At 42.9% G+C, this 51655-nt stretch overlaps 1 protein-coding gene across 1 annotated transcript; it reads right to left on the bottom strand.

Moving 5' to 3' along the window:
• Positions 1-7554: 7554 nt before the first annotated feature.
• Positions 7555-45815, bottom strand: Ywhae (tyrosine 3-monooxygenase/tryptophan 5-monooxygenase activation protein epsilon). Its single transcript, XM_050128860.1, has 6 exons — positions 45635-45815; positions 23790-23989; positions 19602-19708; positions 18269-18475; positions 14978-15114; positions 7555-8517 (listed from the first exon to the last, which is right to left on the bottom strand). The coding sequence occupies exons 1-6, from the start codon at positions 45696-45698 to the stop codon at positions 8465-8467; spliced, it is 768 nt and encodes a 255-aa protein (XP_049984817.1). The 5' UTR covers positions 45699-45815; the 3' UTR covers positions 7555-8464.
• Positions 45816-51655: the final 5840 nt, after the last annotated feature.

The raw sequence follows: 51655 nt of genomic DNA on the forward strand, positions 1-51655 counted from the left end.
GAGCCTGGCAGCCTCCTGAAGATGCACAAGTGTTGATTAGACACGAGGTGACTGGGGCCCAGCAAGAGAACAGGGCTCAGGTGGAAGAACCTGGATCCCTCTGTTGTCCCAGGCATAGGGGGGCTTGAGCTTCAGAGAAGGTCCTTGTGAACCCCAGGGACAGACAGGGTGGGAGATGGGGCTTCTACCCAATTGGCTCACGTGTGAGTGCCCAAGCAGGAGCCCACTAAACTGATGGAAGTTTCCCGTGGCCCTGGAGTACTTCCAAATCCCTGGGTCATTCCATCTGTGTTAAAGAAAAGCCCTTTGAGAAGTTCAGAATCAGCTCATCCTTTCACCCCAAACGGGTTTCTTGCTTCTGGTCCATCAGCGTTGCAGAGAGGAAATTTGATACCAAAAACAAAGGTCATTCCAAAGTCGGGTCAGTAACCAGGGCGTCTCCCGAAGCTCGGCATCCACCTCTCATCCTGGTGGTGCCCACCGCCACCATTAGACAATCCCCAAACGGGCCCGTCTTCCAAGCCTGAGGCGGTGACCTCCTGACCTCTAGTGGCGAGAACGAGGAGCTGCACCTCCGCGGCCGGCCTACCAGTCGAGCCTGGGCCAAGCATGTCTGGCCCTTTTGTCCTCCAGCCAAGTGAACCTCCCGATGCATGGACTCCGGCTGTCGTCGATGCGGACTCGTGCACTGCTTACGGTTTTGCTACCACGTGACGGCTGCAGAGTACATCCTCAAACTGCAGCGCCACGACACAATTTTTGTACTTTCGTCTGACCTTCCCGAAGGTGTCCTTTTTAAGTCTTATTTGTTAATATTTAAAACGATATATAATTCAAAGTAAATGGGAACGTTGTACTGCGATTGCACTAGCCCGGGGGACTCATTGTAAGATCTGGAGGGCACAAGCGAAAGGCAACTGGGGTTTACATGTTGCATGTACTCTTTGTTTTTTGAAATGGTCTCACTTGTAAACCAGGCGAGTATCCAACTTACGGTGATCCTCCTGCCCCTCATTTACTCCTCACTGAGATTCCTTATGAAACAGGCTCCCAAGTTATGAATGAGGAAACCGAAACTCTGAAATACGAATATACGGGGCTGATCAGATGCACTTGCCACACAAGCTTTAGGACCTAAGTGTTGATTCCAGGAACCCAAATCAAAAAGGCAAGATGAAGCTGGGCAGTGGTGGCAGGGAGGTGGTGTCCTATGCCTTCAATCCCAGCATTCTGGAAGAAGAGGCCAGCGTGGGCTAAAGAGGGAGTTTCGGGACAGCCAGAGCTACACAGAGAAACGCTGTCTCAACAAAACAAAACAACAACAACAAAAAAAAAAAAGGTAAGATATTGTTTGATGTGCTGCGGCCCTTAGTCCCAGCATTCACAAGCTGAGGCAGAACGATCTCTGAGTTTGAGGCCAGTCTGGTCTATACATCCACTTCCAGGACATGGTTAAGACCCTTTCTCAAAAAAATAAAAATAAATGATGTGACAAATTAATAATCCCCGCAACTCCTGGGGCCAGATAGGAGACAGAGCTGGAGAACTGGCCAGAGCCTTCCTGCCAACTAACCTGGAAAGCACGGACACCTGAGAAACGAGAGGCTCTGCATCAAGGCTGAGGTCGAGAACAGAAAAGTTATCCTTTGACCTCCCACACCTGAGCCAGCTAGTATGCTCTCTCAAACGCCCTCCTTTTCCCCTCCCTCTTTTTCCTCTCCCTCACTTCCACACACAATAAAGTTTTTTAATAAACAAGAAGTTAAAGTGTTTCTGCAAACCACACAGACAGAGTTCAAGTTCCAATCTCGGGAAACGCTGCAGCCAGGACCGGTACTATTAGCCAGCAGGTCTACAACACGGCCAGGATCAGCATTAATGCTAAGTACCTAGAAAGATCAAGTGACCTTCACAGATGGCTCTGATTGACTCACTGATGACAATGCTTGAGAGGCATGTGCCAGGTGGAGGGAACAGGTGTGGCCTCTTGAACGAGGCCTGGTATGCTAGGGAACTTCAAGGAGCCCGATGAGACCAAATAGAATGGGCAGGGAATGAGGGCAGAGGACCACGGGCAAGGCTGTGTGCTTTATTAAAACCTGGACAGGCATGGTAGTTCATGTCTGTCATGAATTTGGCTAAAGATTTCAGATCTTGTCTCAAAAAGCTACATTTCAGGGGCTGGAGAGATGGCTCAGAGGTTAAGAGCATTGCCTGCTCTTCCAAAGGTCCTGAGTTCAATTCCCAGCTCACAACCATCTGTAATGGGGTCTGGTGCCCTCTTCTGGCCTGCAGACATACACACAGACAGAATATTGTATACACAATAAGTAAATAAATAAAATATAAAAAAATTGTAAAAAAATCATTTAAAAAAAAAGCTACATTTCATGGACTCTTCCTGTTTTCCTACTCCACTTAGGGGCCACGACCCTCATCTCTCCTATGGGTTTGCCCTGCTGCATCATGTAACATGAACATCCCAGTGCAATGCTTTCAATGTGCCCCATAAGGTTTGGTGCGCTTTTTTTTTTTTTTTAAAGATTTCAGTAACCTCTACATTTTCAGTGATTGAACATTCAAGTGTGTTTGTTCAACTCTCCAGTTTGTGTAGTATGTTTTTATATATAATTTTTGGACAGGAGGTTGCTCAGTTAGTAAAGAGAACACAGGGTCATGTTTGATCACCAGAACACCTCTTAAGAGAAGGGGGCTGGGGACAGTTCCGGAGTTGAGAGCGCTGGCTGCTCTTCTGTAGTTTGAATCCCACCTGAGAGCTCACAGCTGTCTAGCTCCAGTTCTGATGGTGATGTTCTCTGCAGGGACTGCATGCATGTGACACAAAAACATACATATATGTAAAAAAACACCACACACATATTTTTAAAGCAGGAATGCTGGGCACAGAGGAATATACCTTTAATCTTAACATTCAGGATTAAGGTCAGCCTGGTCTACAAACTGAATTGCGAGACCATCTAACGCTGCATAACAGGACCCTGCCTCAAAACAAAATGACAAAACTGGGGCTCTGGCTGCTCTTCCAGGTGACTTAAGTTCCCAGCTCCAGGAATCCAACTCTTCTGGCCTCTGTGGGCACTGCACACACACACATGGTGGACACAGAACCCTGACAAAGCATCAATACATATAAATGTAGGAGTTACATTCTTTTTACTAAACCCAGTGTTCAGAGAACACTACTAAACCAAGAGCCCAATCTTTGGCTGGCACCCTTTGCAGCCCAGATCAAAGCAGTGGAAGTAACAATTATCCTTGGTTCAGGTGCCTTCACAGCCTTCCTGCTTGCCCATCTTTCAGCATCTGATAGAGATCTAAAAAATCTGAACCTACTCTCCTCGACTTCATAATACCTTAGATTTTTCTGTGGCCTCGTAATAAAGGCTGGCTTTCCATTCACTATGTAGCTGAAGCTGGCCTTTGACTCGGAATCCTTGCTCCAATTCCTGAAGTGCTGGACAAGTTGTTTTTTTCTCATCACATTTGCTTGGAAATGCTCATGAAGGGCTGGAGATGTCACAGCAGTTTAGAGAACTTGTTCTTACAGAGAACCTGATGTCTGGCAACCACATGGAAGTTCACAACTGTAACTCTAGTTCCAAGGCCTCCCTCAGGCCTGTGTGATAAACCTGCTACATGTACATACATGGGGGAGAAACACCCATACACATAAAACTTAAAAACAAACTTGGCCAGGTGGTGGTGGCACATGCCTTTAATCCCAGTACTTGGGAGGCAGAGGCAGGAGGATTTCCTAATTTAACGGCCAGTCTGGGTTACAGATCCAGTTCCATCCTAACAGCCTGGAGTATAGAAAGAAACCCTGTCATGAAAGACAAAGCAGGAAACGTTAATGCTCAAGAATCTTTTACGTTTGCTTGCTACATGGAGTCTACACAGGATGGACAATGGCCAGGCTTGGGGTCGGCCTGATTGGTACAGTACTGCCCAGTTTGCAAACTCCAGGTTTTATCCTCAGCACTACCTATACCAAAGTGTGATGGCACACACCTGTACTCCCAGCACCTTGGAGGCAGGAAGTTCAAAGTCATTCTTAGCTGAATTCTCAGGTTAGCCCAAGTAACATGAGACCAAACCTCACACCAAAACTGAGCAAAATTAAACATTATATTACTTCAGCCTAATGGACTGTTTGGGGGGGCTACCTTAAAGGAGGTGCAGGCTCTCGGGGCTAGGAATGGATGTCCTCAAGAGTTTTGTTTTGGCTTTTGAGACAGGGCTTCTGTGTAGACCAGGCTGGCCTCAAACTACCTGACTCAACCGCCCAGGTGCCATTGGGTCAAAGGCATATACCACCACCACCCAGCCTCAGTTTGGATTTTTAAAGATTCACCATTAAAAAAAAAAAAAAAAAAAGTGTGCACACCACGTTTGCTGGTGTTTGTGGATGTCAGGGGTCAGATCTGCTGGAACTGCAATTACAGGCAACAGTGGGTGTTCTTAATCACTGGGCCATTTTTCCAACTGGTATGGGAAGTCCTGTGTATGTGCTGCTTTTATTGGTTAATGAATAAAGAAGCTGGGGCTGGAGAGATGTCTCAGAGGTTAAGAGCAGTGTCTGCCCTTCCAGAGGTCCTGAGTTCAAGACCCAGCAACCACATGGTGGGTCACAACCATCTATGAGATCTGGTGCCCTCTTCTGACCTGCAGGTGTACATGCGGACATGCAGACAAAACACTGTATACATAATAAAATCTTAAAAAAAAAAAAATCTGCCTTGGCCTGTGATGGGGTAGAGCAGAGCCTAGGCAGGGAAAACTAAACAATGCTGGGAGATAGAGGGCAGAGTGAGAAGATGACACGTAGGGGCCAGAGGGAAAGACATGAGCTTGTGGTAGGCCACAAGCATCGCAGTAAAATGTAAAATAACGGGAATGGGTTAATTTTACATCTACGAGCACACAAATCTATTTCAAGAGGATGATGGGCATCAAGGATGCTCCTTATGGAGTTGGTTAGCCATTTGGGCAAGAAACTGCTCGTCTGGACTGCTTGATAAAGTAGACGTGCAGGACCCATAGACAAATGACTGCTATAGGTGCCTGAAGGTGAGGCAGTCCTTCAGAAGAAAGAGACCGACAAACTGCCAATATAGGTGGAACTGTGCCACACCAACTCCAGTGTCGTCTGTGTGACATGACATATGTCATTATGCCGGAAGGGAGCTACGTGTCCCATGGGACTAGGCTTCCTGGAGGTCAATGGCAGACAGCCTGGTATTAGCCACAGCTGAGACATAGGCGGGTTTCTCGATTAGCTGGCTATGCGGGATATGAGCTTTGCACAATCTCTTTTATAATAATGATATTCTATATATATACAAGACAAGGATCATTCTCTTCAGAAACAGCTCTGGGATAAGCAAGCACAGTATGGGAATGTATAAGACTACAGCAGAACCTTTGTCATACACAGGGTGTATGATGAGCAAGGGAATAGATGGGTTAATGTTGATGGACAAAGACTGTTATATACTTTCAACTTTATGGATAGGCTTGCTAGATCCCAACCCCCATGATGTCTGCTGCGTAAGAAGGTACTAAAAAGTATAGTTCAACAGGTGCAGAGAACTGATTAGGTATATTTGGTCACTAGATGAAATAAAGGGTTAGGAGGAGGAAGGGCCATGATAGCGATAACGAGACAGAAACTTCCTATTCATAAGATGAAGACTTGCCTGAGGTTTACAGTCCCAAGGACAAGATTTCCTCTTCTAAGGATGCTTTATGTCTAACACCTGTTCCTGATAATGTACTTTTCTTAAACATTGCTGATGTGACTAAAAGAAGCTTTCATACTGTGCCAACTAATGATACATGACCTTCTGATTTGTTCTTTGTTTGAATACTATATAATGAAAACATGAATTCAGTAAAATTCCAACAGATTCCAACCACTCTCTTGTGTGTTGTGTCTGTCTGTCATTCGCCGAACTTGTGCCTTCCTGTTACCAAGACCCTGCTTCTCCCACGGTCTGAGTGGCTCCCCTGAGCCAGTCTGTGGCAGAACTGTCTTTGAAATTTCCTGCTTCGTGGAAAAATCTGCCAGATACTATGGGCCTATAGGCTTGCAACATTACAGAAGAAATTTGGGAGACTGTCCTGGAGTTTGGGAAGTTGCTTACAATGTGCATTTTTACTTAGGTAATATTATATCCTTCTGGAGTCTTTTTTTTACCCTCTGAGACAGGGTTTCTCTGTGGTTTTGGAGCCAGCCTGTCCTGGAACTAGCTCTTGAGATCCGCCTGCCTCTGCCTCCCAAGTGCTGGGATTAAAGGCGTGTGCCACCACCGCCCGGCCCTTCTGGAGTCTTTAATGGAGTTGAATAGTTACTTTTCCTTAGTTATGATAAAAGATAAAATTCTGTGTGATTATTTCTGGAGTCTGGGTGGCTGGGAAACAAACAAGCAGCCTCCTGCTACATCCAACCCTGTCTCCATTGTTTAGATCAAGTCCAGGAGTCAAGTAAGCATTAACACCTGCATTACCCAAGTGCTATAAACTGTCACAAGGCTTTGACTTTCTTGACTTGGGCCTTAAGTGCCTGGAAACCGTATGATGGATATAGATAGTGATCAATCATCTGAAAAACCATACCTTATGGAAACAGAATTCACAAAATCATTAACTGCTGGCATGTCCTGGTGATAAAACTAAAATCTGGCTATGTGCATGCTTAAAATCCTAACAATTTGGCTGAGGCAGGATGGGACCTTTGTGTTAGCTGGTCTGTGGGACTAGGCTAGGCCTCATCATCCATTAAATAATAACTGGAGTACACTGCATGCCACTTCAGAAAAAGTGACCTGTGGGGACTGTTTTCTAAATGGAAATTCTTTAAACACTAACACTACAAAAGGTATGTTTTCTCAGGATATTTACAAACGCGCCATGCTACCCATGCAAACACTCAACACTGCTTACTGCAGCACCTAAATGACGCCAAAACTGGATCCACTTTGTGAGTTGTTCTTAGGAACTCAGGCATTCGACAATGTTAAAGGAGACCAAAGTATCAACACACTACCACATACACTGTCTCTGAACAAACTATGCACATGCTGTAAATGTTTCTGCTAAGGCCAACACTAACAGGGGATTCAATCGCTCTGCTCTTGCCAGTAGTTTTTTCGGTGAGAAAGTGTAATTTACCTTTAGACCAAAGAGGATTATTGACATACTGAACCTATCTGGTTGTACAACTCAAAATTACACAATAGAAAATGATCCATAGCTACACCTGTGTTAAATATGATTGTTATACTTTAATGATAAACTTAAACATAAATACTATGTTGCTAACTGGTTTCAAAGACAGGACATGTAATCTATGACCTGGCTGTTCAACACCACATTACAAGCAGTTTCCCTGTGCCAAATACAGATCATTGGGAAACAAATGATTTACGGAAGATAAAATGGGAACTATTTTCACATTCAGACAAACAATAATGTCAAGTATGTTTGGACTAGAGATTTTATTTTAGAAGTATAAAGGATGGAGGCGTAATATATTTGGCATTTTTAATTTAGGTTTGTTTTATTTAAGTTTAATGTTAATTCCATGCTGTGTTTCAGTAAGAACAATACAGATGCTGCATCTGTGGCTCCAGTCAGACATCCAGTAGTACAAATTAGCTTCAAGTTACACATACTGAACAAAAGAGGTTGAGCGAGCGGAAGAGGAGGAAGAGAGAAGGAGGCTAAGGAGCGAGGGGAAAGGAAGAGAGTTGAACTCGCATGCAGGCTTCCATACCACTTTCAATGCTAACCTGCTTCAGAGGGGGAGGAGTCGGCAAGAATGAGCAGCCACGGATTGTTGAACTGTTTCCAGCACCATGCCTTTCAGCAACACTTCAGCAGAGTTCCAAACACATTTGACAGCAAAACCATTATAACAAACTCCCCCAAAACATCTCAAGCTAATATCCAATTAAGTTTAAACATTGGTATAAAATTCAATTTAAACAATTAAAAAAGGAAAAATGACAGCACATATTCCTCTATCATGTGATTAATCTTTCTTAGATGCATCACCTAGAAGTCTAATGGCTTTCAAATGTCGTTTCCATTTCTATTGATGATCTTGCCCGTGTGGCTGGAGACAATACAGTAATGCTGAAAAAGCCTCTATGCAGTCCTGTTAGTGTCGTAAAGAACCTAAAAGCTGGGACCAGTAAAATCCACAGAAATTCACTCTTGCCTTTAAGAACTTCTGAAAACTGTTTGTTTGTTTTAAAAAAAAAAGGGGAGGGGAGAAAAAAAAGAGGAAGAAAGAAAAACAACAGGGCAGGAACCTAAATTCTGAGACCAAATGTGAAAGTCAAATTTGGTGGTTCTCAGTGACAATGGGGAACTTCCAAGGGGAGGGTGGGGAGGGAGGGTGATCAGAGATGTGTTCTCTTGTTGGCTTTAGTACGTCTCACTGATTTTCATCTTCCACATCCTGCAGCGCTTCTTTATTCTGCTCTTCACCTGTAAGGAACAAGGCACAATTACTTCACACTGTCACACACTCTAATGGTCAGCTAAAGGTTCGTAGTTTCACTACAACTGTTAGCAAACTTGGGCAGGCAGAGATCTTCTAACCTCACATCTGAGGGGCTTAAACCAAGAGCTACCAACCACCAACCAGTCCTGAAACAGTCAAGTGTTAGAGGGTGATAAAATTAAAACTTTTAAAGGCAAAGAAATCAAATGTCTGTTAAACAAGCTCTTCAAGAATACACAGTAGAAAGAATACTCTTAAAATGAACTTCAGGCCTTTGTGTGTTTCTTGGGCCAAATACTCTTTTCTTTCTCAATAACCTTGCCTCTTCAAAAAGCAACAGCATTTTGTTTATCTGGGGAGGCGGGGAGCAAGAGGAGGGGCCATCTACCCACAAGCTATCCTTCTAGGGAATAAAAGAGATCACGACCACAGTGGTTCTATGGTGTCTGGGAAGATGTGCTACTGTGCTGGGCTATTTCTCTGTATGGTGGCCAGATAGGCCGCACAGTGGAGTCTTTTCTTCAGAGTAAACCACTCGGTCACTGAGGTTATTACAGAAGGGCATTTGGGCCAGCTCTCAGGCTATTTCTCTTTACTCTTTGGACATGACAATTAGCCTGCCAAGTTTCAACTGCACTATGGCATGCAAGAGAAAGTCAAGTTTATTCACTGGAGGGTCACCTACCTACTTATAAGCATTAATCAAGTCAGCCATAGTTAAGGAAACATGCAAAGCTTTTGTTAAAAAATGATTCAACTGATAAAAATTATATTTTGTTGTATATTTTAATATGGAGAATTATAAGTCTGAGCAAAAAAAAAAATAACCGCTCAATTAACCAGAAGGTAGGGTGTATAGCATGTACTTAGCATGCATAAGGCTCTACATCCAATCCCTAGCAACACATAAAAATAAGAATACATAACCCACAGTTAACTGCTACTAAACCAACTTTTAAAGTGCTACCAAACCATTAAAAAAAAAAAAGCACCTAACAATAGAAATGGCTTAGATAGCATTTATACTAAGATCAACTTTTAAAACAGTCTGATGCACCACCACAGCAGTAAGCATCAAGTAAAGAGCTACAAACATTCTTGTAAGGAAATCTGACATTGACATGTGATTAACAAGTCAGGTCTTTATCACAGCACAAAGGTTCAAGGCCTTGAGACACTGTCTCAAAAATAGAAGTTACTTAAAGCACATGGAGGATTTAACTTATAAGACAGAAAAGACAGGTGGGCAGTGGTGGCGCACATCTTTAATCCGAGCACTCAGGAGGCAGAGGCCAGCCTGGTCTATAGAGGTAGTTTCAGGACAGGCTCCAAAGCTACAGAGAAACCCTGTCTTGAAAAATCAAAGATAGAAAAGACATGCAAAAACAAACATATCCATCTCCTAGGAAAGAATGGAGGGAAGCTAACTCTCCAGAGCAGTACATCCAAGCTCAGGAGCTTGCATGTTTTGTCTCATTTGCAACAGGAACAAGTGGCAAGTATGCTAAGAGACCACAGGAACACACACAAGCAACTTGCAGACATGGCAAAAGTTTCAGCCACAAGTCATGAAAGTCACTGCATATAAGGCACACCCAAGTAGACAAGGCAGGTAGCAGGCCACGGCTGTCTCCAGACTTAGCACCTGAGAACATAATCGGGTGAGTCTCTAAGGACAGGTGGAAACAGGCAAGCATCATCAGTGAGAACCAAACTAAAAGCAGAGCTCCCTGCACCACAGCAATGACTTACAAAGTAGTTTTAAAGGAAGAAGAGTTGGGTTTTCCTTTAGGAATCTACAGTCAAGAAGAGAGGGAGGGAGAGCAATCAGATGAAAGCACATTACAGAAAAACAAACCACAACAGGACAAAGGAAACATCCCAGGAGTCAGCTCTGGTCTTTCTACATGAATAAACTCAAGAATTAACCTGTCCAGTTGTTCCCTTTACTCCTAAGAAACTTCTGGAGGCTTATAAATTGGGGAAGGGCCCACAGGTTTTTTTTTTGCCTAGAGGGAGCAAGCAGAGCAAACACATTTCCTCTATGAAACAGTCATTCTTGCAGTGACCTCACTAAAGAATCGGTGTGCTTCATAATGTACTGCAGCATGCACACACACACACACACACACACATTTTTAAAGGAATTATCTCACTGGGCTGATGAGACAGCTCAGCAGTTACCACCGGCTGTTCTTGCAGGACACGGGCTCAGTTCTCAGCACCCATGTGGTGGCTCACAGCCATGTGTAACTCAAGTTCCCAGTGATCTGACACCCACTTTTGGCCTCTGCAGGTACCAGGCAGGCAAGTAAGCATGAAGTACACACACATACACACAGGCAAAACACTCATAAAATAAAACAAAAAAATTATATCCCAATAAATTAGACCAGTCATTAGCATACGCTACAGGAAAGACACAAAAGAAGTAAAACATACACATCATTAGATGTCTTCAATTCAAACATTTAATGACGCTAATTTTCATGAACAGCAGTAAAATAAAAGGGCCCTAACTTTAGCCAGCTTTAATCCCAGCACTTGAGGGGGAGGCAAAGGTAGGTGGATCTCTGAGTTCCAGGCCAGCCAAGGAAACCCTGCCTTGAAATAAAAATTCAACAAAAAGTGCTTGAACTTAAATTGAATGCTAGAAAACTGCTAATCCCTCAACAGAAGTATTTCCACATGTACACCCTCAGAACAACTGAAGAATTGTCTGTAAAATTGTAAACATGAGCTGAATGCACGCCTTTAATCCCAACACTCGGGAGGCAGGGGCAGGTGAATCTCTCTGAGTTTGTGACCAGCCTGATCTACAAGAGCTAGTTCAAGGACAGGCTCCAAAGCTAGAGGAAACCCCCTGTCTCAAAAAAAAAAAAAAAAAAAAAAAAAAGGTAAAAGTGCTTGCTATACAAGCATAAAAAGACCACATAATGTGGCAGGTGTATGGTGTATACTTTGAATCTCAGTGCTGAAGTGGAGAGAGAGAAATGAGTCTCTGCAGATGTTGGGGAGCCACCCTAGACAATTGACACACACACGGTGGATGGCACCCCTGGCCTCCATTCATAAGAATTAATAATTTATAGGACCTAGTAAAATGGCCCAGATTAAGATGACATATTGTTGTGCAAGCCTGACAATGGGATAATCCTCAGAACCTAAGTAAAGGTGGAAAGAGCTAGGTGTGGTGGCACACACACGGGCAGGTTGATCTGAGATCAAATCAAGGCCAGCCTGGTCTACCAGGAACACAGAGAAACCAGGAACACACCGCACCCACCACCCCAGAAGTTGGAAAGAAACTCCACAAAATTATCTTCAGACTTCCATGTGTATGTACTCCATGCACATGCATGCACGCACACACAAAAATGAAGTTTAAGTAAATTGAATTTAAATCTGTATAAATTATATTTCATTCATTTAATGGGCGGAGGGAAGAGCAGGGTTTTACTATGTAATCCTCACTGGCCTGGAATTCACTAGCAGACCAAGATGGCCTCCAAATCAAAGATCTGCCCACCTCTGACTCTTGAGTGCTGGGATTAAAGGCAAGTGGCTACATTACTTTTATTGATGTTGGTTTATCATGATAAAGAGCTACAGCAGAATTGTAAAATACAAACTTGGCAAACTTCGCAACTTATTGTATGTAATGATGTAGCTCAGGTAGGCCTCGAATTTATTACATATAGGAAAGTTCTCTACCAACTAAAGATCTTAAAAGGCATTTTAAAGATTGGCAAGATGACTCAGTGGGTATGAGTTCAACAGGGAGGGGTTGGAGAGATGGCTCAGTGGTTAAGAGCCATCTGCTCTTCCAGAGGTCCTGAGTTCAATTCCCAGCAACCACATGGTGGCTCATAACCATCTATAATGAGATATGGCGCCCTCTTCTGGCCTGCAGGCACACATGCAGACAGAACACTGTATACATAATAAATCTTGTTAAAGCATCTAACCCCATTCTAAATACCAATATCCACATGAAAGCTGGGCACAGCTGCAATTGCTATAATATGGAGCTCAATGATCAGCCAGGCTAACCACAACGGTGAGCTTTGGATTCAATCAGACCTTCCTTGTCTCAATCAGTAAGGTAGAAAGGGATTTAAGACATCCCACATCATGCGATGCCTCCACATGTGCCTAAATACCAATACTAACATGGGTGCACATAGTCCCACACACGCATAACTAGTATATATAGCCCTTTTTTTTTTTTGTCTTTTGTGTTTGAGACCAGCCCTGACTGTCCTAGCTAGACTTGCTCTGGAGACCAGGCTGCCCTTGAAATTAGAGATCCACCTACGCTCCCAGTGCACCACCACTCTGATGGCTCTATCAAGATGGTAGGAAAAGTGTAGGAAGTTCCTATCATGTATCTCATTACAACACTTGTCTTGTAATACATAAATACTTGATGACTTAGTGAGCTTTTAAAAGCCGAACTAAGCAAGTTCTCATATTAGCACCACAAGCTAAAGTCAAAAATCAAACTCAACTTTGCCAGAGAAAGGAAATGGGTAACATTCATAACCCATGTATTTCCAAGGGCAATACAAAGCATGTCAACCAACCAGAAACTGTTAGTTAGAAGTAAGCTATTAAATATAAGCTTCTATCTGAGTAACACACTTAACATGACTGTGATTAAAACAGAAAAACTAGATGGGTGGTGGTGCTTTTAATCCTAGCAACTGAGAGGCAGAGGCAGGGGATCTCTGTGAGTTGGAGGACAGCTGGTCTACAAAGCGAATTCCAATAGCCAGGATTACACAGAGGAACCTTGTCTCGAAAAACCAAAGAAACAAAAGCAAAATTACAGATAAACTCTGAGATGGGAGATAATTCAGTGGTTGGGGGAGTGCTTGTTGCTCTTGGAGAAGATTCTATCCCCATTATTAATTTAGCACTGGATATGCATGAGAAGTTTACACATGCACCCTAACAAAACACTTCTCATTAAAAAAAAAAGAAAAAAAAAAAAAGCAATCTTAGGGCTGGAAAAATGACCACTCACTGATTGCTCTTCCAGAGGTCCCAAGTTTGGTTCCCAGCACCCCCATGATTGCTCACACCTGTCTGACCACTTCTGGCCACTGAAGGAACCAGGCACACATGTGCAGCAAAACACCCATACACATAAAACAACTGTTTAATAATGAATAAATCTGATTTTACCTAACACTTTTGTGTCCAATCCCCTACACTAACTTTATAAAATTACCTCATAATATTCAGTAGTTTTCTCATCAACCCCAGATAAAACTCATCTTTGTCTAGACACTGATGGCCCAGGCCTTTAATCCCAGCACTTGGGAGGCAGAAGCAGGCGGTTCTCTATGAGTTTGAGGCCAGCCTGGTCTACATAGCTAGTCCTAGGACATCCATGGCTACACAAAAGAAACCCTGTCTCAAAAAATTACAATACAAAAAAAAAAAAAAAATCTTTGGAGAATGAAGTACAGCTAAGTGTTAGAACATGTGTTTAATTAACATGCATAAGGGTCTGGAGTCTACCTACATGCATAGGCACACACACCTTATCAACAAATAAAACTTCAACTATTATATTTGAAGTTAAAATTTACATATGAATTCCCCCAAACAGCAATTACTTCCCCCAAAATAGTAACTTTGCAAATGAAAACCCAAAACCAGACAATACCAGGACTCTTAAGCATGGACCTAGGGACAGATCATTTTATTTCTCATAGAACCCTAGAGGAAAATAGTTACTTTTTAGTGAAAAAGATTTCTATGCAGAGACTATGGTATGGCCAGAGGTAAAGTATGTAGCTGGTTCACACAGACCTGAGGTTTGAAGAAAAACTCATGCAGGGTTGTTTCATTAATACCTACTAATGCCACAGAGTTTTATAAACTCCTACCGCCCACTCTCAACTGAATTGCAAGAAGATAAAAGGAAATGATGGGGGCTAGATGTCTCAGTGGCTAAGAGAACTAACTACCCGCTCTTCCAAAGGACCCAGGTTCAATTCCCAGCACCCACATGGAGGCTTACAAACATGTGTTACTCCTATTCTAGGAGATTCACCATTGCCTATGGCCTCTGACATTCATGTGGTAACAGACATGTAGGCAAAACGTTCAAACACATAATATTAAACAATATAGGTTTAAAAAATAGAAAGGAAATGGCTTCTAGTCATTTCTTCCTTATACTGATTATAGCATACTAACAAGTCATTATTAGAGACAAAACTTTTACAATTTTGAATATTGGCATAATATTTCTACACATGTATGAAATTGTCGAATCGGCCCTTTACTTCTTTATCAAGGGTCAAAATGGCACTTGGGCATCATTCCCTATACAAAGAATAAACCTTAATTACTGCAGACAGGCTATGAGAACCAAAAGAGTTCTTAGAAGAGGCAACCACCCAAAGAGAAACATCTGGGCTTGCTCACCATCGCCCTGCATGTCTGAGGTCCAAAGCGTCAGGTTATCACGTAGCAGCTGCATGATAAGCGTAGAGTCCTTATAGCTTTCTTCACTCAGAGTGTCCAGTTCTGCAATAGCGTCATCAAAAGCTGCTTTTGCCAACCTGAAATGAATATACCATCCGTCAGTACTCAATTAACAATAAAGATAGCAACAATGGGCTACTCTGTTACTCTAGCAGTCCCACTAATTATAAAGGTAACACAAATGTTGAACTATAACTTCGAATAAAAATATGAAACACTTGGTATTTTTGTTCAGCTTACTTTTAACTTAATAAAAAACTTTTTAAAAAATGTGTACCTAGAATTTGGTATGAATGTAACTGAAGATCAGATGACAAACCTGTCACAGCTGCCTCTCTCCCTCCACATAGATCCCAAGGACCAAACTCAGGCTAATCAGGCTTGATAACAAGCATCCCTACCTTCGCAAGCATCTCAAGAGATGTTCGTGCTGCTTTTGAATGTCTTCCTATACAAACCAAGCCTAGCCTTGGAAATCTCAATCCTAGTCAAGAGTGTTAACAAACAATGGAGGCAAGATCTAGTCCCATGCCACCTGAGATGACACAGTAAGACTGTAGTTCAAAGCAATTACAAAAATGGCCTCAGCCTTTCAGGCGATATGATTACAAGCCTACACCACCTTACCCAACTAAGGAATTAATTCTTTAAAAAAAAAAAAAAAAAAAAAGAGGGGGGTCGCTAGAGGGATGACTCAGAGGTTGAGAGCACTGGCTGCTCTTCCAGAGGTCCTGAGTTCGATTCCCAGCAATCACATGGTGGCTCACAACCATCTGTAATGAGATCTGGTGCCCTCTTCTGGTGTGCATGTGTACATGCCGACAGAATACCATATACATAACAAATAAATAAATCTTAAAAAAAAAAAAAGATACCTCTCCTGCCCACGAGGAGTTGCTTTTTGTTTGTTTCTTTTTTCTTTGGATTTTTCAAGACAGGGTTTCTCTGTATTGCCCTGTCTGTCCTTGAACTCAACTGTTCTGTAGACCAGGCTGGCCTCAAACTCACAGGAGACACACCTGCCTCTGCCTCCCCAGTGCTGGGATTAAAGGTCATTACCACCCAGCCAAGATTTACTGTTTTTTTTTTTTAAGTTTTATTTTATGTGTATAAGTGCTCTACCGACTTTAGGCCAGAAGAGGGCATCAGATGGTTGTGAGTCACCATATGGTTTCTGGGAACTGAACTCAGGACCTCAGGAAGAGCAGCCAATGCTCTAAACCACTGAGCCACCTCTCTAGCTGCAAGATTTATTATTTTTGACTATATGTAGTTGTATTTAAATGTTCAAGAGTACAGGTATCAGATGAGGCTTGAAGACATCAGATAGATCCCCTGGAGCTGGGGTCATAAGCACTTGTGATCTCTTCATGTGGGTACTGGAAATAAACTCAGGTACCCTAGAAATACATAGGGAGCCATCCCTCTAGCCCCAAGGCACTAACTATTAATACAATTGTTTTTTCCCCTTGGGCGGGGGGGGGGTTTGAGACAGGGTTTTTCTGTGGCTTTGGAGCCTGTCCTGGAACTAGCCCTTGTAGACCAGACTGGCCTTGAACTCATAGAAATCCACCTGCCTCTGCCTCCAGAGTGCTGGGATTAAGGGTGTGCGATGACCTCCCGGCTTCTTGATACAATCTGTATGAACTATTACAAACAGACTAGACTGTGAAAATAATCCATGGAGTCTACCCTAAAACTCCACCAAAATACATATGTGATAAAGATATTTTCCTGCCAGGCAATGGTAGTACACGCCTTTAATCCCAGAGGCAGTAGGATCTCTTTTGAGTTTGAAGCCACCTTGGTCTGTACAGAGTTCCAAGGACAGCCAGGGTACACAGAGAAACCCTGCCTGAAAAACCCAAAAAGGTTCAAATATCTTTGAATAAGACAAATGTAGTAAATACCTACAATGGATACAATTAAGAATACCCTACCCCCACCCAAAGGAAAAGAAGATTGTTTTGTTCAGTGTCTCAAGTAACCCTGGCTGGCTTTGGATGTCTAGCTGTCCAGCTTCCTCTTCTAGAGTGCTGGAATCACAGGGATGCATCTCCACACCCTGCTTTTGAAAGAGGGGCAAAGAGACAGGATTTCACACTATAACCCAGGCTGGCTTCAACTTGCACTCATCCTCCTGCCTCAGTTTCCTTATAGGCATAAGTCACTGCCTCTGGATAAAAGTTCTATCTGTAGGCATTGTTACCAAGAAATTAATACAGCAAACAAAAAAGGATAGAAATAATTCTACTTATATAAGACGCCAAGAACAAGCAAACTCGGGTTAGAAGAGACTGGGGAATGGTGTTACTACTTTAAGCTTAGTTTGGGTGAAGTGATAAAAATATTTTGAAATGGTCAGTACTGGTGGTTATAAAAAAATTGTGAGCATATTAAATTCTACTCAATTATATACATGAAAATGATTACATTGAATTCTTTGAAGTATACATGCTTACCAGCATGTATACTTCACTTTATTTGCATCCATGATTTCAAAACTAGAAACAAATTGATATAAAAATCGGAGAAAAGGAGGCTGGAGAGATGGCTCAGTGGCTAAGTGCATTTACTGCCTTCCAGAGGATCCAAGTTCAATTTCCAGTACCCACAATTGTGCCCACCATAGTAGAAAGATAATTAATTCCCAAGTTGTCCTCTGACCTTTATCTGCCATGTTATAGACACATGTATACGCATACACACCAAAAAGTGCAGAAATTTTAGTGTGACAGCTTCACAAATACCAATGATATTATAATTGTTAAAATTATAATTTAAAAAATGTTCATGTAAGGAGGTGGTGGCACACGCCTTTAATCCCAGCACTTGGGAGGCAGACGCAAGTGGACCTCTTTGAGTTCTAGGACAGCCTGGTTTACACATAAAAAGTTCCAGGACAGCCAAGGCTATATATAGGAAAACTCTTGTCTCGAAAACCAAAAGCAAAAAAATAGCAAAAAGTTCACCAAGAATATTAAAAGCATTCCCAGAGAAGTGAGGTGGTAAATGTCTATAATCCCTAACAATTGGAAGAATGACACATGAGAACTGAATGTTCAAAGCGAGGCTAAGCCAGATACCTGGTACCAAGACCCCGTTGTAAGACTGAACGAATGATAATGCATAAAAATTAAGTCAACAGACTCCTGTGACAGCCTAAACAGAAGTTAGCTCCTCTGGAACCTTTGCACTTCACACTGGGAACTTGCTTCCTCCATTACTTACCTGCAGGCACGGTCAGGGGAATTAAGAATTTCATAGTAGAATACGGAAAAGTTGAGAGCAAGACCTAAACGAATGGGGTGCGTTGGAGGAAGTTCTGTCATGGCAATGTCACTAGCAGCTTTGTAAGCCACGAGGCTGTTTTCTGCGGCCTCCTTCCTGTCATTTCCTGTGGCAAACTCAGCCAGATACCTGTGGTAGTCCCCTTTCCTACAACACAACAGCAAATAAAATCCCAATTAGAAACTTCTTAGAGCATGACAATTTTCTCTACCACATTGTACACAACAAAATACAGTTTAATGATTAACATATTTTTAGAAACTTTAAAAACAATGTCAGAATCCATCAGCTTGGCTCATCTCTTCTTTCCTTAACAAAGATTTCATATTTAAAATTATTGAGAAACTTTCACAGAAGACAACTAAAGCAAAACACCTAACTAGTATAAAAATGTTTCCAAAGAACCACACATTCATTAATCACAATACACATTTGCTGCTGTCACTGCAGTGCCAGGACACCTGAAGCCCTGAGCACAATGTGCCCCTACTACTCCTGAGCTATGCCCTTGTAATTTCTCCACAGATAGTTAAGATTACACTGTGAACTTCGCAGCTTTAGCGAAAGAGGAATGAAACCACAAAAGCAAAAACCCCAGGCAGGATGTGGTGGCATATAATCTTAGGAAGCTGTTAGAAAAAAAGATTATTTGGGCCAGGCAGTAGTGGCACAGGCCTTTAATCCCCACACTCAGGAGGCAGAGCCAGGAGGATCTGTGTGAGTTCAAGGTCAGCATGGTCTACAGAGTGAGTTCTACCCTTTGCCCAAAAAGAAAGAGAGGAGAAGGAGGAAGGGAGAGAGAAGAGAGGGAGAGAGGGAGGGAGGGAGGAAGATTACTCTTAAAACTGAGGCCAACCTGATGACTGAGTTCCAGACCAGCCAGGGCTGCCCAGACAGACCTTGTTTTCAGAATAAGCTTGGAATGGTGGCACACACCTTAACCCCAGGAGGCGGATGTAGTGAGATCTCTGAATTCTAGGCTAGTATGGTCTACCATCTTGACTTCCAGGCCAGTCAAGTATATAAACAATGGGGTGAGAGTGGCAACGACGACCAAAAGTTAGGTATTTTGTACAATAGTCTGGCAATCTCAAATGCAACAATATATTAATTCTTCATCACTACAGTATTTGTAACTAATTAAACTTTAGGTTTTGGTAACTAACCCAATATTCAACTACTTTAAGTCAAAGCTGAAAATGCACATTTAAAAAATTATGGTTCTAAGGCTAACTTTAAATCTCACATTTTTCCCTTCTAGTATAGAACCTACATTTTATAATAGAAAACCTTGGACTCGCCAGTGTTAGCTGCTGGAATGAGGTGTTTGTCCAGTACATCCAGAATGTCACAACAGATTAATTTGAGCTCAGTTTCAACCTAGGGAGGGAAAACATCAGATTAAGTTTGGCAATTCCAAAGTCTTGTTAGACAAAGTTTAATCTGAAGAGCCCAGTCTTAAACAGAACATCTTATCTGTTTCCAAACTCTTTCCCCAAACCTTAAGTTGGCAGAAAACTACTCAGAGTAGAGAAAGTCTCTTGCTCTTTAAACCATGCACAAACAACCCACAGTTCCCCTAAAGAATCACCAGTGAGTAATCCACATTCTTTCTAAATGTTAGACACTTACATGAATTAATTTCCATTATAAGGTACCAACTATAAAGGTTACTCTTGGTTGTTTACTTGACTACACTTGGAAGCAACTAAAACCAAAGCAGTTGGGCAGGCCTGAGAGGGATTTTTCTTGGTATGATATGAGGTGGGAGACCCACCCTAAATTCAGATCTTGTGAGGGGGCAGCTCACATAAAAGGACAAGGAAGAAGGAAGTGCTTTCTCAGCTCACTCTCATTGGCAAGTTCATCTATCCTGAGCCATTCCCCCCCTAGTGCTAGCACCTACACTAGGGGATTCTGAAAGGGACTGAAAACTAGCAGTTCTAGGACCTCCCAGAGGCTCAAGCACCAGTTTGGGAATGCTAAGACATCCAGTCTTGTGGACTCAATGACTTCTGAATCCTTGGCCATTCTGTCAGGAGACAATATCAGACTACTCAGGTCATAGCCTGCAAATAGCTCTAAGAAGTCATAAATGTTGTATATATACTCATTTATTTATTTGAAAGATATAGCATTTGCCCAAAGGCCATCAACTTAAAAGAAGTTTAAAAAACAATGGGAGAGTGAACTGGAGTATAGGTTAGTGGTATGGTGCCGGCCTAGAATGGACCAATTCCCAGCATCACAACAAGTATGTAAGGAGAAGTAGGTGACAGGATTTGAACCAAAGTCACAACTCAAACCCAGACAGTTTGTCTTCAGTACTACTATGTTCCAACATTTACTTCATTGTAGAGATCAGACCCAGCTACAAGAGCAAAAGAACCTGTAGGCCAAATTAAATGCCGACATGAATCTACTGGTTTGCAATGTCTAAAACACGTGGCATCTCTGAACATATTTCACACGAATACATGTTTCATGTTTGAGGATATAATGAATTTATGACAGTCATGGGAATACCTGATGTTGGTAATTCGCAAGAAGTGAATTTAAGAGACCAGCAAATGTGAGAAGAAACATGGAAGTACTTATTTATAACCTTCCTCAGTTTCTAAAAAGTAGTTAGAGTAAATGATGTTCCCATACCACAGACTTTTTCTGAAAACAAGTAACATTGTTGTGCTTTATATAAACTTTATACGACATGTTAGCCAGTGGAGCAGACTTCTCTACTGAACCATAAACTCCTAACTCTGTATCAAAGGAGCTGTAATAATAAAACTGAGCAGGGCAATGGTGGCGCACACCTTTAATCCCAGCACTCGGGAGGCAGAGACTGGCGGATCTCTGTAAGCTCTAGGCCAGCCTGGCCTACAGGAGCTAGTGCCAGGACAGGCTCCAAAGCTACAGAGAAACCCTGCCTCGAAAAACCAAACCAAACCAAAAAAAATTAAATAAATAAATAAATAAATCAAACAAAACAGCCTTATGCAAACTGCACCAGAGCCTCTCGGGCTGGCTGTGCCTAGAGTTCCTGGTTTCCAGCTTACAGTTCTTCCAGCAATAAGTGAAGAGAGGTGACTGCCGGCCAACCTCTCCCGAACATGTTCATCTCTCTTGCTCTCCGTTTTCTGTAATTCAGACACTTTAAGAATTCTCTCATTTTTCTACTATAATCTTGCCTTTAGTTCAATAAGACTACCTGTACCTCTCTTATGGCTTTTCAAGTTGAGATAGAGATGCTGTTACAGTCTCCTAAATCCTTACTAAATACTAGTCCAAACATCAAACTCAGCTTTAACATCACTGCGTACCTCCATGGTCTTCTCCCTCCTTCACAAAGTAACTATGGTCCACCTTTTTTCCAGTGACTTGATATATCACCATGGTATAAACAAACCAAATCTGCTTCCTCACCTGCCTGTGTTTAAACAGCACTGACTTTCTACTCTACCCTGGACAGTCCATTCCTGGTCTCCTCTTTTTCTAGTTCCTTATTCCTACTAAGATTATCAAGACTTCAGACTCTTGGCTTCCCAATTGGCCAGTTTTCCCCTTGTCTCCTCACCACATCCTATAATCTTAACTATAATTTTTCTCAATTTCTTCATGTCTGAGGAACACCAAATTGTCTGTCAATTCATATTCTTTGATCCGAGATATCTAAGGGCAATGATAATTTCAACTTACCTCAAGATTTCTAGCATGTTCCCTAAGAGAGTTGTATCCCCAGTTTTACTACCTATAAATTGGAATAATAGCTACTTTTCCAGGGTCTTTTTTTTTTACTTACTTCTTAATGTTGCTAGATATTAAACCCAGAGCCTTACACTGGGAGGCTTCCATTTTTGTATATAAATACATTTACAAATAACTTCATAAATTCTTTCCAGAGTGATGAAAGCCCCAATGGTTTCTATTGTTTAAAAAAAAAAACACCCAGAATGAGTCTCCATAAAGACAGTAATTATGTTTCAGCAGTATTTATACCCAATAATTTAGTATACAGAGGCATACAAATATTTATCAAATTGTCCCATATCGGGCTGGCAATATGGTTCAGTTGGTAGGGGTGTTTACCGCCAAGGCTAATGGCTCCGTTCACACTCAGACCTGCACAGTGTAAGAATACCAACTCATGGAAGTTGCTCTCATCTCTACATATGCCCCATGGCACTTCCTGTGTACATACACAATTATGTGGAAAAACTGAAGCTGTTCTATGCATTCACTAAAAGCAGTCAATGAGGTACTTTATACCATAGCAAGAGCAGCAGTTCATTTGTTCTTTACTTGTGTGTGTTATGTTCAAACTTAATACCTATGCTGGACATACAGCTCAGTGATAATGTGTGCAATCCAAGCCTAATCCCTAGCACCCTTCCCTCTCAAGATATTTCTCCCTCTACAGCTTCCAAAACAAATGGTTCTTGGCTTTTATGCCAAAATATTCTCTAACCTGTAATTTCTAATCAAGGTTAGTGAAATACATACACACACACACACATACATACATACATTTAAATGTAGTTTATGTTCGGTGTTGAACCCATATGTCTAACACAAATTACTTAAAGCTGAAGGCCTGAGACTTAGCCAATACTCAAAAGAAACACAGTGAGGTCAGGTGGGGGGGGGGATTAAGTGGAGAGAAAGGGAAGAGGAGAGGGAGTGGGAACTTGGATTGGTATGTATAGCGAAAAAAGATAGTTTGTTTAAAAAGAAAAGATTTTCTTAAAAACCACACATTTCCTTTCTCTACTAGATAAAGAAATCATTTAGGACATTCAGAGAACAGCCACCCCTATTACTTCTGTCACAAATGTTACCATTTGTGACAAATGGACGCTACTCTGGATCCAGCTTCCTGGCTCAAGAATTAAGGTAGTTTTGCTATCAGATATGGACCCTACACTGCCATCCAGAATGCCAAATCAGAGACTCAGGATCCATTTTGATCAAGGACAGAATCCTCTATACCTAAGCAAAAATAAACCTTTTCTCTATGAAAACTAATCACTTCTAACAAATATACAGAAATTAATGGAACCAAACTATAAATTAACTCGGTGTCACCTGCACTTGAGAAACTATCATCTTTTAAAAAAGTGGATGTGTAGTATAATGCCTTTAATCCCAGCATGAAAGGCTGAAGCCAGACTAGTCAACATCATGAGTTCCAGGCCAGCCAGGGCTTTGAAGAGACCCTGTTAAGAGCTTTGGTTGCTCTTGCAGAGAATCCAAGTTCAACTGCCAGCACATGCACTGCAGCTCAAAACCACATCTACAGTACCAGGAGACCCAGTACCAGAGGACCCAACACCCTCTTCTGGCCTTCAAGGGCACCAGGCACACACATGGTACGGAGATAGGCAAGGCAAAGTGCTCATACACATTACTCAAAATAAAAACAAAAGCATAGTATCAAATCAAATAAAAGGTAACAACATCTCACCATTTGCCGGTACTCCCGAATCATCTTTAGTTTATCCTCTCCTCCCTTGTTTTCTTCCTTCTGTTCAATGCTGCTGATTATTCTCCAGGATGCTCTTCTGGCTCCAATCACATTTTTATATGCAACAGATAAAAGGTTTCGTTCTTCAACTGTCAGCTCCACATCCATTCCTGCTACTTTCTTCATTGATTCCACCATTTCTATGCAGGGAATAGTAAAAGGAGACTATAGATTTAATAGGTTTTGTTGACCCATCCCTTTCACCGTTATGTTTTTTCCCACTGCAAAGCTAAGATATAACTGGGGGAGGGTGGCTTGAAATCCGAAGGGGAGGGGGGTGCATGCCTGCAATCATAGCATAGAGACTAATGCAGGAAGACTACCTTAAGTTCAAACTCTACTTTAAGCTACAAGAATATGGAACCAGCCAAAGCTACATAGGAAGACCCTTGTAAATAAAAGGGGCTAGTTCAGCTAGAACCTAAAAGCCCTGTTTAATCTGGAGCAAATATTCTTCCCAATAAAAAGTAGTTAAACAAAAATAACTTCATAGTCACCAAAATAAATGAGTCAAGTCAAGCCAAGCATTAGGGGGTGGGGCACCACACACAAGTCTCAATCTCAGAAGGCCAAGCTATCAAATCAGACATCGGGGGACCTTGTCTAAAGTAAAACAAACTGGCTCATGCCTGTAGCCTGTAATCCTAAAACCAGGAAGCTGAGGCAGGATTCTATGAGTTTGAGGCAGTCTGGTTTTTTTTAAAAAAAAAAAAAAAAAAAAGTGGGAAAGGGGTACACTATGAATCCTTCTGCTGGTATAAGTTTTGGTAATTACTGTTACCACTAGATGGCAATCAAAGAAAGGGGGCCAGACAATCTGAGATATCCCAAGTATAGCGCAAAAAAAGCCTAGCATTTTATGAATAACAAAGGAAAAACTGAAAATGTCATAAATACTAATTATTATAAAGAAAAGGGGGAAGGGTAGTTTTACAAAGGTTTAAATGACACTATTACCAAATAGACCTTAAGATCTACTGATTTCAGGATCCCTAGTGATAAGTCAAGAACCTACATTTTAATAATCATCCTAGGCAGACAGTAACATCCTGAGAGTAATACATTAGCCAAATGTTATCACAATGAATTAAGCTATATTAAGTCAAATGCTGTAATTGTAACCCCTGCAACTAGGAATGCTACATAATTCATAGTTAGAACCTATCTCACAAAAACAAAACAAAATTTAGAGTTTTCCAAATTAGCAACCTGAGTTTCATATTTCAAAATCCACCCCTTTACAGTTAGTTGCTGAAATGACTGATCCCAGCCAGTCAAGCCTTTTACACACTAGGTAAGCACTCAACCATTAAGTCACACCACTCCCCAAGCTGCCAATTAGAATTTTGGTCTGCTAATGATGTTAGACTTCAGTCCCATCTTCTTTCTAGTTGCGTCTTAGTTACTTTGCACTCTTTGGAAGGATAAACTGTGTTGACATACTTTGGTAGGACACCTAATTTTTGATAAATCACTAAATGACCATTATGAATTACTTTTAAGCTCACAACAAATTCAGGCCCTTCATCCTTAAGAATTTCCATATCTTTACACAATATTCAGCATGAACGAGTCCAAGGCCTAACCTCCTCTGAATGTCTACAAGAGTTTCATGAAACCCTCCATGTCAGTTATCCTTAATTACCAATGGAAGCATAACCCTAGCCACAGTCTTCTTCAAAGCTGTACACAAAAGCTGCCTGATTTCCAACTCTGGACTCCCACTAACTCATTAACATAAAAATTTTTCACTCAGCATATCTAGCATTTCATGAAATCTCTGCAGGAAGGACTTCATCAATTCTACGTAAAATTTCTGAAGCAAGGAAAGGATGTCATGTATCTGCAGCTGATGTGATCGAAACCTTTGAACCAGAGAACTACAACTCATGACTGAATTACTACTTGAAGGTAACAAGCCTCCTCCTTCCATCACATGGGTTCTAGGGATCAAACTCAAATTCTGCAGACCATGAACATTTTTTTTTGAGGGGCAGGAGAATAAAGCAAGGTCTTGCTATGTAGCCCAGGCTGGCAATAAACTTGTACAAATCACCTTACATTTGTCTGCTGAGTGCTGAAATTAAAGGAATGCCCCACTCTATTTGATCCTGATTTTTTTTTCTTTTTTTAGTTTTTATGTGTTTTGCCTGCAAGTATGTCTATGAATTACAAGTGTGCTTGGTGTCAAAGGCTAAAAGGCGGCATCAGAAACTGGAGTTGCAGGTGGCTGTGAGCTGTCATAGGATGCTAGGAAGAACAGCCAGCGCTCTTAACCATTGAACCATCCCTCCAGACCCTCTATGAGACTTTTGATAACTTGAGGACAGGGAGTGCTGGCTGAAAATAACTATTGCATGAAGATTCTGAAACATAATTTCCAGACATCAATAGGCATGTTAAATCAAACATACCAGACCTGCTGAGCTCTGGGTCATTTATCATCCACTGTATGCTAACAGTCTAGTTAAATAGCCACACTATGCTGAACAACCATCTGAGACAACTTTATGGTTTTAAGGTTACTGCTAAGATAACCAAATGTAATTCACCTTCACTTAATTTATCCAATCCCATACACACATACCTTTTGTTTGCTGTACTAGGGACAATAGTTATAGCCAAGTAATCTACCACTGAGCTACAAACAATCCCAGTTCTTACTCTGAATCTTGACTCTTTGGTCTCTCATTCACTCATTTATTCACTCACTCATTCATTCATTCAGCTAACTCATCCAACTTAAAGCAGGCACTGTCTATTTTTCATTTTATTTATGTGCATTGATATGAAGGTGTCAAGATTCCCCTAGAACCAGAGTTATAGATAGCTGTAAACTGATATGTGGGTGCTGGGAATTGAATCCAGGTCCTCCAAAAGAGCAGTCAAGTGCTCGTAAATCCTGAGCCCCACACTCGTAAATCCTCCAGCCCCACACTGTTTCTAACGCTCTCCTCCCCATGTAGTACTACAATCAGTCTTCTTAAAAGATCTTCTAGCACCCAAGCCAGGCAGTGCTGGAACGAGTTCCAGGATAGCCAGGACTATAGAGGGAAACTCCTTCAAATAGCAAAAAGAAAAAAAAAGGAAAAAGAGCTGGGCGGTGGAAGGGAGGGAGGGAGGGAGGGAGGGAGGCAGGCAGGCAGGCAGGCAGGCAGGGTGGTGGTGGCACACATCTTTAATCTCAACACTCTGGAGGCATAGGCAGAGGGAGCTCTGAGTTCACAGACCAACCTGGTCTACAGAGCAAGTTCTAGGACAGCAAATGCTACACATAGATAAATCCTGTTTTGAAAAACAAACAAAGAAAAAAAAAACAAATGAACAAAAGGAAAAAAAATATCTTCCAACACCCAGCAGGTTGGATGGTGCTTGTAATCCCAGCACATAAGAGGCTAAATCATAAAAATCCCTTTAGTTTAAAGTCAGTATGGACTACAGTGAAGCCCTGCCCCCCCCCCCCGACCCCCAGGAGTGGGGATGTAGAGGAGCTGGACAAAGCCAAGACAGGCTGATTTCTATAAATTTGAAGCCAGCCTGGTATAGATAGCAAGTTCCAAGCCAGCCAAGGCTACACAGTGAGACCATTTTTACTGTTTTGTGTTTGGGGTTTTGTTGTTGTTTGAGCAGGGCTTCTCTGCGTAGCCATGGCTAGCCTGAAACATGCTCTGTAGACCAGCCTGGCCTTGAACCAGAGATCTGCCTGCCTCTGCCTCCCCTACTGATTAATTCAAGATGTGAATCTTGAGCATGGGGCACATAACAGCAAAATGAACCAAAATTATTGGTTCTCTTGCAAAGAACAATTTCCAACATGTATGCCAGGCAAATCACAACCATCTATAACCTCTAACACCAGCTCTGAGAAGATTCAACACCTCTGCCCTCTCCACAAAAACTGCATTTACACGTACATATCCACACATACACATTTTAAATAAAATTAACTTTTTAAAGACCCTGAGCTAAACCCCAAGCTTAAGAAAGAGACTTGAGGGCTAAAGAAATGGCCCAACAACTAAGAACTAAGAACAGTTGATGCTCTGGTATAGGACCCAAGTACAATTCCCAGTACACACACATATACAGGTAACAACTGCTCCTAACTCCAGTCTCAAGGGATATGGCACCCTCTTTTAGCGTCCAAGGGCACCAGGCACATACAGAGTACACATACATACATGCATGCAAGCAAACATCTATATTAACACACACACTTTTGAGACAGAGTCTTTCTACACAGTCCTGGCTGTCCTGGAACTCATAGATATACCTCCTTCTGCCTCTGCTGGGATCAAATGCATATGCCACCCCATGGCTAGTTAAACTTTTTTTAAAGAAAGAGACCTAAATTGCTTCATTTCATGCCCCTTAAAAGCCTGGTAAACTTATTAATCCTCTCAACTGTAATCTATCTAGATTAACAATCTTTAGCCTTACAAAAAAAAAATACAAAATACCTAAAGGATACAAATATCCATTATCAACTGACAAGTTCCCCCAAGGTCTAATTCTGTATTTCCTAATAAAACTGAAGGTCATGCCAAACTTGACGGCTTTTAGTTTTATTATAAACTATTCTGCTTAAACTTGCTCAAAATCTGCCGTGCCATCACTCTTAAAAAGTTATATTCACATTTCTGGGCATGGTGGTGCACGCCTTTAATCCCAGCACCAGAGAGAAGCAGGTTTGTCTCAAACAAAAGAATGTGTTCTAGAAGAAGTTAGCGGGGCTGGAGAGATGGCTCAGAGGTTAAGAGCACTGTCTGCTCTTCCAGAGGTCCTGAGTTCAATTCCCAGCAACCACATGGTGGTTCACAACCATTTGTAATGACATCTGGCGCCCTCCTCTGGTGTGTGGGCATACATGGAGGCAGAATGTTGTATACATAATAAATAAATAAATCTTAAAAAAAAAAGTTAGTAACTATTAGCTAACTGAAATGTAAGTATAAAGGCAGACACGGGAGAATGACTGCATCAAGCAGCTACAGCGAAGAAAGAACCACTAAAAGGTCTAAAGTTCTAAGATGTGAAAGCAAACAGCTGTTTCTAAAGACAAGTTCCAGAGGCTAAATAAAAAGGTGTGGTGGTACACAGCTGAAATCCTTCCAATCCCAGCAAAGGAGGTTCTAGGAGACCTTGTCTCAAAAGATCACCTGTCAACCATCCCCAAAGAGGGAAAAAGGCACCTGGTACAATCAATGCAGAACAAATCCAAATTTAGTAAGTGATATTAAATTAGTCAAGTATCTGAGAAACAATGATCTATTCAGAAGGTTCTCAATCCCAGGAAGGTTTTCATTAAGGGTAAAACAAAGTATTCCTAAAACCCTCTTGCTAGGACTGAAGAGAAAAATCAGTGGTTAAAAAGCACTTCCTGCTCTTCCAGAATTCTGCTCCCCAGTCCCTTCATGAGTCAGCTTTTACTAATTCCAGGTCAGGGGATTCACCACTACCCTAGCCTCGTGAGCACTCGCACATAGGACATACACATGAAGTTTAAGTTCTCCTGATCATCTAGACAAAAATCTAGTCAATTTTTAAGTTTTTAAAATGTGTTCACAAAAAACTACAAGTTGTTGAATGTCAATAGGAAAACAACTTTATATGAACATAGCATCTACTTTAGTAAACTTTTTTTATTTGCTAATCTTTCCTGAATTGCTAGCAGATACTCTCAAATAGCTGCCAAATATTTCCTCATCTATATACTAAGTTATACAAAAGTAAAATAAACTACCACTAACAACCAACAATTCTCCTAGCTTAAATGAGGAAAGAAAATTATGTAATGTGTGATACAGAAGGATAAAATGTAAGACAGAACAGGCTAAGAAAAATGCTGGCAGCATTCTGAAACAAAGGTAGGACAGGGTCATTAAGAAAAAAGCACCACAGCTGGGTGATGGCGGCACATGCTTTTAATCCCAGCATTCTCAGGAGGCAGAGCCAGTCTGATCTACAGAGCTAGTTCCAGGACTGAAACCCACCCCACCACTCTTCCTCAAAAAGAAAAAAAAAAATAGAAAAAAAAGCAACACTGGGCAGTGGTAGAGTACATCTTTAATCCCAGTACTTGGGAGGCAGAGCCAGACAGAACAGAGAAACCCAATCTTGAAAAAACAAAACCAAAAAAAGAAAGAAGGCAGGGAGGGAGGGAAGGAAGAGAGATAGCCAAGTGGTAGTATACACCTTTAGTTCCAGCAATCAGGAAGCAGGAAGCAGAGGCAGGCAAATTTCTGAATTTGAGGTCAGCCTCTAGGATATGTATTTATTGTTTGAGATGGAATCTTACCTAATTCAGGCTAGCCTTGAATTCTGCTATACAGTAGAAGCTGGCCTCTTTTGCCTCCACCTACAAAATATTGGGATTATAGGCATGCATACATGACCACCTTTTGTTTTGTTTCTTTATAATTATTTTATGTATGTGAGTGTTATGCTTGCATGTTATGTCTGTACACCACGTGCATGCCTGGTGCCCAAGAGGGCACAGGATCCCCTGGAACTGAAGTTATACATGGTTGTAAGCCTGTATGTAAGTGCTGGAAATCAATCCTGGGTCTTCCATAAGGACAGCAGCAAGTGCTCTTAACTGCTAAGTCACCTTTCCAGCCCATTTGTTTATTTTTAGAGTCAAGATAGCCTGGAATTCTCTATGCAGCCAAAGATGATACCGATTCCTGACCTTCTGCCTCCACCTCCTGAGTAAAGTCACTAGTCTTTTGTAAAGCTTTAGTTCAGCTAACTCTGATGCATACCTACAATCAGCACTAGTCAGACAGAGTATCAGGAGTACCAGTTCAAAGTCAACCTGGGCCACACAGTAATATCTGTGTCAACCCCACAGATAAAAAAATTATGATATATAAAAGCAAAACTTAGTCCAGGTACATCGTAGAATACATTGGCACCTGTGAAGTTCCAGTTACTGTAGAGGCTAAGGGAAGACAACTTGAGCCCCACCCCCACACACAAATCAGGCCTAATCAACATAGTGAGATCTCATTTCATTCAAAACACAGAAGGGGCCCAATGAGACAGCCCGATGACCTAAGTTTGATTTCCACAACCTATGAGAAGGAAAGAACAAACTTCCACCAAGTTATCCTGACTTCCACATGTACACCATCATTATTGTTCATACACGTACATGCATCATAACACTCAGTCTAAAAAGATGTTTCATTTTTTAAATTATTTTTATGTACATGGGTATTTTTCCTCCATGTATGTCTGCATCACATGCATACAATGCCCTTAGAGGCCAGAGAAGCAATCAGATTCCCTGGGTCTGGAGTTAAGACAGTTGTGAGCCACAGTGTGGGTGCTGGGAATAGGATCCTCTGAAAGAGCCAAAAGAGCACATACCATTAAGCAGACTCTCCAGCCCCCCCCCGGGGGGGCGGGGGAGAGATAGCATTAAGAGGTGAGAAAGCCTGAGAACATAGCTAACTCAGTGGAAAGCATCTGCCTAGTGACTTTCTAGAAGGCCCTAGGTTCAATGCCCAGTACAATAAAATCTGCAAATTCCAGTCAGAAAGGGCTGAGTCAGGACCACACAAGGCCAAGAATTCAGCCTGGGCAACAATGAGATTCCTCCCAAAACTAAAAGGGTCAGTGGTAGATTATTTGTTTAACTAGTATGTGCAAGGTCCTGTGTGCAACTCCCAGCACAATAAATGGTTTGCAATCCCAGAAACAGAGAAATGGAGAGACTAGAGGATTTCTGGAGCTTGCCATAGCTTACTTTTTCTTTAAGTTATAGGCTAATAAGACCCTATCTCAAAGGGTGAGAAGGTACATGAGGAATGACAGCTGAGGTTGTCCTCTGGTGAACACATCGGTGAAAAATAATATTCCAGTCTATAAACTCACTGAACAAAATTTCTTTCAGAACAGCAATTCCTCAGGCCTTCAATATCAGTTCTCAGGAAGTGAAGCAAGCGCATGGGGATCAAGTTTGAGGCCAGCCCATACAACATACTAAGAGAGGGGCAGGGGTGGTGGCGGTGAAGAAAACGAGAGGGAGGAGGGAAAGGCAAGCAGGCAGAGGCAATTCATCAGTATATATGCAAGAACAGGTCCTGAGACTAAGGAAAGGCTCCCTCACTCCTATTTAATGACTGCCCCACTATCCACTAGCTCCTGTTGCCTCACCACTAGAAAGCAGACTCAACCAACACACTCATTCATACAAAAGCAACAAGACTCAGTGAAATTAAGCCAAAAAGCTGTTCAAAGCAACTTAATGTACTTGCTGTGTATGTATTTACTAATGTGCAGTTACATACAAGTACATGTGGAGACCCTGAGCCACTTTCAGATGTCATTACTTGGAAACCATTCATCTACCTTGTTGGGTTTTTTTTTTTCCTTTTTATTTTTTGGTGGTGGGGGAAGGGGAGGCTCAAGTCATGACTTTTCTGTATAGCTCTGGCTGTCCTGGAACTCACTCTGTCCTCCAGATTAGCCTGAACTCAGTGATCCACCACCAGGCTCCACCTTGCTTCTTAAAAACAATTTCTCTCACTAAACTCTAGGGTTCAACAATTAGGCTTTGGTGAACTGTCAGGAAACCCCAGGGATTCACCAGTCTCCACCTCCCCAGAGAGGGGATTACAAGCATACTGGAATGACAAGCATGCAACAGTGTGACACCCAGATGCTGGAGCTTAAGCTCAGTGTCTGTGACTGCATGTCAAGCACTTGATAGACTGAGCTATCTCCCCAGGCCCCCAAAGCAATTTCCACGTTATAAAATTAGGAACTAAGAATAGTGCTTCAGTGAGAGGATCAGCCTAGACACTGAAGGCCGTCTAAGCTGAGAAACAAATTCAAGGTTAGCCTGAGTGAGACCGGTCTTGAACAGAGAAGTGGGGAGGGAGGGAAAGGAGAAACTTTACTTTTATGAGTATTTGTTCCTGGGTGTATATGTATGTGCACCCAGTGCATGAAGGTGACTGCAGAGACCAAAAGAGGATGTCAGATTCCAGAAACTGGAGTCACAGGTGGCTGGCTGAGTTGCTATGTGGGTGCTGGGAACCAAGCCTGAACTAACTCTCTGCAAGAGCAACAAGCATTCTTAACTGCTGAGCCGTGTCTCCAGCCCCCCCCCACTCGAATATTTATCTGAAAAATTAGTGGCACCTGCTTTGCAGGGCTGTTTATCTTTCTTGAAGCAGGATTTCACTATGCAACCTCAGCACACCTAGAACTTGCTATTTAAGATCCCCCAATCTTTGCTTCCAAAGTGTTTGGATTAAAGGCATATATCACCACAGCCCAGCTGGACTGTTTGGATCCATGACAGAATAGCATAAGAGTAGTAAAGCCAGGAGGTGGTGGTGCACGCCTCACCTTTAATCCCAGCACTCAAGAGGTAGAGGCAGGGATCTCTGTGAGTTCCAGGTCAGCCTGGTCTACAGAGAGAAACCGTATCAGAAAAAGAAAAAAAGAAAAAGAAAGTACTAACCTGTCTTACTTTGGGTTCCTATTGCTGTGAAGACACATAACTACAGCAACACCCAAGTTTTATAAAAAGGCAAACACTGACGGGGGCTGGTTTACAATTTCAGAGGTTTAGTCTATTATCGTCATGGTATGAAGTGGCAGCATGCAGGTAGTAGACAGTGCTGGAGAAGGAGCTGTGGGTTTTGCATCTTGATAGGCAGGCAGCAGAAGTCCATGTCCCACACAGGGCACAGCTTGAACATGAGACACATCCCCACAATGACATACGTCCTCCAATAAGGCCATACTTCCTAATAGTGCCATTCCCTTTGGACATACCTTAAACCGCCATACAACTCAAGGCAGACAAATTAAAACCAGCATATTTGCCTCTAACACTACAATCGGACGGAATAGCTGGTATGTCTACTGTCAGCAACAATTTCCTTGACTTCCCATTCCCACTTTGGAGAGTGAGACAACTGTAAATGTTTTAATTTTCTTTTGATTCATTTTATTTTCTACCAAACACAAAATTTGAAGGAAACCAAAGTTCTCCGAACTCAAGATTTATAGTATCTGTAGTAGAGGAAAAAGTTTAGGAAATCTTTTTTTTTTTTGATGATTTTCTTTTATTTTTTTATATGCACTAGGGTTTTGCTTACATGTATATCTGTGTGATGGTGTCAGATCCCCTAAAACTGAATAAAGCTGTGAGCTGCCATGTGGATGCTGGGAATTGAACCACAGTCCTCTAGAAGAACAGCCAGCGCTCTTAACCTCTAAGCCACCTCTCTAGCCCTGGGAAATTTTCATTTAAATGAGAAAACTAGTCAGTCAGGCATGCTGGCATATGACTAAAAACAAAACCTATGTCTCAAAATAAAAATGGTGGCGCACAACAGAGGCAGGTAGGTCTCTGTGAACTGAAGGCTAGCCTGGGTCTACAACATGGCAAGTACCAGGTCACCCAGGTCTTAAAAAAATTAGTTGGGCATGGTGGAACACATGTGTAATATTCCACTACTTCAGCAGGGATGACAGAATGATTGTCAGAAGTTCAAGAGATCCTCCTGCCCCTGCCTCCTGAGGGCTGGGATTAAAGGCGTGTGCCACCCACCACCTACCGGCTTTTTGTTTAGTTTTAAAGATTTTAAAGGATATATGGAGAGAGAGGTTTTGCTGTGAGCGCACCAAGAAGGTCAAAGACCTTCTCATATTAAGTACTGGTTGGCCTGGAACTCACTATGAAATCAGGCTGGCCTCTAGCAGGGTGCCTCCTGCCTCTACCTCAAAAGTGCTGGGATTAAAGGCAGAAGACATGTGCCACCAGGGTTTTCTTGTTTTTTTGTTTTGTTTTTGCTTTTGAAGACAGGGTTTCTCTTTAGCTCTGGTGGTCCTGGAACTCACTCTGCAGACCAGGCTGGCCACGAATTGAGAAATCCACCTGCCTTTGCCCTCCTAAATGCTGGGATTAAAGGTGTGCGCCGCCATTGCCTGGCTCAACCAGGGTTTTCAAGAAAGACTGGAACCTTGGTTGGTACAGCCTACCCCTAGTGGCTCAGGAATTTGAGAGGAAGACAAGTCTGAGCCTAGGCTGGGGGAAATAAAAGCAGAAGCACTTAGCATACCAGATAGAAATGTTAAAATACTACCTAGACCTGGGAAGTAGCTCAGAGGTAGAACACTTGTCTATCATGGCCCTGGGCTCCCAGGATAGGGAATAGTAAATAACCTATTCTCTTGACCAAAACAGCAAATTATCAAAGGTCTGTTTTCATGTGCTTCTGCTTTTATTCCCCCAGCCAGCAAATTAACCCAGCGCTTTGCTTGTGTTTAGCAGGCATTCAATCACTGAGTCAACATACTCAAGCTCTGTTTCTACTTTAAGACCAAGTCTGACTTAATTGCTAAGATTTACATCCTCCTTCCTCAGCCCCCCACTGGGATTAGTCATGAGCCCCACCACGGCCCTTCTTCAGAACTTTTTTAATGAAAGAGAAAAGAGGATGAAGAGTTGGCTCAGTGGTTAATAACACTTATTCTTGCAGAGGATCCAGGCTTGACGCCCAACACACACATGGCAGCTCACAACCACTTGTAAGTCCAATTCCAGGGGATTCAATGTCCTCTTCTGACTTCTGCAGGAACCAGGCACGTATGTGGTACAAAGAAGGCAACACACACAGAAAATCAAAGCAGCTCTTTAAGTGAAAAGACGGCCTGTGAGACAGCTCAGAACATGCCATCGAGCTTGACCACCTGAGTTCAACCGCCAGGACCTACGTAGTGGAAACAACAGTTTTCCATTAGTTGCCCTTTGATCTCCACACATGTGCCACAGTACATGCCAACTCATACATAACACATACAATACAAAGCTGGGCATAGTTATGAAAGCCTTCAATCAAGGACTCAGGAGACAAAGGCAGTCAGATCTCTATGACTTTAAGGACAGCCTGGTCTACAGAGTGAGTTCCAGGACAATCGGAGCTACATAGTGAGACCCTGTCTGGAAAAGAAAAACAAAACAAAAAAACCACAGAAAATTTAAAATGAACAGAAAGCTTAGAGAACATCCACAGTAGTAAGAAATCATTCAAATAACAGTGATTCATCAACTCATGGTATCTCCAAGTTGTGTAAGACAAAGAACAACATGCACAATACTATACAAAAATCTGAAGTGTAGCTGGGCGGTGGTGGTACACACCTTTCAGTACTCAGGAGGCAGAGGCAGGCGGAACTCCAAGTTCCAACCTGTTCTATAGATGAGTATGACAGCACAGGACTACAGAGAATCCTGTCTCAAGAACAAACATCTGAAATGTACAAAAAGAACATCCCTTTATTTTGGAGGTGAGACAGTGTCATGTAACTGCAAATTCACTACCTGTAGCTGATGCTGAATTTCAACTCCAGATTATCCAGTTTTGTCTTTAGGAGCACTGGGATTACAGTGTGTAGTACCCCCACCTGTGATGAGCATTCCTTGTAAAGGAAAGCAAGGGTGGACATGACTGGTTACAAAAATGAGGACCTCTGTGAATTCCAGGTCAACATAGTGAGACTGTGCCTCTAAATAAAATGGATGGGTGAATAAATGTTGTTCCCTCTCCTTCCCTAGCACAGTTTGTTCTTAGAAATGAGCCTTTAGGAGTTGGGCAGTAGTGGCGCATGCCTTTAATCCCAGCACTAGGGAGGCAGAGTCAGGCGGATCTCTGTGAGTTCAAGCTCAGCCTAGTCTACAAGAGCTACTTCTACAAGGGCTGTTACTCTGTCTCGAAAAACAAAAGCAGAAAGAAAGGAGGCTTTGGTGTTTGAAACAGTTCTCAAGTCAATGACTCAAAACATATGTATTTCTGGTATTTCAGCATTCAGAATGACCCAAAGTGGCCATGGGGTTGGAGGGGGGGCACAAGCCACACCCCAGAAAGCCAATTCATTTCTTCTTTTTTAAAAGATACAGACTCACCAGCCAATGGTGGCACACGCCTTTAATTCTAACACTTGGGGGGAGGCAGAGGCAGGCAGATCTCAGTGAGTTTGAAGCCAACCTGGTCTACAAAATGAGTTCCAGGGTAGCCAGGACTGTTACACAGAGAAACCCTGTCTCGAAAACCAACCCGTCTCAACGCACACACAGGTGCACACACACAAGCATCTCAATGTAACTCTGGCTAGCCAAGAACTCTGAGATCTGCCTGCATCTGCCTCCTCAGTGCTGGAACTGAAAGTAGGTGCCACTCCACTTGGCTAATTTCTCTTTTTCAGACAGGATTTCATAGTTCAGGCTAGCCTGGAACTTGAGAGCCTCTTCCCTATCTTCTAAGTGTAGTTTAAAGGGATGTGCCACCATACTAAGCCCCACTGAGCGATCTAAGCAGGATGAAGATTAGAAAATGGCAAAAAAAAAAAAAAAGCACTACCACACAAGGCAAATATGATGGAGCACTCCCCAGGACTCGTGAGGCAGAGTCAGGAGAGTCTTGTGAGTTCAAAGCCAGCCTGGTCTATACAGTGAATTCTAGGACAGTCAGGACTCTTTAGAGACTCTGGGGAAAAAAAAAAAAGAGGAGAGAGATTGAGAGATTAAACGTATTAAAGTGAACAGACCACGTCTCAAGCTTTGATATTTCCTACATGGACCCCTAAAAGATTCTGTTCTTGAAACAAGCTTCTCGCCCTCTTCCAAGGCCATTAAATATCTACATAAATTGACTTCAATTCCCTACAGGGAGAGTGAAAGATACTTTAGGCACTAGATTCTAGGGCAGTAGTAAGAAGGAAGGTCAGTTAAAGGCCCATCGTTCCCATCTAAGTACCCAGAACTCAGGATTCCAGTGCATTCTCACTACACCCGGTGTCTGACTGAGTGGTCACTTCTCTAGAACCACTTCTGCTACACAAACAAAGCTGAATCACTGCAGCCAGTATACGAGTTTCCTTTGACTGCCTTCCCTCCTCCTCTCCCTTTCTACTGGATCCCTTCCTCATGCCAAATCACAAGAGTGCTTCCTACTTTATTTCCTTCCCTCCTTTAGAGTCTAAAAGGAGATGTAATAAACAGTCACTAAGTGGCTTGTCTACACTCCTATGTTCAATAATCAAGACCAGGCTTTGTTCAAAAGTCCTCAGCACTCAAATCTCAAGTATGACTTAAAATTAACTTGTCATTTATTTGGAAGCTATAATCATATATAAGGTTCCAAATCCTTTCCAAAAATGTCTTTTAGAAACAAACCAAAAAGCTTCACCCATACCTCCTTTGGGGGGGAGGGGTTATCACATTCACACAAAGCCTAAATCCCCACATACAAATGTAATTTCATGTTTCCTCCCAAGGACACTAGATTAAGGGACACTTCTCTGGGGAGGTGAGAAGGAGAAACCTCCACAACCAGCAAACTATCCTGGCTATAGACACTAAAATGAAGGCTGACCTTGAGCTGCATTTGTACTCTCCCCATCCCACCTCCTCCCACTCCCACCAGGAGCCTAGAGCAGTACAAACAGCAACTTAAATCTGTAAGACAAAATTTAGTTCAGTAGCTTTCCTACATTAGAGGTTTGGGGGTCTTCTGTTCTACTTTCCAAACACTGGAACAGTGATCTCTAACAAGACTAGTTCAAAAGCTGTGACAGGGCCAAAGGGGCTCTCGAGAAGGGTCTGACCTAACTTCTGGAAAACAAGTGGCTTAAGTAATTTGGAAAAAAATCTGAGGGACAACAGCACTTAGTTCCAATCATGTCTCATCCCACCTTAGCTCCCAAACATTAAAATCACAAGAACCTGCTTGCCTTAGTGCACATGCCCTTAATCCCAGCACTCAGGAGGCAGACTGGTGAGTTCGAAGCGAACCTGGTCTACATACTGAGTGAGGTTTCCAGACAGCAACACAGTGAGATCCTACCTCAAAAATAAATAAGTAAATAAATCACAGGAACCGTATATGCTATTTGTCACTTTAAAAATATCAGTTTGATGGATATTGCCTAACTCAAGTATTTAGGAACAAAATTAGGGGAAGAAAGGCATAAAAATATATAAACTGCCTACAACTGATTAAACACAATGGATATTTCGATGAAATACAAAAAAAAATCAAATTAGCACGAGCTAAGGATATAGGTTAGTGACAAAGAGCACTGACCTAGCATGTACAAGGGTTTGGGTTCCAGTACCTGAGGATGAGGGGGTGTCGAACGAACAAAGAGTAATTATTAAAATGTGTACATAAAACCATTTGCTTAAAATGGATAAGAGAGTTAGATTGTATCTAAATACTTGAGCACTTGCTTTGCAGGCATGCCACCCAGTTCGAATCCCAGCCTTGCAACAATGAAGTCATAAAACAGAAAAAAAAAAAAANTACCAAACACAAAATTTGAAGGAAACCAAAGTTCTCCGAACTCAAGATTTATAGTATCTGTAGTAGAGGAAAAAGTTTAGGAAATCTTTTTTTTTTGATGATTTTCTTTTATTTTTTTATATGCACTAGGGTTTTGCTTACATGTATATCTGTGTGATGGTGTCAGATCCCCTAAAACTGAATAAAGCTGTGAGCTGCCATGTGGATGCTGGGAATTGAACCACAGTCCTCTAGAAGAACAGCCAGCGCTCTTAACCTCTAAGCCACCTCTCTAGCCCTGGGAAATTTTCATTTAAATGAGAAAACTAGTCAGTCAGGCATGCTGGCATATGACTAAAAACAAAACCTATGTCTCAAAATAAAAATGGTGGCGCACAACAGAGGCAGGTAGGTCTCTGTGAACTGAAGGCTAGCCTGGGTCTACAACATGGCAAGTACCAGGTCACCCAGGTCTTAAAAAAATTAGTTGGGCATGGTGGAACACATGTGTAATATTCCACTACTTCAGCAGGGATGACAGAATGATTGTCAGAAGTTCAAGAGATCCTCCTGCCCCTGCCTCCTGAGGGCTGGGATTAAAGGCGTGTGCCACCCACCACCTACCGGCTTTTTGTTTAGTTTTAAAGATTTTAAAGGATATATGGAGAGAGAGGTTTTGCTGTGAGCGCACCAAGAAGGTCAAAGACCTTCTCATATTAAGTACTGGTTGGCCTGGAACTCACTATGAAATCAGGCTGGCCTCTAGCAGGGTGCCTCCTGCCTCTACCTCAAAAGTGCTGGGATTAAAGGCAGAAGACATGTGCCACCAGGGTTTTCTTGTTTTTTTGTTTTGTTTTTGCTTTTGAAGACAGGGTTTCTCTTTAGCTCTGGTGGTCCTGGAACTCACTCTGCAGACCAGGCTGGCCACGAATTGAGAAATCCACCTGCCTTTGCCCTCCTAAATGCTGGGATTAAAGGTGTGCGCCGCCATTGCCTGGCTCAACCAGGGTTTTCAAGAAAGACTGGAACCTTGGTTGGTACAGCCTACCCCTAGTGGCTCAGGAATTTGAGAGGAAGACAAGTCTGAGCCTAGGCTGGGGGAAATAAAAGCAGAAGCACTTAGCATACCAGATAGAAATGTTAAAATACTACCTAGACCTGGGAAGTAGCTCAGAGGTAGAACACTTGTCTATCATGGCCCTGGGCTCCCAGGATAGGGAATAGTAAATAACCTATTCTCTTGACCAAAACAGCAAATTATCAAAGGTCTGTTTTCATGTGCTTCTGCTTTTATTCCCCCAGCCAGCAAATTAACCCAGCGCTTTGCTTGTGTTTAGCAGGCATTCAATCACTGAGTCAACATACTCAAGCTCTGTTTCTACTTTAAGACCAAGTCTGACTTAATTGCTAAGATTTACATCCTCCTTCCTCAGCCCCCCACTGGGATTAGTCATGAGCCCCACCACGGCCCTTCTTCAGAACTTTTTTAATGAAAGAGAAAAGAGGATGAAGAGTTGGCTCAGTGGTTAATAACACTTATTCTTGCAGAGGATCCAGGCTTGACGCCCAACACACACATGGCAGCTCACAACCACTTGTAAGTCCAATTCCAGGGGATTCAATGTCCTCTTCTGACTTCTGCAGGAACCAGGCACGTATGTGGTACAAAGAAGGCAACACACACAGAAAATCAAAGCAGCTCTTTAAGTGAAAAGACGGCCTGTGAGACAGCTCAGAACATGCCATCGAGCTTGACCACCTGAGTTCAACCGCCAGGACCTACGTAGTGGAAACAACAGTTTTCCATTAGTTGCCCTTTGATCTCCACACATGTGCCACAGTACATGCCAACTCATACATAACACATACAATACAAAGCTGGGCATAGTTATGAAAGCCTTCAATCAAGGACTCAGGAGACAAAGGCAGTCAGATCTCTATGACTTTAAGGACAGCCTGGTCTACAGAGTGAGTTCCAGGACAATCGGAGCTACATAGTGAGACCCTGTCTGGAAAAGAAAAACAAAACAAAAAAACCACAGAAAATTTAAAATGAACAGAAAGCTTAGAGAACATCCACAGTAGTAAGAAATCATTCAAATAACAGTGATTCATCAACTCATGGTATCTCCAAGTTGTGTAAGACAAAGAACAACATGCACAATACTATACAAAAATCTGAAGTGTAGCTGGGCGGTGGTGGTACACACCTTTCAGTACTCAGGAGGCAGAGGCAGGCGGAACTCCAAGTTCCAACCTGTTCTATAGATGAGTATGACAGCACAGGACTACAGAGAATCCTGTCTCAAGAACAAACATCTGAAATGTACAAAAAGAACATCCCTTTATTTTGGAGGTGAGACAGTGTCATGTAACTGCAAATTCACTACCTGTAGCTGATGCTGAATTTCAACTCCAGATTATCCAGTTTTGTCTTTAGGAGCACTGGGATTACAGTGTGTAGTACCCCCACCTGTGATGAGCATTCCTTGTAAAGGAAAGCAAGGGTGGACATGACTGGTTACAAAAATGAGGACCTCTGTGAATTCCAGGTCAACATAGTGAGACTGTGCCTCTAAATAAAATGGATGGGTGAATAAATGTTGTTCCCTCTCCTTCCCTAGCACAGTTTGTTCTTAGAAATGAGCCTTTAGGAGTTGGGCAGTAGTGGCGCATGCCTTTAATCCCAGCACTAGGGAGGCAGAGTCAGGCGGATCTCTGTGAGTTCAAGCTCAGCCTAGTCTACAAGAGCTACTTCTACAAGGGCTGTTACTCTGTCTCGAAAAACAAAAGCAGAAAGAAAGGAGGCTTTGGTGTTTGAAACAGTTCTCAAGTCAATGACTCAAAACATATGTATTTCTGGTATTTCAGCATTCAGAATGACCCAAAGTGGCCATGGGGTTGGAGGGGGGGCACAAGCCACACCCCAGAAAGCCAATTCATTTCTTCTTTTTTAAAAGATACAGACTCACCAGCCAATGGTGGCACACGCCTTTAATTCTAACACTTGGGGGGAGGCAGAGGCAGGCAGATCTCAGTGAGTTTGAAGCCAACCTGGTCTACAAAATGAGTTCCAGGGTAGCCAGGACTGTTACACAGAGAAACCCTGTCTCGAAAACCAACCCGTCTCAACGCACACACAGGTGCACACACACAAGCATCTCAATGTAACTCTGGCTAGCCAAGAACTCTGAGATCTGCCTGCATCTGCCTCCTCAGTGCTGGAACTGAAAGTAGGTGCCACTCCACTTGGCTAATTTCTCTTTTTCAGACAGGATTTCATAGTTCAGGCTAGCCTGGAACTTGAGAGCCTCTTCCCTATCTTCTAAGTGTAGTTTAAAGGGATGTGCCACCATACTAAGCCCCACTGAGCGATCTAAGCAGGATGAAGATTAGAAAATGGCAAAAAAAAAAAAAAAGCACTACCACACAAGGCAAATATGATGGAGCACTCCCCAGGACTCGTGAGGCAGAGTCAGGAGAGTCTTGTGAGTTCAAAGCCAGCCTGGTCTATACAGTGAATTCTAGGACAGTCAGGACTCTTTAGAGACTCTGGGGAAAAAAAAAAAAGAGGAGAGAGATTGAGAGATTAAACGTATTAAAGTGAACAGACCACGTCTCAAGCTTTGATATTTCCTACATGGACCCCTAAAAGATTCTGTTCTTGAAACAAGCTTCTCGCCCTCTTCCAAGGCCATTAAATATCTACATAAATTGACTTCAATTCCCTACAGGGAGAGTGAAAGATACTTTAGGCACTAGATTCTAGGGCAGTAGTAAGAAGGAAGGTCAGTTAAAGGCCCATCGTTCCCATCTAAGTACCCAGAACTCAGGATTCCAGTGCATTCTCACTACACCCGGTGTCTGACTGAGTGGTCACTTCTCTAGAACCACTTCTGCTACACAAACAAAGCTGAATCACTGCAGCCAGTATACGAGTTTCCTTTGACTGCCTTCCCTCCTCCTCTCCCTTTCTACTGGATCCCTTCCTCATGCCAAATCACAAGAGTGCTTCCTACTTTATTTCCTTCCCTCCTTTAGAGTCTAAAAGGAGATGTAATAAACAGTCACTAAGTGGCTTGTCTACACTCCTATGTTCAATAATCAAGACCAGGCTTTGTTCAAAAGTCCTCAGCACTCAAATCTCAAGTATGACTTAAAATTAACTTGTCATTTATTTGGAAGCTATAATCATATATAAGGTTCCAAATCCTTTCCAAAAATGTCTTTTAGAAACAAACCAAAAAGCTTCACCCATACCTCCTTTGGGGGGGAGGGGTTATCACATTCACACAAAGCCTAAATCCCCACATACAAATGTAATTTCATGTTTCCTCCCAAGGACACTAGATTAAGGGACACTTCTCTGGGGAGGTGAGAAGGAGAAACCTCCACAACCAGCAAACTATCCTGGCTATAGACACTAAAATGAAGGCTGACCTTGAGCTGCATTTGTACTCTCCCCATCCCACCTCCTCCCACTCCCACCAGGAGCCTAGAGCAGTACAAACAGCAACTTAAATCTGTAAGACAAAATTTAGTTCAGTAGCTTTCCTACATTAGAGGTTTGGGGGTCTTCTGTTCTACTTTCCAAACACTGGAACAGTGATCTCTAACAAGACTAGTTCAAAAGCTGTGACAGGGCCAAAGGGGCTCTCGAGAAGGGTCTGACCTAACTTCTGGAAAACAAGTGGCTTAAGTAATTTGGAAAAAAATCTGAGGGACAACAGCACTTAGTTCCAATCATGTCTCATCCCACCTTAGCTCCCAAACATTAAAATCACAAGAACCTGCTTGCCTTAGTGCACATGCCCTTAATCCCAGCACTCAGGAGGCAGACTGGTGAGTTCGAAGCGAACCTGGTCTACATACTGAGTGAGGTTTCCAGACAGCAACACAGTGAGATCCTACCTCAAAAATAAATAAGTAAATAAATCACAGGAACCGTATATGCTATTTGTCACTTTAAAAATATCAGTTTGATGGATATTGCCTAACTCAAGTATTTAGGAACAAAATTAGGGGAAGAAAGGCATAAAAATATATAAACTGCCTACAACTGATTAAACACAATGGATATTTCGATGAAATACAAAAAAAAATCAAATTAGCACGAGCTAAGGATATAGGTTAGTGACAAAGAGCACTGACCTAGCATGTACAAGGGTTTGGGTTCCAGTACCTGAGGATGAGGGGGTGTCGAACGAACAAAGAGTAATTATTAAAATGTGTACATAAAACCATTTGCTTAAAATGGATAAGAGAGTTAGATTGTATCTAAATACTTGAGCACTTGCTTTGCAGGCATGCCACCCAGTTCGAATCCCAGCCTTGCAACAATGAAGTCATAAAACAGAAAAAAAAAAAAAAGGACGATCTCTTAATTCAAAATTCCCAAGCCTCAACCGAGTGCTCAAAAATAGGTTAAGACCCCCAAGCCAAGCAAAACGCATTTTATTTGAATTAACTATTTTTCAACAGGTCTTGCCATGTGTCATAATGCTGAGTGTGAATGGTAAAGTCATCTCTACAAACGGGTAGACTGAGGCACGGGCACTGTAAAGGGCACTCAGTAGGTACTAAAGAGTCCTAGCAAGCTCAGTCTCCTGTAGTCTAGTCTTCCCATTAGAACTCGATGCTTCTGAAGGTTGAAAAACAAACAAACAAACAAAAAATACCGCAGGAACTTTGGGGTATCCTGGGTGAGAACAAAACGTTGCATGAGTGAGGTCCTACACCTCCCGGAAGGAGGCGAGGCAGAAAAGCCCCAAAGCCCTCAACTCCGAGGTGCGCCGGCCTACGGGAAGAAATCCAATCGCAGCATCTCCGCCTGCCTCCACCCAAGGATGATCCCGCAGTGATTTCTACACACTCCGCCCTCACCAAAGACCACTCCCCACCACCGGCCCAAAGAAGCTGTCCGCTCCCGAGGCTTCTCCTTTGTGAGGCTCCACGGCCGCCGCCCCACACTGGGCCTCCGGGGAAAAGCCACCGCCCCCACCCGCCATATTTCCCTGAAAGGCGCCCGCGCTACAGCTCCCTGGATTCCGCCCTCTCCCGAGCGGCCGGTGCTGCTGCTCACATCACCCCACCCGATTGTCCTCCACATCCCGCCGCGGTCCCCAAAGCTCCCGTGGGGATTGCGCGCCGGGACAAGGCACCCGCCATCTCCTCCCCCCTCCCCCGCCCGGGGACTCGCCCTCCCCCTTCAGCCGCCATTTTACAACCAACTCCTCCACCCTCCACCCCGGCCTGCTGGCTGGCGAGCGTCTGCAAGCTAAGGACACCGGAGGGGTCAAATCCCTGCGCCCGGAGACTCCCACCGCCTCGGGGGCCCGCAGCCCATTTCCTGCTTCCCGACCCACGTCCCGAGCCAGGCTCGGAGACGATGCCGCCATTTTGTCTCCGGTTCCCGGCCTCTGTGGGCGGCGGCGGAGGGTCCGAGACTTCCAGCCCCCCGACACCCCCCCAACTCACCGTCGTATCGCTCGGCCTGCTCTGCCAGCTTCGCCTGGTACACCAGATCCTCCCGATCATCCATAGCGGCAGCGGCTCCGGCAGGGTCTGCGCGACGGATGGAAGCGGATAGCGTCTCCGACTCTCAGCTTCTCGCTCCGCGTCCGAGCAGTAAAAATGGCGGCGCCTCAATCCGGGACTTCCGCCTGCGCACGCGGACAACTGCTCAGCTCTATGGCAACCGCTCCCTGGCAACTGGCGCGGCGGGGCGGGCCCGGGAGTTCGGCGCCAGAAAAGGCTGGAATCAGCACGGCTGACGCCCCTCCTCCGTCGGCTCAGCGGGCGGCCCAGCAGCAAGGCGGGAACTGCAACTGAGAAGAAGAACGGCCCGGGACAGCTCGAGAGGCTGGAGGCAAGGTCGGCCGAGACTGGGCTAGGAGCCTGCTCGGTGACACAGAGCGAGACACTTCATGGTTTCTTGTAACCTCACTCACTGTGCACGCTTGCACGGTTTTCTCATCCGTACGCCTCTTTCAGGTCCTTTTAACCTCTATGTAAAGAATTGGCAGGTGAACAAGGGAGGGCTCCAGTTTTCACGCATCAGCTTTTCTCTTGCTCACACACTAAGTTTTTCTTCTTCCTTTGAGCCCTATTTTATCACTATGGTCCATCATAGATGGGATTTTGTTAAAAGTCCCTGGTTTTAGCTGGGTGGTGGTGGCACACACCTTTAATACCAGCTCTTGGAAGGCATTGACAGGCAGATTTCTATAAGTACTCGAGACCAGCCTGGTCTACACAGTTCCAGGACAGCCGAGGCTACCCAGAGAAACCCTGCCTCTAAAAAAACAAAACAAAAAGTCCCTGGTTTTGTCTTACGGGTATATATGCCTTTAATCTTAGCATTAAGGGATCTCTGAGTTTGCGAGCAGCCTGATCTACAAAACCAATTTCAGGTTAGCCAGGGCTACACTGTGAGACTCCCCCATCTCAAAAGGAAAAAGAAGTGTGTGTGTGTGTGTGTGTGTGTGTGTGTGAGAGAGAGAGAGAGAGAGAGAGAGAGAGAGAGAGAGAGAGAGAGAGATGGGGGGAGTGTTTTTCCTAGGTAAGCGTGGTACATATCTCCCCTCCCCATCTGTACTATGGTGGCAGAGGCTGAAGCAGATTGGATTAAGTATCAGGCACTTGAAGCCAAGCCAGGCTACATAGGGAAACCCTGACTCAAGGGGAAAGGGGAAAAAGAAAGTGGCATGCCTAGTTTGGAGTGCAAGGTGCACAAGAGGGGGAGTAAGGGCAAACTGACATTAAATAGCTAGAAGTAGATAATCCTCAATGGCAATGGCCATCATATTCTGCCTCCCAGTGGATTTCCAATACCTTAATATCTGTCGCTGAGCCATGGAGGAAAAGGACCTCAAAATAAGTATGGTGAGATGACTCAGAGGTTAAGAGCACTGACTATTCTTCCGGAGGTCCTGAGTTCAAGTCCCAGCAACAACATGGTGGCTCACAGCCATCTATAATGAGATCTGGTGCCCTCTTCTGGCCTGCAGGCATATATGCAGATATAAAACTGTATACATAATAAATAAACCTTTACAAAAAAGAAATACAAAGATTGGAATTGACTGGGCAGTGGCGGTGCACCCCTTTAATCCCAGCACTCTGGAGGCAGAGGCAGGAGGAACTCTCTGAATTCTCATACAGCCTGGTCTACAAAGCAAGTTCCAGGACAGGCAGATCTGTTACACAGAGCAACCCTGTCTTGAAGAGGGAAAAAAAAAAAAAGAGATTGTAATCAAATTATGATAGGCCTGAGGTCACGAGCCAAGAGGTATGTATTTTAGTCTGTGAACAAAAGGGAAATATTATCCGGTTGGGGTGCACGCCAGTAGGATTTGCTGAAGGAGGCAGAGGCAGGAGGATCACGAGTTCGAGGCCAGCCTGGGCTACACATGTAAAAAAATAAAAAAAGAAGGGAAATATTATTTTGTTGTCCAAGTGCTGGGAACTGACCCCCAGTGCCTCCAGCATGTGCTTTACCACTGAGTTGCAGTCCTGTTCAGGTGAGTTCTATTTTACTGATTCCAAGTGGAAGGTGACATCATCATGATTAGACTTAGGAAGAGTATTGCATATTTGCAGAAATGGTGATGCACACCTATAATTCCAGCACTGTAGAAACAGGCAGAAGGACTGTGACAAGTTCTAGGCTAGCCTGGACTATAATAATGCCCTACCTCAAAACACTCAGAGAAAAAAGAAAACATTTCAGTAAAACAAAGCAGTAATGAACAAGAATGGTAAATTTTATCATATTACAAAATATAAGCAAAAGGTACTCAATAATAGCCTCTGGATAAAGAGGAAAGGATGGAAGGAATAGCATCACAGAAAAGCCACAAGACTTTGTACGTGACCAGTTGCTGTGGGACAATGGTCTTGTATCCTGTAAAGATTTGTCACTTGTATTGGTTTAATAAAATGCAGATTGGCCAGTAGCCAGGCAGGAAGTATAGATAGGGCCACTAGAACAGGGGAATTCTGGGAAGAGGAAAGGCTGAGTCTATAGTCATCACCCAGAGACAGAGGAAGCAAGATGAGAATGCCTCACTGATAAAAGGTACCAAGCCACATGGCTAACACAGACAAGAATTATGGGTTAATGTAAGATGTGTTAGTTAATAAGAAGCCTGAGCTACTAGGCCAACCAATTTATAACTAATGGAAGCCTCTGTGTGTTTCTTTGGGACTGAACGGCTGAGGGACAGGGTAGGACAGAAACTTCTGTCAACAACCAGCTATGGGAAATAATGCAAAAATTGACTTCCCATCTTTCCATCCTGTCACAGGAAAGAGGAACAGTACCAATAACAAAAAAAAGTAGAAATACAGAGCTGAATATGGTAACTCACATTTAGAATCCCTGCCCTGAGAGACTGAGGCAGGAGGATTGCCATGACCTTGAAGTCAGCCTTGGTTACAAAGTTCCAATTCCAGGCCAACTTGGGCAAGAAAGTAACACTGTCTAAAAAGCAAACAGGCAGGCTACAGGTGGTAGCACACGCCTCTAATCCCAGTACTAGGAAGGCAGAGGCAGGTGGATCTCTGAGTTCTAAACCAGCCTGGTCTACAGAGCAAGTTCCAGAACAGCCAGGGCTTCATATTCTCAAAAAAATACAAATAATAATAATAATAAAGAGCAGAAATTTAAGAAGAGTTGCTGGCTGAGAGAATACAGAGAAAAACATTAGTTCTCTTAGCCCATGATGTTTCAAGGTTCCCCAAAGATTACACTGGTGGAATGACAAGCATGAAATTGAAAAGGAGGACTGATAAACCTGGTGTGGTGGTACATACCTGTAGTCCCAGCACTGAAGACACCAAGGCAGGAAGATTGGAAGTTTGAGGCCACACTCAGCTACACATCAAGCATAAACCCTCCCTGGGTATCGCAAGGTGCATTTTCCTAGCAATCAAGATATTTAAGAATATTATATCACTTAGGCAACTGTGTTTCATTTGCTGTAGTCGGGTTGGTTTTGTTTTTTTAAGATTAATTTATTGTAACTATGTACATAGTGGTTTTGCCTGTGTGTAGGTGTGCATCATGTATGTCTAGGGCCCTTGGAGACCAGAAGGGAGCTTCCTTGGATCCTGTGGTAACAGATGGTTGGGAGATACTATATGTGTGCTGCAAACTGAACCCAGGTTCCCTGCAGGAGCAACCAGTGCTCTTAATTGTTGCTCATCTCTCCAACCCCTGTAAATAGTCTTCAAAAGTTGGAAAAATCAAGTTCTACAAAATGTAATTTTAAACTATTCCAATAAAGCTGGAGGGAGACAGGGAGTTTGACAAAAACAGGTAAACACTCCCTGAGTTACATGAAACTGTCTCAAAACAGAAAGGGCAAGGAGGGGCGTGGCAGGCAGATTGCACCCCAAGAGGCTCTCCACATGCCCGTAATCCCAGCCCTTCGGGAAGCTAGGGATCACTTGAGTGCAGAGTTCCAGGCCAGCCTACAAAACACAGACCTTTCCTCAAAAAGAAGAGCAGTGAGGCTCTAAAGAAGGGGCCAACAGGAAGGCTCAGTGGGTAAAGGCCTTTGGGGCCAAGAAGACCAGAATTCAATTCTCAGATTCCACAGGGTATCATTAGATAATGAATAATAAATAATTTATTCACCACTAGATGAATAAAATCCAAAAAAGATAGTTGGAGGCCAGTTTGGTCTACATGGGGAAAATGTGTGTGTGTGTGTGTGTGTGTGTGTGTGTGTGTGTGTGTTGTAACTGGGTCTTACTATGTAGCTCTGAATGTTCTGTAGTTCACAATGTGGACCAGGCTGACCTCAGACTCAGAGATGGCCCCTGCCTCTGCCTCCTGAGTGTCGGGACTGATTGTGTAGGCCACCATGTCTAGCTGTGAAAACAAATCATTTTATTTTAAAGGTCTATTTTATTTATTTTTTAATATCTATTTATTATGCATACAATATTCTGTGTGTATGGCTGCAGGCACCAGACCTCATTACAGATGGTTGTGAGCCACCATGTGGTTGCTGGGAATTGAACTCAGGACCTTTGGAAGAGCAGGCAATGCTCTTAACCTCTGAGCCATCTCTCCAGCCCCTAACGGTCTATTTTATTAATTTCTTTTGAGATAGGGTCTCACTATATAATGCTGGATAGTCTGAACTCAATTTGCTGACCAGATTGACCTTGAATGCACAGAGATCTGGCTGTCCCTGCCCACTGATTAGAGATTTGTGCCAAACTTCTTTCTTTCGTTTTTGTTGTTGTTGTTGTTTTGTTTTGTTTTGTTTTTGAGCAGGGTTTCTCTGTGTAGCTTTGGAGCCTGTCCTGGAACTTGCTCTGTAGACTAGGCTGGCTTCGAACTCACAGACATCTGCCTGCCTCTACTTCTCAAATGCTGGGATTAAAGGTGTTCACCACCACCGTCCAGGGCAAACTTTATTTTATTTAAACAACTAAGCCAGGTATGGTGCCACAAGTGTGTACTCCCTGCATTCAGGAAGCTGAAGCAGAATGATGTACAGTTTGAAGCCAGTTTGTATTAATCCTGAAAAGGCCACCATACATATTTCTTTTATTGGTTGTTTGTTTTTTTTTTGAGATATATATTTCTTTTTAAAAATAGAGTGGGGGACTGGAGAGATGGCTCAGAGGTTAAGAGCACTGGCTACTCTTCCAGAGGTTCTGAGTTCAATTCCCAGCAACTACATGGTGGCTCACAACCATCTGCAATGAGATCTGGTGCCCTCTTCTGGCCTGCAGGTATACATTCAGGCAGAATATTGTATACATAATAAATAAACAAACAAACAAACAAATAAATAAATGCAGTGTCACTTTAAAAAAAAAATAGAGTTTGGAGCCAGGTGGTAGTGGTGCTCACTTGTAATCCCAGCACTTGGGGCAGACTAGGTGGATCTCTGTGAGTTCAAGGTCAGCCTCTTCTACAGAGTGAGTTCCAGTACAGCCAGAGCTACACAGGGAAACCCTGTTTTGAAAAACAAAACAAACAAAAACTAGAGCTTGAGGTATAATTTTATTTATTTATCTTATTTTTTTTTTTTTTGATTTTTCGAGACAGGGTTTCTCTGTAGCTTTTTGGTTCCTGTCCTGGAACTAGCTCTTATAGACCAGGCTGGCCTCGAACTCCCAGAGATCCGCCTGCCTCTGCCTCCCGAGTGCTGGGATTAAAGGCGTGCGCCACCACCGCCCTGCTTGAGGTATAATTTAACAAAAGAAAGCTTGTCCAGCATGCACAAGGTCCTTGGTTCAATCTTCAGGAAAGCAAAGAGGTTTTGATTTTTTAGGAAGATAGATTTTCAGTTGAGTATAGGGGGCTTATGTCTTTAATCCTAATGCTCAGGAGGCAGAGGCAGGAGGATATCCCATGAGTTTGTGTCAGAGTAGTCTACATGGTGAGGTCCAGAACAGCCAGAGCTGTGTAGAGAGATCCTGCAGATAGATAGATAGATAGATAGATAGATAGATAGATAGATAGATAGATAG

This window comes from Alexandromys fortis, unplaced genomic scaffold (genome assembly GCF_014885135.2).
Source record: "Alexandromys fortis isolate MF-2015 unplaced genomic scaffold, M_Fortis_MF-2015_v1.1 scaffold_80, whole genome shotgun sequence".
Classification (NCBI taxonomy): Eukaryota; Metazoa; Chordata; class Mammalia; order Rodentia; family Cricetidae; genus Alexandromys; species Alexandromys fortis.

Bases quoted from the DNA above. Each gene is read 5' to 3' on its own strand.
- Ywhae (XM_050128860.1), bottom strand. From the start codon at position 45,698: ATGGATGATCGGGAGGATCTGGTGTACCAGGCGAAGCTGGCAGAGCAG. The intron at 23,990-45,634 runs GTGAGTTGGGGG...TTCCCTGCATAG, and splicing joins GCAGGCCGAGCGATACGACG to AAATGGTGGAATCAATGAAG. The intron at 18,476-19,601 runs GTAGGTTCTATA...GTTGTGTTGTAG, and splicing joins AAGGTTTTCTATTATAAAAT to GAAAGGGGACTACCACAGGT.